The following is a 71257-nucleotide window of genomic DNA, read 5'->3' as shown; positions in this document are numbered from 1 at the left end:
TCTTCTAAATATGTTCTTTTTATTTTATGTTCCACAGAAGAAGAAAAATCATACAAATTTGGGGGGTAAATTTAGAGTAAATTCTGAAAGAATTTTAATTTTCACACATAAAAAAGCATGGACGTCAATCCATAAGAAAACAAGTATAGTATGCATCCTGTTTGACATTTTCTCTAATGCAATGATATTCAAGCATTTCAAGTGCATTCTCTCTTGTAACAATACCACAAGATAGAAAAAAATAGCGCTGGTTTCGATTGCGGTGCAACTGACAACTTCCTCTTTCATTGACTGCAGGGCGTCTAGGTGCATATCTGTACATTTCCTTTTCTGAACAGAGATGGTTTTACCAGGACCATGAACTGAGTCGAGAGCTACAGTGGTAAAAATATACTACAACTAGATAATGTATTTGAGATACAGCACATGGTCAAGCAAGAACTTTATGTTAGAGTTTATAGTAGGGCTGGGTTAAAAATTTCTCAATTTGGGTTAAAGATTTTTTTTAATCAATTTTCAAGAACTGACATCTTTTCTTAAATCCCAAGAATCAATCTTTCAGTCTGTGCTGTTTTCAGTTGATGTGTGAACTAGTGTAGCACCACCCACCCAATAAATCGCAATAAGCTTTGTGCTTTGTTACTTATGATATGAAACAAAGTCTCAGCCTTCTTCAATTTTATTATGAAATTCAAGCAATAAATACCATTTTGGCTCTCTTTTAAGTGTCGTGACAGATCGCTGTAGCGCCTCAGTTCAAGCGAAGCGGCAACTTTACTACTAGTTACAGCTCGAAAGAAACATGAATGAACATCAGAAGGTATGTTGAAAGATACAGTACAACTTACAGAAATCAGTATCATGTCTCATGCAATCGCTCAATCAGTGTTTAAACCGCGGAAAGACATTGTGAAAAAGCTTGTAAGCAGTTTCATGTAAACTCACATTTACCTCAGAAAAGCCATTCAGAAGTTAGTCAGCTAGAAAAATTATCTGTAGAAAGCAGCATTTTGATTGATTTATTCACTACATTGCATATTTATTGTATTTTTACTTATCCTGTTCTTTAAAATGTTATGTATTTTTGAATAAATCTGTCATGTATGACAGCCACCATTTAAATGTTTATTGTTTCATTTTCCTACTTAGTTTGTTTCATTTTCCTACTTAGTCCAGGAGTACGGTATCGGGAACAATCAATTCTTGAAATATTTGCAACTCAAATCAGCTGTTTTATCCAAAATCAACAATAGAACCATCAACCTTCACCTTCCTTCCGCATTAGCAGATTTAATTAATATATCCTCCCCGAAAAAATTACTGTCCAAAATATACAAAATTATAACCAATTCAAATAAAACCATAACTTTGCCAACAATCAAATGGGAAGAAGACCTTTCGATTGCTCCTGATACCGACTTCTGGACTCAAATTTGTAAAAAATATTTATTCCATGACTAAAAACGCCAACCTTCAGCTCATACAGTATAAGACTCTTCATAGAACACAGTACACTGGGGAAAGGCTGTCTAAAATGGGATTCACATCAGAAACTTGCTCGCACTGCTCACAAAATTGTCCGGATACATATATCCACGCCACATGGCACTGCCCACCCATTAAGCACTTTTGGAAAGACGTCACTGAATCCCTATCCCGCCTCCTGGGCTGCCGCATCCCATTATCCCCCTTATTCTGTCTACTGGGCGATCTATCAACTCTCAATCAGGAAATAACAAACAAAAGGATGCTCCTCGTAGCCTTAGCCATCGCCAAGAAAACTATCTTCTTGAACTGGAAATCCCGAAACACTATTCACATAACGCATTGGAAAAATTTGCTCAGACTACATCTCCCTAGAATATTTTTCACCTCATTACAACTGTATATCGGAACCACAACACTCCAGATCAGACCTCATTCAACTCTTACAAATCTGACACACTCATCCTAATTAATCATGTATTCACTTATTATTATACATATTTATACAAGGTTTTAGTAATATTATGAGTATTCTCATTATTATTATTGACAATATTGTTATTAATAATGTTATTAATATCATAGAAGCATAGAGCAGTAATAGGATGATGTTGATGGGATGATATTTTGCTTAGTATAAGGACGGTAACGGTTTAATGAATATCTTTAATAATTTAAATAATTTAATATATATATTTAAAATATATAAATACAACTAAATCAAATCTACACCCAACATATACCACACATGATTTTAATGCACCGAATGCTGATTTTAATGCACCACACCCTTCTTTTAATGCACCACCTCAGCTTAGGCATACATATATATATATACAAATAGTATATATTAAAAAAAAATATATATATATATATATATGTATGTGTATGTGTATGTATATATGTATATATATGTATATGTAGATATATAAATAAATAAACAGATATGCACACTGACACAGAAGCTAGGATAGGTGTGGTATGTGTTGGGTATGTGTCATTATTTCATTATTACATTATTATTATTATTATTACTATTGTTATTTTATTATCATTATTATTATTATTATTATTACTACTGTTATTACTACTTCAGTGGTGTATAAAGACCTTACATAATGAACCATTATGTTTTTATTACCTTAGAATGAGCCACTTCTATCTACATACACCGCGGGTCCCCTTACATTTTGTGTCGGCATGTTTCTGCAGTAGCCCTAAATGGACAAACTGCTCTACAGAGCGCATTTGCTTGACTGGCTACTCTCTGCTGTCTCAGACGACATCTTTGTCCTGTGTTGGCTACTGTAGCTTCTCTATATTGCAATTCGCAACCTCGCTAGATGCCGCTAAAATGTACACACTGCACCTTTAAAAAAACCAAATAGAAACATAATTAAGTCTTTAAAAATGTATTAATATAATGTTATTATAAAAAAAAAAAAACCTTCCTTGTGTACAATTTAAATGTAAGTGATGTACCAACTGGGATTCCCATAGTTTACAGCATTAGTTGAGAGATATTTTTTTCCTTGAGGAAAAATTAATTGATATCAAATCGAAATCGAATCACAAGCTTGTGAATCGAAATCGAATTGAATCCTGAAATTTGTGACAATGCCCAGCACTAGTTTATAGTTAATTAGGTGAATATCGCAAAATTTGTCCAGGTCATTTTTCAATGTAAAATCAAGTGAAAGAAAAAATATTTTGTCTAAATAAATTAATTTTATTAAGATTTTTTGCACTATGGCTTAGTTTTCATGACAAATAAGCTCTTTTTTTGTCAGACATACCCAGTTACCCTAAATAATTATGTAGTTACTCCCTACATAAAATGCTTATAGTTCCTGATATAAGAAATGAAGAAAACAATTAAAAACCATTTAGTACATTTTTAATGCAAAACCCTTTTATTAAAAAAAAATATATATTTACAAGGTAAAATTAACATAAAAATACACATTTTAAACATGTTAACACTGATATTTTTACAATCTTTATAAAAAAAGTGGAAAAACTAGCTATTTATCAACAAGCCTTCATAACTTAGTGATATATGTGAAATATCTAGTGAGAAACTTGGAAGTTTGTCCAAACAGTCTTGACAAATTACAAAGACACTGTGCGCTCTATTTCATTAGTGAAGGGAGGAAAAAGAAGCTGTTTTCTTCATCATAATATCCTTGTGTGAAGGCAGAGATTGCGGTTTTCTAAATGCCAGCTCTTCAGGTGCTCAGCGCACGTGGTGCGTCCTCTCTGATCACGTGTGTCCTGTCAGCTCACATCTCTGTCAGACAGATAAGATTGTGACAGCTTGGGTCAGGGGAGTGAGGTATCATGGATTTGCAGTCTGGGGAGTTATGATTCATGACTGTCACTCTACTGATAGCGGAGCATGCTGGGAGTGAGCGCTGTTAAACCACTGGCCTTTTGTTAGTAATTTGGCAATAGGCAGATTAACATTATCGCATTGATGGACATTTTACTTGTATTTGTCAAGAATGATGTTATAATAGATTGTAGGTCTATCACAGAGCACAATGTGACAAACAAGATAATGGGTGTTGGTGTGTAATGCCAATTGTTTTCTGTTACATTATCTACTAATAGGTAACATATCCAGTTATATGGCAGAGACATATGAAAGTAACTCTATAGTCCCCTTGGGCACTGAGGTTTGTTATCACACACTTGTGGTTGGCCAAACATTCTGTCAATAGAGAATGAATTTGCAGTAAAGGCAACGTTCACACCAAAAATGATAATTATATTAGCGTCCACACCAGCGCATGATAACATTCTGATTTATTCTAAGCGCACTACCACTTTAAATGCTCAAACGCTTTAAAATCTGGTGATTTCTGATTGGCTGTCATTGTTTTTATCATTCATTAGCTGGAAAAAACACTCTGAAAGTGATTCCAACGATATCATTTCTCTGTGCCGTTATGGTTATAGTTGTGATGTGGACTCTGCTATTCTTTTATAGTTCTAAAAATCATTCTAAATATATCTTTATCATTATCGTTATAGTTATCATTCTCAGTGTGAACAGGCCGCAAGTATGGAAGCTCGTTTCCGCCATGAAATAAAAAATAAAAAAGGTAATTGCGACTTTTTATCTTACAATTCTGACATTTTTTCTCAGAATTGCGAGATATGAACTCACAATTGCGTGTTATAATGTCCAATTGTGAGGGGGAAAAAATGACTTTTCTCAGAATTGCGAGTTTATATCTTACAAAAGTCAAAATTACAAGATAAAAACTCGCAATTGTAAGAAAAAAAAGTCAGAAGTGCGACTTTATATCTCGAAATGTAAGATGCAAACTCGCAATTGTGAGAAAAAAAGTAAGAATTACCCTATTTTACATTTTTACAAGCTTCCATATTTAAGGGTGTTTTGATCTAGATTAATAAAATTCTACGTTCTAATTAATTGTAATTCTGATTCTACAAATATCATGATGCCACACACCATGCTTTTCACTCTTGGAAAAAAAAAAGGTCCAGTGAGGTTCTATATAGATCCCTGGGGTTCTTGACTCAGTTTTAAAGAACCAAAAAAGTTCTATTTAAGGAGAAAAATTCTTAAACTTTAACTAGTAATTTTGATATTGGGTAACACTTTACAATAAGGTTTCTTGTATTAACATTAGTTAACTACTTTAGTTAACATGAAATAAGAATTAACAATACTTCTACAGTATTTATTAATTAACATTTACTAATAAATTATGAAAATCATGTTGTATTTGTTAACATTAGTTAATGCACTGAACTAACATGAACAATCAATGAACAGCTGGATTTTTATAAACTAACATTAATGTATTGCTCATTGGTAGTTCATGTTAGTTAACACATTAACTAATGTTAACAAATTAGACCTAGTTGTAAAGTGTTACCCGATTTGTTTCTAGTGATAAAGTGTGTTTACATATGTACTGGTCTCCTAAAATTAAAAATGAATTTAAACAAAATGAATTAATTACAACTAAATCCATGAAATTAACCAATAAAAGGTTCTATTATATGAAGTTCCTGACGGAACCATTTGAAGTTCTATATAGAACCTTTTCTTCTAAAGAGTAATAAAGTTGCATTTTCAATTTTAATATAACATCTGCCTTAAATGTAACCAAGCTGTTTTTATACCTGCAAGCTCTCTATCCAGGTTATCAATGAAGCTCTGTAGGTCGCTGGTGTCCCCGAGCCTTGCTGTAAAGAGCAGAGAGAGAGACAGAAGACGTGAGCACACTGGAATGCTACAGACTCCGTGGAAATGCAGCGAAGTGCACTGGCATTTCCTGTGGAACATTCCAGCCAGAAAGAAATGCGACCCTCTGAATTACGTAAAGCAAAACAATAGAGGGGGTAAAATTCCCTATGAATAAAAAAAATGCCACATTTTCAAATGGTTTTAAAAAGATTATAATAAACCAAGGGCATAGGTTTGAATTCAACATTGGTCGGCAGTTATATCACAAAAACTCTTATTTCAGTGTCATTGAATTTGGTGGATATTTCAGCGAAAAGTTTGCATTCAGTCTTACAGCAGAAAGTAAAAAAGGTGCGCCTGCATTTTAAACACTTGTATTCCTTGAATGAGTGGGGTTTCCTAACGTATTTACTATAGCTTCTCAGGTAATGTCAATGGTATGACCCATTTTAAGAGTGAAAAAAATTACAATCAGAGCTATAGAAATGTATCTTCATCTTATTTATGCTTACTTGTAAAAGAGATTGTTAATCTCAGTGAGACCTTGGGCAAAGTTAAAGTTAAATAAATGCCACAAGACACAATTGGACAACAGTGGTTATATATAAATATATATTAATTGTTTGATCAAAATTATTGCTCGATATATTGTTGTAAAGACATGTCCCCAGCATCCCTACTAAATTCTATTCCCTTGTAATAAAAATGATAAAATCCAACAAAATTATAATTACACTAGTAAAACGCATGCATATAGATCATCTTAAACTGACTGATTGTTTCTGGGGTTTTTTATGTCTGTCCTTGTTCACACTGGTTCACTATCTTATTATCATATTCAATTCCATCATGCATTCTGTAGCCAGATATGGAGCATCAAAGCAGTACAATCCGCAAACAAAGACCACAATAAGATGGGTAGAAACAGCACACAGGGGTTAGAGCAATGGGAGGAAAAGCAATCAAGGCTTGTTTAGTAAATGTGATGGCTATCTGCTGAGAGTCGTTATGTTACTTAATACCTTTTTGTGCTGTGGTCATGCTTGCAGTGTTGAGCTCCTCTTGACTGGCATTCAAACTGTTTACTAGCGAAGCCTCACTGCCTGAAAAGATACAAAAGGATTAATGTGTGCCTCATACATGTGAATGCAAGTAAACTACAGGGTGGTTGAGGTGCACAAGGGTATTGATATCACAAGAATAAAGCTTTCGTAAGATTAAAGGTTAACTAATACATTTATTCTTTTACATAATCTATTTAGGATTGTGAGGATCAAAACCAAGAGAGATAAGAATCACAAAGCGAAGCCCTAGAAGTGTCTGTGTGGGTCAGGTCAGGTTATAATGTCTTTGTCAGATGTGAGCTACAGTAAATCTAACAATAAAGACAATGTTTTTCAAAAGTTCACAAGTTTTCTTTTATGGTTAAAGCTAGTCTGTATTAATTATAATTAGCTATTAAAGCTATTGAAGTCTATGGTTTGTAGACTTTGGTAGAATGTGGGTGTGTGGGTGTTAAAGTAAAATTAAACATGGGTGTGTGCTTGATAAAAGCATTAAATACTATTATCCTTTGTACTAAAAAAGTTTCTTTAGATAAAACGTTTTTACTGCAAATCAAGTAACTGATGATAGAGAAATATGAAGAAACCATCTACTGTATTTTAAGTAGTACATGAAAAGACATCCATCTCTATATGTAAAGTATGTCTGTATGTGCATTCGAGTTTACCAGGTAGTGTACTTACAATAGTCTGAATCGTCTCCATCACTCAATCCCGTGTGTCTCTTCACATCTCTCAGCACATTTTCAGAGCTCAGCTCCTTCACAACATCATTAAACTCCTGCAGTAAGTCTCCCAGCTCCAAATCCAACTCTAATACAATTCACATTTTCTATTAGAATTGCAGAGCCAAATACTGAGAAATCATTTTACACTATTTATGACTGATGTCTACTTGACTGAATAATGTGGCATGTGAAATTTTATACAAGAAAAGCTTACCAGAAGTATTTGGTGTACACATCCTGTGGGTTTCTGTGAATAGTCCTGTGAACTGATTCTCAAATTAATGCTGTGGGTTCTCACATAAGTTTTTATATAGACTCCACCCAGCACATAATGCGTCGACCAATCAGAACACGGTTTTGTATCCGTGGACACGGTAAAGTTTGGTGTGGGTGAAATTTCCCCCGACGCCTACACATAACGTCACATGCGGAACGAGAGAAAGAATATTTCCGACCACTTCAGTCTACTCACAGTTTTAGAGCACAGTTATGGACCTTTAAGAATTTCCAAAATGTAATTCCTCTTTAGGTGCTAATTATTTGTCCTACTATAATTAACTAGGCGAATCTTTCTGTTATCTCTTTATGACAGTGGCTGTCAAGTTACCACAGTTGGCAACATTTTGGCGGAAACTGAGTTTACTGTGGTGTTTCTGTAAGGGCTGTTATCATTCTTATATTCATTGTAGCCTACTTTTTAATACTTTATGCATATCACTTTTTGTAGCTTTTCTTTTTTCAGTAGTTTTATCATACACCAACAAAATGACGCTGACATAATATATAATCTTAAACTATGTGGCTAGAATAGTTGAGTCATCAGATAAATGTGATATCACTGGTGCCCTCATGATGGCGGCACTGAGACATATGAGCCAAATGTCAACATAGCAGTAATACAAATATAACTGGCATTTTTGTTTTGAAATCCATAGTTTAATTTCATTTTGGTTCAGAAAAGCAAAACTGAATGTCAACAACTGAAAAGAAAAGCTATAACTACTATAATCTCTCTTGTTATAATTTAGAGTGTATATATTATTATAAAGCATTACAGAGTGCTTAGTGTTGAATGGGGGGTAAATGCTTAACTGCGACCCATCTATCATTAAAACGCATTCGCCCAGAAAAACATCCCGTCAGACCAGTATTTTCCCTTTCAGCCAATGGCTGAATAATCGCGTTAATCTCGAGCTGCTCACCTGTAGCACAGGTACGGTGATATTTCCGCCCCGACGCATTTCACGCGAGTTCTTCTCATGCTCACAGAGCTCAACATGTTCTTGAAGAATGGACAGCTCAACACCACCACATGATGAACTGGACTATACTACAGGTCAGTGTCATATACAGTACATTACTCGGTATTATTCTTATATTTTCAGAAAGAAAATTCTCCACGTGTTTTGGCGTTGAACGCCAAGCCTGTCAGGCTTTACACTATGGTAAAGTCCACAGTAGTCAGTTAGTCTGCATTCAGTGTGCAGTATATCAGGTGGGGATTAACCTGTTTTTTGTTTGTTTGTTTGTTTGTTTGTTTGTTTTAACTATTTCATATTTCATTTGGTAGTTTCAAATAGACAGACAATTAGACTACTGGATACAAAAAAATAAAAAATAAAAGAAATGTTTAAAGGTTCAAAGTCTAATAGCCTACTCAAAAATGTGTTGCTGGCACTTTCCAAAAAATTGGTGTGCCATTACTTTTAAAAAAAATAAAATAAATAAAAAAAAGGCATAAATCCCATGTTTGTTTGTTTTAAGAGAGCTATGTTAGATATTATGCATTTATTATATATCATGCAGTTTTCAAGCTTAACTATTCAACACTGTTAGTATTTATAATATTAAAAATGATCGTAAACATAATTAATTAATGGGAAAATAAATGCTTATCAAACATACATTTGCTGCTGAACCCGTTAAGCCCCTTCTAAGTTAAAATATGCCATCCTGCTATTTCTTTTATAATGTTTAACCTTGAATTTATTAATGTTTTACAGTGTTTATTTCTAGTTGGCCTATATATTAAATCATAAAATTTAGATGAACTATAAATACAAACAATATAGAAAGTGGTGACAAAAATGACAAAACTTATATAATTATATTAAATATGTTTTATTTAATTTGATTTCATATATTTAAATTGTGGAAGAAGATGGTCTTCTAAAATGTTCACTGGTGCATTGTTGGGGGGATGCATTCATTTTTAAGAATTCAAGACCTATTTTGTGGCCTGTTCATGGAAAGTATGCAGGCATTTGCAAGCTTAGTTCAGATTATATATTCTAAAGTTAAATCTCTGGCTGCTGGAACATGTAAGTCTACAATACAGCCTGTGCAAAAACGCATTCAACAGCAGAAAAAAAGACTGGCTTGGTGGTTAAGGATTACACACTTAACTCCAGAGTCAGAGTGGTTAAACTTTTATATGGAAAGAAGGGTGTTGCTTTCTTCCAAGTAGTAATCCCTTCTCTTGTTTTGTAGTGGGTGCTTCTCTTGGCATCTGCAGGGCAAATCCAAAGCCACGCACTTCATTTCACCATCCTGGAGGAGCAAGAAGCAGGCATTAAGATCGGAAGTCTAAGCAGGAACTACTCAGCTCCATACCAGCTCTTCGATGAATACATCAGAGTGGATGAAAGCACAGGGGATCTGTTCACTAAAAAGCGCATAGACAGAGAGACCTTGTGTCCATCACATCAGGAAAGAGACTGTACTTTTTCAAACACTGCAGTCGTGAGTCATTCTGAATTAGTGCTGATAACAATTGTTGTGGATGATATTAATGACAACGCTCCTATTTTTGAGAGGAATGAGATTCATATACGCATACCTGAAGATGCATCAAATGGGACAGGTTTTCCACTGGATGACCAAGCCCATGACATGGACTTTGCCAATAATGGCTTGATACATTACCATTTAGAAGGCTCCGATGGCTTTTTTGGCATCAGACGAGATGGGTATGAACTTGAGCTGGTGGTACAAAGGAAACTGGACCGGGAAACTCAGGAAAACCACTTCTTGGTTCTTGTAGCAGTGGATGGAGGTTCAGTGCCACTTAGCGCTACAGCTATTCTCAATGTAACTGTGACCGATGTTAATGACAATTGCCCAGAGTTTGACGCCGATAGCCCTATCACAGCCATTGTGCCAGGATTAGGAATCAAGGGCGCTGCGGTGGCACAGCTTAAAGCCACAGACAAAGACCTGGGCCAAAATGCCCAGATCACATTCTCCTTCAACCGTCAGATCTCAGACAGGGCCAAAACGCTCTTTCACATGGATGGACACACAGGCCTGATCAGCTTAGCTGTTGACGTGCAGGTTGACAGTCCTGAGGAGCACGTGTTGAAAGTTTTAGCGAATAGCCCACTTTGCCCCCCTGCTCAAACTCAGGTAACCATATACATTCAGCCGATGGCGAGTCCAGAGCCGACCATAAAGATCAGGTTTGTCGCAGAGAATAAAAACCAAGTGATCGTGTTACAAGAGAACGAGCCCCCCACTGTCTTGGCCCTCTTGGAGTTAGAAGACACCTCTAGTGATAAAGGTACTCTGTCCTTAGAAGCAGACAGCATGCCATTTTCTTTGAAACCGAAAGCAGGCAGCTACTTGCTTTTAACATCAAAACCTCTAGATTTTGAGATGTGCAGCGAGTATGATGTTACAGTTGTTATTTCTGATCCTCACGGCACACGCCTGCACGGAAGGAAAGTGATCAAAGTGGTGGTTGAAGATGTGAATGATAATGCCCCAAAGTTTGATCAAACACACTATGAAAAGGACATCAAGGAGAACAATATTCCTGGTGTGTTTCTGCTGAAAGTCCAGGCTACCGACGCAGACAGCCATCAGTTTGGCAAAGTAAGGTACAGGCTTACAAATGAGGGACCTTTCAGAATTCACGAAGAGACGGGCGTGATTTCGGTAGCAGAGCCGTTGGATAGAGAACAGCAGGACAGATACCAACTGACTGTTCTGGCCCGGGACGGCGGCGATCCTTCTCAGGAGGGCTCTGCTATTGTGTCCATAAACGTACTGGATCTGAATGACAATCCTCCAGCCTTTTCAACCCCACATTTCTATTTCTTTGTGTCTGAGAGCCTTCCACGACTTTCCCAAGTTGGGAAAGTCACAGTAAGCGATACTGATGAAGGGGACAATGGAAGAATAGTGGATGTGCGTATTTTAAATGAAAAGGTCCCTTTTGCCATAGACCTGGCGCAAGGATCGCTCCGCAGCACTGGTGAAGTCGATCGTGAGAAGCAGGACCGCTATGAGCTTCTGGTTGTAGCCACAGATGGCGGCAGACCGGCTCTTTCCACTACAGTGAAAATGACCGTTTTTGTTGAGGATGTCAACGATAATCAACCCAAGGTCCTTCTTCCTAGCAGCAACCTCTCCTGTCAGACCATATCTCCAGCCACCCGAGCAGGGAGCATGATAACAAAGATCTACGCCATTGATGAGGACTCAGGAATGAATTCGGACATCACTTACCAAATTGTTGCAAGTGAACCGGCTCTCCAAAGCCCCTTCCAGATTGATCAGCACTCAGGAAACATCACCCTGGTCCAGCATCTACGCAGCGAGGACTACGGCATGCACCACCTCTTCGTAGTCATTCGCGATGGAGGAAAGCCAGACCCGCTGCAGACCACCGTGTGGGTCAACCTGCTGGTCAACGAGACTCGGGAAAAATGTCACGTGAGCGCCGTGCCAGAATACCTGCCAGCGACACTGCCACCTCCGATGCCGCTCAAAGACTGCAGAGGCGAATCAAATGCCTGGCTTGTTTTTTTTCTCAGTGGCCTGGCCCTTATGCTCATATCAGGCTGTGTTCTTCTGGCAGTTGTAGTGATGTTTATGAAGCACAAACGCACAAAAAGGAAAGTGAAAAAAAAGAATGCATGGGAAACTGGAAATCTCTGTGAACTGAAGCCTTTAAACTGAAGCAAGGGCTATGCAGATATACCAGTTATGTATAAAAATATGACAAAAGTTTGGGGGAAAAAAACTATTGATAACCTGCAAATAGTATTCTTCGACTTTTGGTTAGTATTATACTTTCGGTTAGTATTATAATAGTAATATCATTGTAATACTAGAATAAATAAAACTAAATATATTAGTATGAGTTTGGCCTACTATGTCTGAGATACTTGCTTCCTTTTCCTAGGATGATGTGTTTTTACCTTGCAAATTTAAAATAAAAAACTTTTTAAAGCATAATAGATAAATATGAATGAATTGTTGCACTTAAGGACTGTGTTCTGTTCATTCTTTGTCAGCAATGGTGTGACATTGATTGAAGTGAAATTAAAATATTTACAGGTGCAGTCTTGCAGGAAGAAAAATGCACTTGTCTGGATTGTTCTCATGTTTCTCCTCTTAATGTCGGCAAGAGTTTATGAGAGGTTGTGTTGATGCCTGCAGCCTGCAATCAGCACCATCGTCTAGATCATGAAACAATATAACCGTTTTTATCTGGTATGCTGATTTAAACCATTGACTGCAAATTCTGGCATTCTGAAAAATGAAAATATTGGTTGACCCTGTTTATTTTCTTAACAGCAGCTCCTACTGTGCACAGTTCATCAGACCAGTTCATGTTCACCAAAAGCCAAATAACATTTTAGGCATTGTTTTAGTCATCACAGCTTTCTCAAATCTTGGCAGTATAGTTAATTAAATCCAGAATTCTGGTTGATGTTAATGAAATAAACACAGAAGGCTGAATAAATATACATTATAAAGAAGCATTACCATTGGGATACATTGAGATGTTCTTGAGAGTGAGCTTGACCTTCGTCCTTGATAACCTTCAGGCTTACACGTTATAAAACGGCCACTTTTCCAATCAATTCCTGATGGATAAAATCAAGTCCTTCCCCTTTTTTTGTGAATGTAATGTTTCACTCAGAAATATGTCACATTAAGGAAGCAAAATGGGGTTTGCGTTGATTGTCCAAATTCTTATTTCAAGAGGTTAAAGTAGATTCATCAAAATTCAAATAACCTCTAATGCCCTCTAATAATCTCTAATCTGTAGCAATGTTACAATCAACAAATGCTTTTTATGGTGACTAACAGTGCATGGAAAAGGTTATGATAATCTCAATATCATTCATCTCATACCCGCAGGTTTTCTAACCAACAGTCCCTTTCTCAGCCTATTCAGGAGGTACAGAGACTCAGTAAACATGCATGGAATGAGGAACCTGTAAATGATTCTATTTTGAATGCAGGTGATTTGGACACAAACATGGATGAAAGAAGTTGTCTTACAACCACCACAAGTGAAATCTTGAAAGAAAACTACAGAATACAACAGAAAACACTACAATACTGTGACAAAGAGACAGTTCCCAAGAAGTGTAGCAGACATGACACAGGGTTTTGTCAATGACACAAAACAAAAGACATGTTTGGGCAGGATGGATGAATGTAGGTGGAATGGGACAGCACTTCCCGAATAGCAAAGAAGATATGAGAACTTAATCTTGTAAAAAAAAAAAACTGTTGTGCCGTAACTTCCGCATACAGGTTAGAAAAATGCTTCACAGATTATTCTCAAATTACATCAATATCCGTTGCTGCTCCTCTTCCTTATATGCCTCAATCTGTTTTTCATCCTTTCACTTTTTATACCCACTGAAAGAAAAATAAAGTCAAAAAGCTGAATAGTGTGTTAAATACTTTTTACTGTTTGTACACATTTGATCTGCCCTCTGTAAGTATTAATAGTTCAAATGAGCCCACAAGACAACATTATATTTTCCAAAAGCATAAAGAGTTACACACCTGCAAACAATAAAAACAGAACCATCTCTCATTTAATGTTCTAAATCAATGAGTCAATAGAAAGATATGTTTCTGGGCTGGGACAGGTTGATTGGTATACCAGATCGTAATACCATAGTACTGAATGTTTACCATTTAGCTTATAATTTATATGGTATATTTCAGGTCTTTACCTCAACATATTTCAAAAACACGATGACATTGCCATAGTAGGCTACATGTTAAAAAAACAGCACCATGTTTAGTACTTATTAACTCACATTGACACAAGTTAATATGTTATGGCCTCAAAATGCTGTGATGTTCTGTTGTTGCCACAACAAAACTATGTGAACCGTGGAATGAACACTTTTCAATAACGCAAAAGAATGAATTTCACTAACATTGAACAATGTTTTATTTTTTTCACTAGCATAGTAACTAGAGTAGTAACTGATTACATGTATTCTGGATTACATTACATTTTAAAATACTCATAATCAGACTACAGTTACTTTTTATTGATTACATGATTACATGTAATTCTCAAAGTGGCAGTAAATTATTCATAATTCATTGATTCTCCCTACTACTTTTTATTTTCTACTTATACAGCTTATGTACATTCAGAAGTTCTTCCATGTTTGTGGAATAATTGCACACACAGACCAGCCTCGAGTCATGTGACAATCACTGAATACTGAGACACACACACCATCTGATCACTGCATTTACAGAAATCATTTCACTTTAAACAAGTGTTTTCTCAACACTGCATACCTAATCAACTCCTGAAAAACACAATTATTATTTGAATGATCACTCAGTGAGTCATTTAACCCTGTATTACTGTCTTTGGAATTTTTGCCCAATCTCGCCTGATACAATAGAGCTGCTCAACAGTCTGTGGTCGTTGTTCTCTGATTCTCCTTTTCATGAGGGGCCATACATTTTCAATAAGAGAAAGATCTGGACTGCAGGCAGGCGAGTCAAGCACATCATCCCTTCTATGGTGCGGAGTGTCTGAGAAACCACTCTGATGCAGCACGTGCAGAATGAGGCCTGGATGTCTTGCTTTCCCGGGAAAGACTTCATCTTGATGGCACTATATGTCTCTGTACATTCCCAATATATGCCTCCACGTCAATGGTACCTTCACATATGCAAGCCACCCATGCCATTTGCACTGATGCATCCCCATACCATGGTAGATGTTTGCTTTGGAACCTGTCACTGATGAAATTCTGGATGGTCCCTTCGTCTATATGGGACTGAGAACTTGATGTCCTTTTTCCCAGAAACAAGTTGAAACGTGGACTCATCTGACCACAGATAACATTTCCACTGTCTTTTAGACCATCAGAGATGAGCTCAGGCCCGGAGAACTCAGCGGCATTTCTGCATAGAAGTGATGTATACAGTGCACAGCATAAATGAGTACACCCCCTCTGAACAAATACAAAAGATGTATTTTCTTTATGATCACTAATACAATTCATGGAAAGATGGCAAAACTAAATTGTTATTAAACATATACATAGTAAAAACTGAGAAATATATGTCATTAATAGCCATAAAATAAGTAAATTAGCCAATTTTGTTTAAATTAAGGACTGCAGAAATGAGTACACCCTAGATTTAATTCAACAAATGTATAATATTCTAGTACTTAGTATGCCCTCCATAATTTTGAATATACTGCTCTGACCCTTCTTGGCATGGAGAGTACAAGTTCATGACAAATTGTCACATCTGTCCTGTTTAACTCCTAGGTGATGAACTCCTAGGAATGCCCAACAATGCAGGGCATGAGGAAAGGGTAACATCCTCTGTTTCAAGTTTGTGTATTAAATTACACAGTGGTGTGGGAATTCATGACAGCATTGATAAAGCACAACTCCCTCACACCTTCAGCACTCATACAACCCTATATAAGAGCTTTACTACCACTGAACTTTACTGTGGGAACCAAGCACTTCTCACTGTAATCCTCCTTTAGCAACACCATAACATTCTGGATGCTGTTAGATAGTAGATAGTTCCAGTGAGAACAACAACCATGCATGTCACTTCTGCAGGCTGCATCTAACTCTGTGAGATAAACAGTCACTCTTTTCATAGCTTTTGCTGGCTCTGAGACACTCGCTTGGTATTTCTCCTGCTCTTTGTCTAGCAAAAAAATCCCTCATCTAAATGAAAGCTGAAAATGAAGGCCTGATTATTTCAGGGGCCTTGTCACAAGTCCATTGTTTTTGAATTTCTGTGTTACTTTTGCTATATTTTCACACTTAAAACAATGATTTGGTAATCCTCTTATACCACTGTCCTCTTTTGTGCTAAGAAATAAGTCTCCTGACAGTTTTCTCCCAAGTTGTTCCATTGTTGTCAGCATTAAGTCTGAGAATGATTCAGTGGGCTATATAACACTTTTAATTGTCAAGAAATTACTTCTCTTTAAATGTTTTGGTTCAACATACTTACCTGTTGATCAAACATTGCCTTAAACTTTTTATTTAGTAACTTTTAGGAGGGTGTACTCATTTTTGCTACACAACATTTTATCACCTTGATAAGAAAATCTTATTTTCCTAAATAATTTTGACATGCTTCTTTAGTAATTGATTAAGCAGACTTGCTGGAACATTATATCTCTAAAGAACCCTAACATGTCTTCTAAGTAATTGAGTAATTGCTGACTTTCAGAAGTTTCAGAGGGGGTGTACTCATTTATGCTGTGCACTGTAGTTTCTCCTTGTGTAACAGAGATTCAAATTGCATTTCTTGATGCAGTGGCAGACTGTGTTAATGGTTTTCCAAAGTACTCCCGAGCCCATGTGGCTATATTTAACACAGCAGCATGATGGTTTCCTAATGCAGTGCCATCTGAGGGGTCGAAGGTCACGCACATTCAACAAAAGTTTCCAGCCTTGCCCTACACAGACTGAGATTTCTCTGGATTCCCTGAATCTTTTCACAATATTATGTATGGTGGTAAAAGACCTAAATACTTTGCTATCTTGCATTGAGAAATGTGATTTTTTTTTTTAATTATTTGACAAATCTCTCATGAAATTTGGCACAAAGTGGTGAGCCATGGCCTATCTTTGCTTGGCCATTCCTTTTATACCCAAACACGATACCCTCACCTATTACCAATTCACCTGCTTATTGTGGACTGTTTTAAAACCATTTAATTTGGATATTCTGTAATCTTTCCACTATTAAAAAAAATTATTATATTTACAAAATACAATTAATTTGGCCAGTGAAAACATTTAAAAAACTTTTTTTGTACTTTTGTCAGTTATATAAAGATTCAAGAGAATTAAAGGAACAATATGTATGATTTTTAGATTAAAATATCCAAAAATCACCAGAACATAGGGTGACCATATATCCTCTTTTTACCCCCGCCCCTTTAATTGTGCACTTTAACTTTAAAAGTTAAAGTGCCGTTTTTCGGTCGAATTGAGGTGCTCCCGGAACGCAATTTATACGCGGACACCACTGTTCCTGTTGACAGTCCTCATGCATTAAAATGTTGTCATATTTGCAATGCTTTGACCATTCTCTAGATTCCGCCTTCTCGCAAGCCGCGATTGGTCAATTATGTACAATGCCTGCACGCTATTGGTCAAATTACTTTTCAGTCATTACCTTCAGCAAGTATGAAAACAAAACCAAAACTGGGATGTTTAGGCAATTTAGAAATCCTGACCAGGACCGCTGCACTGTGTTTACTATGTGAATAGCATAGGAGACTGATACGGAAGAGAAGATTTTGCTGAATAAAGTCATTATTTTTGTTTGTTTTTTGCGCACAAAAAATATTCTTGTTGCTTCATAACATTAAGGTTGAAACCACTGTAGTCACATGGTCTATTTTAACGATATCTTTACTAGCTTTCTGGGCCTTGAAAGTGGTAATAACGTTGCAGTCTATTGGTGGCCAGATAGCATATGGATTTCATCAGAAACATCTTAATTTGTGTTCCGAAGATGAACGAAGGTCTTACAGGTTTGGAACGACATGAGGGTGAGTAATTAATGAAAGAATTTTCATTTTTTGGGTTAACTAACCCTTTAAGCCGTTTATGACCTTACTCCAATAAAGGGAAACTGTTAAACGCGTTTACATGACCACGTGCATTGTCGGTTTATTAAGCATAATCGTGCATGTAAATGCACTCAATGTGATAAACGAGTTAGGTCAAAAGTAATCAAAATGTAGTCAGATTATATTGCCTTAAATGTGCAATATAATGTATTACGTTACTAATTACACATTCTGTCGTGTAATTTGGAACCAGGCAGTAATCGACTACAATTTGTAAGTAATACCAGCACTGCTTCTAATCTAATAATGAAGGCGCTTTAAAGCACTTTCGCGTGTGAACATTAGAGGTCAGCAGTGAGTCGAATGTAGTCTGGATCCACACAGAAGATTTTAGCTCATTAGCACTACCTTTTTTCCACAGTTATAGGCTATAGTTTACACACAGTCTTATGTTGAACTAAAATGTAGGTAAATAAAAATTACAAACACATTAAACTTTTAGTACAATTAAAATTTAACACGCAGCAATTGATTTGGTCACAGAATGAGCTAAATTCTCATCTGTTTATAACTGAGCTAAAAGTGGCCTGTAATTCTTTATCAAACACTTTGCATCTTAAAGCTGCTGATACAATGCAAATCAGAGGCACTTGTTTTAAGGGAACATTTTGATATGTTTCTGCATCATGACCCTGTCAGTCTGCTCCTTGAACTCTCGAGCCAGTCCATTGAAAAGACACATTGTTTCTTAAGGTTGGTCTTTGAGTCTGTGTTCACTGTGTAGGAGACTGTGAGAGCAGTCTGTGGCATTATACTGAAGCTCAGCACCGCTGCCTACAGACATGGGTAAGTTCAGCATTTCTACTGTTTAAAAGGGACATTTCGAGCTATTTTGTATATGATTTGAAAAGTGCTATCTGTAGCTTGATAAACTAGTGCACAGAAAGCTGAACAATGCATGACAGTGATATATTTGCATATTCAATGGCTCCAAAAAGTACTACATATTTGAAGTGTTTGAATGTCACTGCAATAGATAGCTACTAATTTCCTGCTCTTAAAAGCTGCAGGTGCTTTTTTCAGAACTAAGTTTCTGTTCACTGTTTTAGCTCAGTGTCTTTTGATCAGCTTGTGTTTTGCTGAGTTTTAGTGGATGCGTGAAGTCAGTTCCTCACACAGGTGTAGATCATCACATTATCTATGAACATCATCCAACCACATAGTGTCACAATACTTTTTGAACAGTATATATGTCTTAAAATTTCAAAACTAATGTGAAATGTTTTGCTTGTGCTGTCTTTCTTGAAAATTAAATGGCACTTTATTTGATATTTGGTTATATTTACTAGTGCAGTTTTATTTTACTCTGAATAACTCTACTGGATGTCAGACTTAAAGTTTTTATTTATCATTTTGCCTGTTCTGTAATAATTCAAAAAATATAGTTTTTCATTAAGTTTAACCAACTTTACATACACTACTGTTCAAAATGTTTGGGGTCTCTAAGAAGAGATATTTTTGAGTCTCTTCTGCTCACCAAAGCTGCATTTATTTTATCAAATATAATAATGTTGTGAAATACTTTTAACTTTGTGATCATAGCTAAATTTTCAGCATCATTAGTCCAGTCTTCAGTGTCACATGATCTGTCAGAAATCATTTTAATATGCTGATTTGCTGCTTAAGAAACATTTCTGATTATCAATTTTGAAAACAGTTGTGCTGCTTCAGATTGCAATTACTTATGTCTCACTGCTTAAAGTTTTGTTATATGGTACTGCTGAGTCAGTGTTGCCAACTGCTTTCAATTGAAAGTAGCTAAATCTAATCACTAAATGTCACTAGATTACGTCGTAATGGCGATTTCACTGATTTATATAAATGTAAATATAAATCAGTGAGTGAGATAAGAATCTAGATAAGGTTTGTCCAAGAAGCTGCTAGATTTGTTGCTAGGCTTTTGATAAGGGATAAGGGAGTCGCTAAATCTAGTGACAAAATAGCTAAATTGGCAACACTGTGCTGAGTCACAACGTATTTAATTAAAAATGTTTTATTGCACACGATTATGAAATAATATTTCAAATAATGATGTAAACGAAACAACCAAAAATAAAATTATTCCTCTGTTTGTAAATAAAACAACGTTGACCCCAAGTGGGCTTTTAACCATCAGCATTCTGCCGATGCTTGCGTGCACTATCACCCCCAGCTCCATCCCAAATCTTCCCCCCTCTGTATTCAATCTGGTTCCTCCCTTTACTCATTTCAGTCAGTCTGTAGGGGGCTGAGGTGGCACCGGCTCTTTGTTTGCTTGTCATTGCTGGCCCTTGTGTGGCACCGAGACAAAGGCTATTGTCAGTGCAGCCACAAAAAGAGACACTCTGGCTCTTGGTCCTCCTTATTTTCTCACACTCCTCATGCCGTGGTACAGACCAGCTCCATCACCCACCCCCACACCAGCACATGATACGAATGGAAGAAGAATGCCCACTTAGACTTATCCGCACAGACTCACGCTCTTAGCTGCAGCTGCTGCTTTGTTGCGAAGGAACGTAGCAGATTTGGCACATGTGAATGGATTGTGAATAGACGTCTATGACAGTATGAGCTTGTTATTGTTTTGGATTTGAATGAGCACTGTTTGCAGTGTATGTTATTAGTGTATATTATTTACTACACCAAGGTTGAATTCTTAGGGTTTGTTCACATCACTTACTCTTAGCAATAGTATGGATGCTTCACTTAGCAGGCATTACTACTACTGACACAAACCTAACAACGCTGTGGAGTCTAATAGTCTATATTTTTTAGCACCAGCGCTCCAGAAATGTCTTTTAGGGTTACACTCTTGCTATATTCATTATAAGTTGTATTTGTATAGCGCTTTTAACAATACAGTTTTAAAGCAGCTTTATATAAATGCATGTTTCGCTGATGTCATTTGGCCCTAATGAATCTGACATAAATCAAGAAACTGCATCGGTGGTGAGGTGTTGGAGAAAAACCTTGAAAATAATCAGACTCGTATGATTTCCATCCTTCTCTAGCAACAAAATAATGTCATATAACAATAATATATTGCTCTAAGTTAGTAGAAGTCATGTGTTCAGTTAAACAGTTAAAATTATGCTATCTTTCAACGCATTATTGAAGCAGTAAAAACAGATTGTGATCGAATTGATTGCAGTATAATATAATGGCAGTCTTCTAAGTCCATCTATTGTTGGTGTCATCGGCAGTCATCACAAGTGAGGCTGGATCAAACCGGAGCTGGTGAAGTAACTCTGGCTGGGATGGACAAAAAAAGGATGGGATTTCGTCAGATTTGTCTTTAAAGGGTTAGTTCACCCAAAAATGAAAATTATGTCATTAATTACTCACCTTTGTTCATCTTTGGAACACAAATTAAGATATTTTTGATAAAATCCGATGGCTCAGTGAGGCTTGCATCACCAGCAATAGCACTCCCTTTTTCAGTGCCCATAAAGCTACTAAAAACACATTTAAAACAGTTCATGTGACTACACTGGTTCAACCTTAATATTATAAAGTGATGAGAATACTTTTTGTGCTCCAAAAATAACAAAATAGCGACTTTATTCCATAATATCTAGTGATGGGCTATTTCAAAACACTGCTTCATGAAGCTTCGAAGCTTTACGAATCTTTTGTTTCGAATCAGGTTCAGAGCGCCAAAATCCCATGATTTCAGTAAACAAGTGATTCGTTAAGCTTCGAAGCTTCATGAAGCAGTGTTTTGAAATCGCCCATCACTAGATATTGTTGAATAAAGTTGCTATTTTGTTATTTTTGGCGCACAAAAAGTATTCTCATTGCTTTATAATATTAAGGTTAAACCACTGTAGTCACATGAACTGTTTAAATATGTTTTTAGTTGCTTTATGGGCATTGAAAAAGGGAGTGTTATTGCTGGCGATGCAGGCCTCACTGAGCCATCGGATTTTATCAAAAATATCTTAATTTTTGTTCCGAAGATGAACGAAGGTCTTACCGGTGTGGAACGACATGAGGGTGAGTAATTAATGACATAATTTTCATTCATGGGTGAACTAACCCTTTAATACACTCTGTTAATTTGGATAATTTAGACATTTGTAGAAGAAATACATAATATATTAGCATAACAATGGAAACTAATCTTGTGTTTACTACTAATATTTCCAAGGGGGCACCTTGTATAAGGAAAACAGTAGAGGACCTAACACAGTTCCTTGCAGCACTCCATAATTTACTGGTGTTGTATTAGTCGGTTCCTCGTTTGAACAGATGAGGAGAATATGATGTGTGAAGGACTAAATGTCTGTAAACCATCTGAAAATGACATAAACTGACCCTTCATATGCCTTTGTTATTAATCTCAGGTTGTTATGAATGCTGTATGCGCTGTCTGGGAGGAGTGCCATACGTCTCTCTAGTGGCCACTCTACTGTGTTTCTCTGGCATTGCTCTGTTCTGTGGCTGTGGACATCAGGCCCTTACAGAGAGCGAAAGACTCATCGAGACTTACTTCACCCGTGACCATCAAGACTACATCACCCTAGCGTACCTGTGCGTGCCAGTAGTATAACAATGTGCAATTCAGTTTTACATCACTTTATTTGCTTTTAATCTAAAGTGTCAAAAGTGATTTTGTTCTAGAAGCAACAGCCCATGTTTTAATGTGCGGAACTATCAATCATTTTAACATCTTTTTATTGAGAACATGTCTTTTCTCTCTCTCTCCTGTAGTATTGAGTATTTTCAGTACATTATCTATGGCCTGGCCTCCTTCTTCTTCTTGTACTGTATAGTCCTGTTGGCTGAAGGCTTTTACACCACCAGTGCAGTTCGGCAGTCATTTGGAGAATTTCGTAGTACAGTTTGTGGTCGCTGTCTCAGTACAACGGTGAGTCATTAACAGTAGGTTTCAGTTTACGTTGGCTATTTTCCAAGATGTCGCACCCTTGTGTTGTTACAGAAACACATATGCTTTACTTTCTTCCTCTAAGCAAAATGAGAATTTCCACACAATGAACCTGTATAGCTCCCAGAGGCTGTATGATAGAGGCTATGGTACAGCTTTCATATCTCATTTACACTTCTGTATATCAAAATCGGTGCACAATTTTCAGTTTCATGTTGTCATTGATGTTAAACCTGGTGACATTTATCACTTGAATAAACATAAGTGCAAGTTTTTCAGTTTTGTCTGAACTATTGTTTTAAAATTAAATGCATCAAAACTGATATTTGTATGCATTCCTCCCACAGTTCATCGTGATCACATATGTCCTGGTTGTAATCTGGTTGCTGGTGTTCTCCCTCTCTGCGATTCCTGTCTATTTCTTCTACAACATGGCAAACACCTGTCACACTATCCACATCCTCTCTGAAACACCCTCCAGCATCAACCAGCTGTGTATTGATGCCAGACAGTATGGTAATGACCCCGCAATACATTCTTCTGTTCTTTTGTGCTTTAGCCAGTGAAGTCAAGTCAAGTCACCTTTATTTATATAGCGCTTTTTACAATGCAGATTGTTTCAAAACAGCTTTACAATGAAAGCAGGAACATAATATTGGCTGCACAGCAGCTCTAGAAGAAAATGGTGTCATTGTCCAGCTTGTAAGTTCAGTATTGATTAATTTCCATTGTAAAAATCATTAGTTATTAATTTAGGTCATTTATCTATACAGCAGCTCTGGAGAAAACAGTGATGTCATCATCCAGCTCAGTTCAGTTCGCATACAATGGCGTCAATGCGGGTAGATCAGTAATATTGTTGAATATTAAGTGTCCCCGACTAAGCAAGCCAGAGGCAACAGCAGCAAGGAACCCAAACTCCATCAGGTGACAAAATGGAGAAAAAACCTTGGGAGAAACCAGGCTCAGTCCGGGGGGCCAGTTCTCTTCCGGCCAACAATGAACAGTACATGATTTATGATTCAGGCAGCATTATAGGTCATAAGTCAGATTGGATTGGAACATTCAAAATATTTAATCCAGCTCCATCTGGCTGAAGATCGGATTCATCATGCCGGTATGGAGACGGGTTTGTTGAGGATCTGTGCCACTGGCTGTCGTGTCGATGAGGCCTTCACAGGGGAAGATCTAGTTGACACAATCTCTGCTGACACTTAAGGGATATATTGTGGTCATGTTTAGGCATAGGTCCTCCATCTGATCTGGATACATCTGACTACGGTAAACATCAGGATGAACAGAGAGACTAATATTAGCATAGATGCCATTCTTCTTATGATGTAGGTTCCGGCTGACCTAATTTATGACCTAACAATCATTTAACTGATTTGAAAACAGAAATTGATAATGTGTTTTGTATATGCCAGGTTAAAGAGATGCGTTTTTAGTCTAGATTTAAACTGAGAGTGTCTGCTTCCTGAACAATGCTAGGAAGAATGTTCCAAAGTTTAGGTGCTAAATAGGAAAAGGATCTACCGCCTGCAGTTGATTTTGATATTCTAGGTATTATCAACTGGTCAGAATTTTGAGATCGCAATAGACGTGAAGGACTATATTGCGTTAAGAGCTCACTCTTGTACTGGGGAGCTAAACCATTTAGTGCTTTGTAAGTAATTAGCAAGATTTTATTCATCTGTTTTTTATCTGTTTTTTTATTCATTGAACATGTTGAAAATGTTTACCCTTAAATGGGTTTGGGAGTTTTTATTAATTCAGGGAACAGACACAGTCTCTATGTGATGATATCTAGGTGAAAGAGTCTCTGTGTTGGGATACCATCTCTTTTCAACAGATCAGGTCTGCCCCAAAAACTTTTCCAATTGACTATGAACCCTATATTATTCTGCAGACACCACTTAGACAGCCAGCCATTGAGTGATGATAGTCTGCTAATTATCTCATCACTCCTGCGAACAGGGAGGGGGCAAGAGCAAATTACAGTGTCTGACATCATACTTCCGAGTTCACACACCTCTTTAATGTTAATTTTAGTGATCTCCGACTGGCGAAGTTGGACATCATTAGTGCTGATGTGAATAATAATCTTAAAGTATTTACAATTAGCATTAGCCTGCTCTTTTAAATTTGCTTTGATGTCAGACGCTCTTGTTCCCGGCAAACATGTGACTATGGTGGTTGGTGTGTCTATTTTCACATTCCATGCAATAGAATCGCCAATAACTAGGACACTTTTAACAGGATTCTCAGTGGGGGCATTACTGAGCAGTGAGAACCTGTTTGATGTCCCGCAACTCTGCCGTTTAGCAGTCACCCAATTGCCCTGTTGCATGGGCTCTACAGCTGGAACCGAACAAATGTACGGGGTTCACTAAGCTAGTCGCATCCAAAACAGTCTCTAAAGCCCTTGCATTCTTACTATCCTCGATTAAAGTTTGGATGCGTGTCTCTAATTCTGAAATCTTCTCCGTCAGCTTGTCTGTTTCCCTGCATTTATGACATGTAAAAACCCTCGTCGCTGACAAGTTAACAGGCTAGCGAAATGCTAATACGTTGTGCTAGCGATAGCGATTTAGATTAAAAACTAGCGATTTCAGATTAATGTGATAGGCAATATAAGAAAATATCAGATATATGGTGATGAGTAAGTTATATTTAGCAATATAAACAAGGAATGATAGTAAATAGAGATTCAAAATAAAGCTATAGGAAGCTACAGATGCAAATCACTCAGCAGTGAGGCAGACAGGAGCAATCAATCACGCAGCCTACGAGTCTATGGGTGCTTCTCAAATGTACGGCTGCATGTATTAACTGACTTTCTGTTAATGCAGTACAGTGAATGAGAATTGCATGAATCATCTGCGGTCTTCCTGTGGTTTAAATAATAGGCAGTTTATCATTATGTGGTTAATTTACAACAAAACAAAAGAAAAAGAAGAATGCCTTCATCTCTGAAACATTTTCTTTCTTACATTTGTTAATAAACTCTGGAAAGCTCAATGCCAACTTAATTTCCTCCGTTTTTCTGTAAATTAGAATGAGTGCAAAGAATTGTGGGCACAGATTGAAGGATACACTCACCTGTTTTCAAGATGTAAGGTGGAAAATATTTGTTACTACTTTTTTTTTTTTTTTTTTTTTTTTTTAAGTAGGCTACTCGATTGAAATTTTTTGGGTCACTAAATTTCTTGTAAAAAGTATAATAGTTCATAACCATAGGAAAACAAATACACAGAGAACTTGGCTTGTAAACTAGATTTTTTAAAGATTTGTCCATTATCATGGGCATTATTATTTTTCATTGAAATGCGCTTTGTTCGAAATTGAGTGTCTGCATTCATTTCTGGCCTTAGAATCAATGTTAAACTCTGTTCTGTTAATGTGGTGTTATTTATACTGACACAGATCTCAATAAAACATCATTGTGCCTTGATCTTTTTCATGGCGTTACACAGTGTTTTTTGTCTCTGCCTCTCTAAGGTTTACTTCCATGGAACGCAGTGCCAGGAAAGGCTTGTGGGATGACCCTGTCTAATGTGTGCAAGACAAGAGAGGTAAGACATGGCCCCCGGCAGTGTGCGATTCAATATCTTCTTTTAATTCATCAGAAAACCATCCTCAAAGCCTTGTCAAATCCAAAGCTAAGATCAAACATTCAGGCTACGCAGTGAGTGTTCATTATGTCATGTTTCTGACTTGTTTTTCAGTTTTTCTTGACCTATGATCTCTACATTGCTGCCTTCGCTGGAGCGGGGATGACAGTCTTGGCTCTGGTGAGTGTGCAGAACAGAACACAATTACAGTGTGTTTTCATGACGCCATACATGTAGGTGTCAAGGAATTCTGTTCCTGCATTTATTAAAGGGCTGGCTGTAATTTATTGTTCTCTGTTGTCGTTAGAAATGACTTGGATGATTGTGAGAACTCTGTTTTTAGGCTTATTTTGCGTTTGGAGGGAGTTTTCAGCACTGTGGAAATGTCATGACCACACATGTGACTTTCTGAGGTGTCTGACATTTGAGCTTTCTTAAAGAGTACAAAGTGATTTTTATTAAATTAAGCTAAATTTCTCAGAACTCCCACAACCTATGGCAACCCATATCAACTCTCTAGCAACAGCTCAAATGACCCTAGCAACACATTTGCAGTGGCAAAAAACAATGCAGTGGCAAAGCAGCGCTCTGTGGTCTACCAAAAAAAAACTTGTGATCACATGCAAACAAAGTGATAAAAACCACTCACAACCACATAGCGACATCATAGTAACTCCACAACAACGTGGTAAAAACCATATATATATATATATATATATATATATATATATATATACACAGATTCCTCATTAGCGGCTGTTTCTATGGGCTGTTATATGTTAGCCGTCCACCATATTGGAATGGTCATATTGCGTCTATGAACACTCAAGGGCAAGTTGACTGTGACTGCAGCCGTAGTTAGACATTTGTATGCATATCTATATCAATAGACTTCAGCAGATGATTTTCATAGGATTTTGTTCATCAATAAAGGATTAGTTCACTTCAGAATTAAAATTTCCTGATAATTTACTCACCCCCATGTCATCCAAGATGTTAAGAAATTAAGGTTTTTGAGGGAAACATTCCAGGATTTTTCTCCATATAGTGGACTTCAGTGGGGTACAACGGGTTGAAGGTCCAAATTGCAGTTTAAATGCAGCTTCAAAGGGCTCTACACGATCCCAGCTGAAGAATAAGGGTCTTATCTAGCGAAATAATCGGTCATTTTCAAAAAATAAATAAATAAATAAAAATTATATACTTTTTACCACAAATGCTCATCTTGCACTGCTCTGCGATGCATTACGTAATCACGTTGGAAAGTTCATGTGTGACGTAGGCGGAAGTACCGTGGTAGGGCGAAAACCTCCATCTCATTTTCTCCCCCAACTTCAAAATCGTTCGACATCGTTGTTTTACCTTTATTTGTAAAGGCCGTTTGACTTAGTCTTTGACGTTCTCTTTGTAGACACTGGATCGGTACACGTCACACGTGACCTTTCCAACGTGATTACGTAATGCGTGGCACATCACAGAGCTAGTGCAAGATGAGCATTTGTGGTCAAAAAGTATATACATTTTTTTTTTTTTTTTAGAAAATGGCTGATTGTTTTGCTAGACAAGACCCTTATTCCTCGGCTGGGATCGTGTAGAACCCTTTGAAACTGCAATTTGGACCTTCAACATGTTGGTAGCCACTGAAGGCCACTATATCGGGAAAAATCCTGGAATGTTTTCCTCAAAAACCTTAATATCTTTTTGACTGAAGAAAGAAAGACATCTTGGATGACATGGGGGAGAGTAAATTATCAGGAAATTTTAATTCTTAAGTGAACTAATCCTTTTACACAACAAGATGAAGGCGTTAGCTAATACAACATTAAAAAGTTTGTTTTTATTCAAATGAAAGTCACAAAATGCAAAACAATGCAGGTGCATTTTGAAACATTTTGAAATGTTTTAACTAATCTAGGGCTGTGACTTAACAATTATTTTGGTAATCGAGTAATTATCGATTGTTTTTACGATTAATCTGATACTTTTTTGTGGTAATAAAAATAGAATAAATAATAGCCTTTAAAATGACTAAAAATATATATATACATATAACAAAAAATACATATAACAATGAGGCAATAATGATCGGTTCAAATAAAGTATCAAAATTAAGTATATTAGCAACCTCTTAATGTGGTTAAAAGAAACACTCTGAACACCAGTAAAAGCATAGCTACGCCTTGGCAGCCACCTATTACTCCCTGTAGCATTGTGGGTTGGGTTTTGCGCATGCAAACACCATAGTTTTCTGATTTGTCTCTTGTCACTGGGTCATATTCATATTTATTATCTTATGTTTCTGTCTTTCTCTCTTCAGCTCACATATACTGTGTCCACCACCTATAACTTTGCAGTTCTACGGTATCTGGGGAGGAAAGGCATCAGTCCACGGTGTTAACATCTCTTCTGTCCTGGTGTCCACAGTGTCCTTCTACCCTCAATAACAGCACCATATTGGAGCACTTTAGAGTTTCTCATCTCTTGCTTTTCCACAACACGATTTCCTGACTGTCTTTTAAATTCTTGGATGTAAAGGTTTACATTCTGGAATCTTTTCTCCAAACTATCTTTCATCTAATTTTTCCACCTATACCCCTCTTGTCCACCAGGGGAAGTATTCTGCCTTCAAGTCCTCTGGGATATTATAACTGTGCTAATGTAACAAAACGGACAGTATTAGGTGTGCAAAGGATCTATGTATTTTTTCTGTGTATTTTATCACTCTTGTGCCTCCAGAATAATGGCAGTTGTGGTTTGGTCACAGTTGCCTCATAAACCGGCTAAACAAGTAGTGTTTTCAAGCCAACTTTACCAATATTCTTCTTCAGCAGTACACAACTAAACTGTACAGTCAACATTCACAGTGAGAACCTAATTACACGCTACTGCGCTTATCTTGATCATCAGGGTTGCCAAGTCTGTGGTTTTCCTGTGGAATTGGGCTATATTTAAACTGTTGCCACAGGTTTATTTGATTGAAATGCCTGTATTGAGATATTGTACATTCTACCAATGATAAAACTGATAGATGATGAGTTTTGTGAGCAAGGGCACTAGTGAGAAGCCTTTGAGCTCCTGTGAGCTCATTTATAAAAACAGACTGTGTTTATGATTACTACTAGCCTAAGCCTGTATAGTGATTTTAAAGTTGAAATTGTGTATATAATGCATAACACTGACTGTAAAATGTGTATTTTAGGTATGGGGTGGCATATTTTGAGTTTTGATTATTTGGCAGTGGGTAATCGGGCTAGTTTTGTTACACAGACCTGGCAACCCTGACGATCAAGCCAACATGGCTCGAAGGCAGCTATAAGTATTTGATTCCATTTTTACCCTTTTTATTATTTTGTTGTTGTTTTTGTTTTTAAGATTTGATACTATAGACCAAAGATATATATATACATAGATGCCTCATATACATAAGCCATCCGCCATATTGGAACGGTCAAAGTCGGTCCGTGAACATTTGAGAGCAAGCTGAATGACTTTCGTAAACTAACACAATACAACAAGATGAAGGTGTCAGCTAACACGACATTAAAAAAGTAAAAGTAAAAAAATTAAAAAGTACCTTAGTAAAAACCTGTAATATTGAGTTAATAGATATAAAAACACAAACCAACACATTCTCAATTCTCAAATGTTATCCTATTTCACAACCAGAAGCTGTTGTGGCATCAATCTTACTGTGAGTGACAACACGCTGACCGTTCCAAGATGGTGGGAGTGCTGATGTGTCTGGAGCGGTGGCATCTACGTATAGATATCTATGCCATAGACCTTATGCGCCAGAGAAAGTAGCACGCAGCCATCTTTACAATATTGTGTTCAAACTTCTGTTTTTGCGGTAGCTCTGTATATTTCTTTGACATTACTGTCGAAGAGTAATTAGCTGGTGAAATGGTTAGTTATCACGAGCATTGTTATCACGCAGCGCTGAAAAGGGGCGGGGCTAAATAAGGTCTCTACTAGCAGGATAGTTTGTTTCTTTTTTTAAATATTTGTTTACAGTTAGTATATGAGTCCATTTGAGACTGTCTGTGGGTCTATCCATAATTTAAGTTACTTAATTGGACAAAATCTATACTTGTTTTAGAAAATTAAAACTAAATGGTTACACTTTATTTCGAGGTTTCAGTGTTACAGTGTAATTATACATTTAAGTACTGAGTATTACTATTAATCAACTACATGTACTTACAATATTGTAGGATCAGGGTTAGTTGTGTGCAATTATGCATAATTTACTGTTATCACTATTGTGAGTACATGTAACAAGGACACTGTAAAATAAAGTGTTACCAACAAAACCATTGGGTAGAAATAACATAAGATTTTGAGATGCTCAAAAAAACCTCTCATGGTTGTGATGGCTGGTTTCCATGGTGGCCATCCCTCACATCTGGTTGCCATGGAGAGAGAGACAGCAATGTGTGCAGTTTTCTTGTGACCCCAGCACTTTTTTTCTCACAGCCTCTTGAAAGGACTGAGAAAAGCCTAAACAATGGTCCAGCCCCTCTTTGTTGGAGGAAAGCCCCAGCACAAACCCATGCTAGGGGTCAGTTTACGCGTCAGAAGATATCGCCTACTGACAAAGAGACTTCTGGGACTTTTCAGCTGCTTGAATAAAAGCCTTTCTGTGACCGGTGTATGATGGGGCTAATAATGTTTGTGCAGGTATTTTGCTGCACAGGGTGTCGTTGCTAATAGTGTTTCATGGCTGGGATATTTCACTCAAAATTGAGAGCAATAGGAAGCAAAAATGTAGAAAACAAAAATGAAAAAAGCAGCCTTTTCAGCTGTAGCTTAATTTTGTTCCTTTTCTGTAGATACTTTTTTTTTTCATAACAAAAGTTAACCAATTTAGGGTTTGATTTGGTCCTGAACATTTTTTTTTTTTTTTATAATGAAAGTCTTTGATCCTGACACGTTGGCTGCTTGATCGCCCCCTAGTGTTTGGTAAAAGCAAGATTTTAGAGTAGATGTAAAGCAGTAGTTCACCTAAATAGTTCACAAATAAGTGACTCATCCTTATGTCGTTTCAAACCCGTATCACCTCACAAAAAAAAAAACAGTGTTTTAGGCAGAATGTAAGTATGTACAACTTGTGCACTATATTCCAAGTCTTCTGAAGTCACATGACTGTAAAATAAAGTGTTACCAACAAAACCATTGGGTAAAAATAACATAAGATTTTGAGATCCTCAAAAAAACCTCTCGTGGTTGTACAACTTGTGCATTATATTCCAAGTCTTTTGAAGTCACATGACTGAAAAAAAAAAAATAGCTTTCTTATTGCCCTTGAAAAACATGCCCTTCAACATGGCTTTTAAATCTCATTTGTGCTTCACTTGACATTTGGCATCATTGATGACAAACCTGACAAGACCATAGAAGACTTTTGAAGAAATTTGGTGCACAAATTATATGGACTACTTTAATGATGATTTTCTTCTTTCGCTGTATGAAAAAGAGCAGCGTGAACATTCTTTGAAATGTCTCCTTTTGTGTTCCACAGAAAAAAAAATAGTCATCACTTTTTTTATATATATATATATATATATATATATAGAGAGAGAGAGAGAGATTTTTTCCTTTATATAAGGATTGTTTCAAAGCAGCTTTGCATTAATAAACATGAAAATAACAGTGTTAATGTTGCAAAATGTATCAATTAAGAAACAAATTAAATTTCAGCAGTTAAGCAGCTCTGCAAAAGACAAAAGTGTTATTATTCAGCTAAAGTCAGTTCAAATTTTGTTCTTATCCGATAGTATCAGTGCAGTCAAATCAATAATATTACTGAATGAATTAATTGTCTTTTAAAGCCCACCTGGGGCGAGCCGAAGGGGACAGTGGCAGGGAACGCAAAACAAATATAAAGTCATGCAGGTTTGGAACAACACTGTGACTGCGACAAATATCTGAACTGTCATTGTGAACTATTTTGTTATGTAACTCTAATTATAAGGAGATTATTGTAGTTATTGTATAACGCTTCCTTTTGCAAAATTTTTAATCAGTGATTTTTGCATATTTGTTTATGATTAGCACTAACAGTATTTCTTAGATTTTTGTGTACAGACTCAATGCTTTGTTCAGCTCAGGTTTCTTATTTTAACCTGCTGTTGGCTGCACAGTTTGTTGATACTGTAAAAACTGATGGCTGGGAGGTTTAGCACGAAATAAAGGTCAATGTCTTTCACCAGTGGTTCAGTTGTATTTTAATGCGTGTTTTGTTATTCATAGATTCACTGTCCACTGCACCTAGCAGCATGGCAGCTTGTTTTAAAAGAGCGTCATCGCAGAGAAAAGGAAGAGAGGAAGCTGTATGCGCTCTTCGGCCGGGTGTTAAATGAGCACAGAGGAAGTCTGTGTTCCCCATATGCGCTTCACACAGCTGATGTGTGACTAGAGATGAGCAGGCTTTCTGCTGTATTATTCCTGCGGATACTGAAAACATATTAATTTGATGTTATAAACCAAACACTATATTTGAGTTACAAAGATTGTTACCTGCAGGAAAGAGCATTTTGTTTAACATGTTTAAAACTACGACAGTATATGAGTTAAAGCAAATTTAATAATAAACCACACATTATATGATTGCTGTTGCAGTTTGTTTATTCGTCGCATTGGATTCTTGCAAACTAAAGCAGTCTTGACCTCCTTATTGCATTGGAGATGATGTGAAACAGCAGGGTAGACATTTGTGACCCAGCCATTTTTAGGGATTATAACAATCCCTGCTTTCGAAACACACATTTAGTCCATTTAAAGACGCCTGTTTGCATGTCAGTAAATAACAGTATTGACTGAACACTGGGGTACCAACCTTATACAAATCAATCGGTAAAAAGTGACAGTCAGTACATTCATTGCAGTAATGCCCTTAATTCACCACACTTCATCCCCCACAATTCACTGTGGTTGTGACTAGTGACAATGACAGATGAACAGAAAAATACAGTATTATTAATGCAACACAATACTCCTGTGAACTGTAACATGATAAATACTGTGGCAGGAACGCTACATCACCGGCTCAAGCGGAAACAGCAGGGGTGAATCTCACAAAAAACATCCAGCATAAATTTCACTACCAAATGAAAAGAAAAAAATGTATATAAGTATGCATGTATGTTAAGGGTGTAACAATATTTAAACCGAACCAAAAAAACGTGATAAACCCGGCACATTGTTGAGGTTGACTTCACTTTACCTTATGTCACAAAACTCATTTTTCTTCCTTGACATGACTAAATAGTAATTAGGGGTGTAACGGTACACATATTTGTCCCGTGAACTTTCGGTACATGTCTGATGTACAGAGTTGTAGCCTAACCACCAACTCTGCATTTTGTTACTTTCAATATCAAACAAAGTGTCCTCTTTCAAATTCTGTCCATTTTATCACAAAATTCAAACTAAAAATGCAGTTTTGACGCTCTTTAATGTGGCGTGACAGATCACTGTATAGGCACCTCAGTTCAAGCAGCAGCGCAGAGCGCGAGTGAACATGATCATTTCTTCCTCTTTAATACTCGTTACAGAATAAACATGAATCAGCATCTGAAGGTATGTTGAAAGATACAGTACAACTTAAACGTATCTCGTGTAATCGCTCAGTGTTTCAACGGCGGAATCAATAAAATAGCGTGTAAACAATGTCACATAGCATTACATTTACCTCAGGCAAGTCATTCATTGCCCACAGCTTGTTAGTTCACTAGGGAAGTGAACTCTTTCGCTAAATATTTGCACTATATTAGGCTCTGTTGTTAACCTTTAATATTATAGTAATGTGCAAGTAAGAAAGACACAATTTTATGTTTAGTTTTCTCCCCCCTGCTGTACCGAACACGTACCAAACCGTGACTTAAAAACCAAGGTATGTACAGAACCTTCAGTTGTGTACCGTTATACCCATATATGTAACGTGTGTGTGTGTGTGTGTGTGTGTTATATATAAATACATGCACACACACACATACATATATACATATCTTTTGCTGATTGTATAAAAATTTTTATACATACATTGTCTAGATTTTCATTACTGCACAAGAGGTAAAGCAAATGAGAATTTTGAGGGGGAAATGTGCTTAATTGTCATAAAATCAGTATTCATAATAGTCTTTTAAATAGGCTTCATCTACTTTACACAAACTATCATTTCTTTCTTTTGCTCTTGGGGTGAAAAATGACCTGCACATTTCTTTGTGAGATTCACCTGCTTATTGCAATGCTTTAGTTTACTTATCAAGTTGACATTTTGACAGACTAATCAAGACTTTTGTAACACTGAAACACTGACAACATGTCCAAACAGTTGCACTTCTGCATTCAGTGATTAAAAGCATGGAGAAACTTTCCATCATGTAATAGAGGTCTGATTACGACGTAACATTTCTTCACTGTAAACCCAGACGTTTGGTACCTTGATTTGCTGGAAAACTATCCAATATTAGGAATAATTATGTTCCTGCATGTTCAGCAGTTTGTGTACAAGAAACACAGTGTTGTATCTATTTCCATTTCACAGTGTACCAAAAAACATAGAAACCATACATGTATGCAGCAGATGTGTGAGCACGTCCGTCAACAAAAACAAAGAAACAACAAACAATTTCTTGTGTTTTACATGTATAACAAATGTATGAGAGCAGGCAAGCAAAGGTCTGTAAACTGAAAAAAGGCTACATGTTAATGCAAGTGATAGAAACATATGAGAACATCAGCAGCCAAATCCACAGATTTGGGTCTCTCTAGTTATAATGAGAGTTGTAGCAGTATAGGTGTAGAAAACATTCATATTGGGGGAAAAGCACTAGGCAAATAAGTCAATATTATAAAAGATAGAAGTGAAATAAGTACCTATAAATGCACTAAATCAAGGGTCATTCACAAGAGCCCTCTGAGAAGGGTCAAAGGTCAGTGCAAGATACTGGGTACCATGTGCTTTGGTTTCATATCAACACTGAACTGAAACTGAGGAAACAATGGATGTGAATTAATTAATCAGCTATACGCCTCTTCAAGTTTGCTATATAAGCTCCAACATCAAATGTAGACAGGTGTCTAAGCCAGTGTTTCTCAAACCTTTCCAGGGGACCCCCCACCACTGCACATTTTGTATGTCTCCCTCATTTAACACACCTGATTCAACTCATCAGCTCATTAGTAGAGACTTGAATTGGGCGTGTCCGATGAGGAAGACATGCAAAATGTGCAATGGTGAGGGGTCCCCAGGACAGGTTTGAGAATCACTGGTCTAAGCGACATTCCTGAGAGTCATTCAGTGAGACAGATGTGCTGCTAAACCCCAAAGTATACTTCATTTTTTACACGTACGCTTAAGAATACAGTCGAAAGCGCAGCCTTTCAAAGTACACTTCATTTGATAGTGTGTGTAAATGCAGGCGGTCACCACATGCGCTCTACAAAGTTTCATCTTTGTCCAGTGTCTGCACTATTTTTCTTCAGAAGTTATAACTGATAAAAATGTCTTTGTATTGTTAAGTTGCGGCTAGCTCTTAATCCCCTCACACAATTGCTTGTCAGTGTGGGTGTCTGTTGTTGTAGTCTCTGGTATTTTGTTGTTGTTCCGTCTCTTTAGTTTGGTTTTCTACTGTGAAACAACAGCCTGGGCCAGTGTTGCCACCTTGTGGAACAACCGATTAGTGCAAATCGGGCAGCGTGTGTACGCGAAATTTGCGCCACGTGCACTGTATGCGAACCCTCATGTATGCGTAAAAAATGAAGTATACTTTGGGCTTTACCCTCTAACACACACACTCCTCGTGAAAGAGACTTTCTCTCTACAGCACAGCCTCCAAGATTCAACATGCAATTAGACATATGTAAAATTGCTCATATACACAACACGAGCTGACAACAAACAAAATCATTAAAAAAAACCAAGATAATTAATAATGCAACACAAATTCTCTGTACCTTACAATACAAATAAAAGAATAATTTAGATAAAAAGAAAACAATTATTTTAATCTTTTGATATTAGAAGAAATTCCCTTTCTGTCTAAAAAATAATGCTGTGCTGATGCATCTCAGACAATTTGTTAGCAATATGCTAATCTGAGGCTATGTGTTTTACCACCTGTACCATAAAAGGGTGAATCTAATGAAGAAATGGTCATATTTCATCCCAAAATCAACTTTGCATGAAGAACACTAAGGTTTCTTACTATAATTGCTTCATCTTGTCTGGACACTTATTTTTAAAGGGTTAGTTCACCCAAAAATGAAATTTCTGTCATTTAAGTACCCACCCTAATGTCGTCCCAAACCCATAAGACCTTCATTCATCTTTGGAACACAAATTAAGATATTTTTGATGAAATCCGAGGGTTTCTGAACCACACAACGGTAGTAAAGACATAGTTAAAATAGCTGCCTATGTGTGGTTCAGAAACCTGAGGATTTCTTCAAAAATATCTTAATTTGTCTTCGGACGTCTTCGGGACAACATGAGGGTGAGTGCTTAATGACAGAAATTTCATTTTTGGGTGAACTAACCCTTAAATAATTACTGAAACCAGCATAAATCGAAGCCAATACAACAAACGCTACAATGATTATTTACAGTTTGATAATTTACAGTTTATATAAATCTTGTTTGTTGGTTTTTTTTAAATGTTTTAATGTTTTTTTCTTTTGAATTTGTGGTGAAATATGATCCAAACCTATTCTCGTCAGACTTCACCCAAAAAATAACTTATGAGCAAAATAAATTAAAAATGCATTATTTCTTTCGATACCACATAATGCCCTTTCTCTCAAGCAATTTTATATCACTGACAGCAGTGGTCAGCAATGTGCCACTCTCTGGGGTTATGTATTTAAAAATATCAGACAAAACGAGTACCACAACATAGTAAGATGGTCCATTTAAAACGGCAGAATGTTGAAGAGCGGCTAGATCTACGGTCCAGGACATGAAGCTATCATAAAACACTTAAAAAAGCACCACGTCACAAGCCGACAAGCCTTCGACTAGGAAATCCTCATGGAATATGTTATTTGTGCCAGAATGTGTAGAGATTAATGTGTATAAAATACCTTTAATATTACGTAACTCTGTTAGACGTGTAGCTCATGAGACACGTCTGGTGCCTGTACCTACACAGAGAGCTCTCAGGCATATCAGCAGAAGAGTGTAAGTCCACACAGCTATGAAGCCACAAGGCCAAGAGCGATTCGGAGGCACCTCAACAGCAGGACGAGCGAGCCACTTTACGGTTTCCATGAAGATCAATGGAGCTGCTCAGCAGGGCGTGGTCAATGGGGTCCTCGCTGGCTAGAACTGCCCGAACGGCAGCCTCGAAAGCAGCCCCCACGTTCATGTCATCCTTGGCACTGGTCTCGAAGTACGGACAGCAGCCGTTTTCCTCACACCAAGCCCTGGCCTCATCCTCCCCGACCTCACGCTCTTCCTTGTCCACCTTATTTCCCAGGACCACGAAAGGGAAACGCTCCGGGTCTCGTACGTCTGAGTAATACATGAACTCCTTCTTCCAGCAGCCCAGGTTCTGGAAGCTCTGCAGGTCGTCCACGGCAAACGTGAGCAGGCAGCAGTCGGCGCCACGGTAGAAGGGCGTGCGCAGGCTCTTGAAGCGCTCCTGGCCTGCCGTGTCCCAGATCTGCAGGGTGACCAGCCGGCCGTCGATCTCGAGGTCGCGGTTGAGGAACTCCACGCCGATGGTATGGAAAGACTGCGAGTCGAAGCGGTCGGTCACGTAGCGGTTCATGAGGGAGCTTTTGCCTACGCCGCCATCCCCCAGGAGAATGACCTTCAGCAAGAGGCTCTTCCCACTCATAACGGCCCCCGGTACCATACGCGTTCAGTGCAGCCTGACAAACACACGCAGATACAATCATACAAACTACATGAAGGACAAATACAAACACAACAACACAACATTAGCCCCTTTTACAAATTAATCCCGGTAAATCACCATAAAATAACCAGATTGACTGTTCTATTACACAAATGTGCTGTTCACAAGCAATGGCGGTTCTGTCTTTTTACCAGTTCCATAAGATTAAAATACCAGTACGCTGAGCCGTTTTCTTCATCCGCCTGGATAAATGGACAATCGCTTTAGGTTCACCATCTGTCCAATTTGATTTTTTTTTTTTTTTTTTTTACTTCTGATTGACAGGTGTAAGGGATGATCACACAGAACATGGTTTTACTCTTAAAAACATAGTTGCTATATAGAAGAAGACAGGCGCTGCATCCGAAATTGAATACTTACTTACTATATAGTATGCGAAAAACAGTATGGCAAAAAAGGTTAGTATGTCTAAATTAGAGTTGCAAAGGGGCGGAAAGTTTCCGGTAAATTTCCGGAAACTTTCCACGGGAACTTAAACTTTATGGGAATTTATGAGAATTTATAGGAATTAATTGGAAATTTTGGGAAATTTATATAAATTTATAATATTTATATAAAATGTATCAAATAAAAACAAATATAAACATTTTGTTTGGTCATAACATGAAATAAGTTATTTATTTTTCACATTCAATTAATTCTAATTTAGTAAATATGTAAAATAAGTATTTTTATTGCAGCAATTGTTATGTGTTATTTATTTCAGTGTCACATGATCCTTCAGAAATCATTCTAATATGCTGATTTGATACTCAGTTATTATCATTGTTGGAAACAGTTGTGCTGCTGAATATTTTTTTGGTACCTGTAATACTTTTTTCAGGATTCATTGATGAATAAAAAGTTAAAAAGAACAGAATTTATTCAAAATAGAAATCTTTTCTAACAATATCACTTTAATATCACTTTTTATCAATTTCACACATCCTTGCTGAATAAAAGTATTCATTTCTTTCAAAAAAAGAAAGATAAGAAATTACTGACCCCCAAATTTTGAATGGTAATGTATATTGTTAGAAAAGATTTGTATTTTAAATAAATGCTGTTCTTTAAATTTTTATTCATCAAAGAATCCTGAAAAAATTATCACAGGTTATAAAATATAAAGCAGCACAACTGTTATTGAGCACAACATTGATAACTGAGTATCAAATTAGCATGTTAGAATGATTTCTGAAGGGTCATGTGACACTGAAGACTGGAGAAATGATGCTGAAAATTCAGCTTTGCATCACAGAAATAAATTATATTTTTATGTATATCAAAATAGAAATGGACACTTTACTATCCCATGAGGCCACAAGAGAGGATTTGTAAATGGCAGTGAAGCGATGCAACTGACGCTGTTAGGTCACATGACAGTAACAACATGGCAGATGTAGTACATCCGAATTTAATTCATACAACCCCTATTCATACTATATAGAACTGACTTTTTTAACAGTCGCCAAGTAAATTCAAATTTAAATGTAGTACTTGCTCAAACTGTACTAGGGCTGGAATGACGTGTCGACGTAATCGATTATGTAAATTAGCCGATTTGCATGGAACGCGTCAATTCGTCGATAAGTAAGCACCGCCGTTTCATCGCCCGTCAGGCTGTCACTTTAAACCAAGCGTGCCACAGGAGTCTCACAGAGTCTGAAAATTGAAGTTAAACCGTGTCAATCGCCCCCAGGTGGCTGGATGCAGTATAGGTCATAAACCCCACCCTCTCCATGTAATGTAATGGGACGTAAGACAAACTAAACAGTCAAATTACACGTCAATTTTTTTTTTTTTTTTTTTTTCCAAAAATGGTTTCTGTCATTTTATGCAGTTTTTAATCACGCTGATGTTAGTTTAAATGTTTGTTCTTTAAATAAGTTTGTTTTTAGTTTGTTATTTGATGCTATAAAAACTCAAGGTCGTGATTGACAGCTGTGATTGGCAGCTTCTCTAAGCGAAGTAGTCACTGAAGCACCAACAGACTTTTTTCTGGGTCTTCGGGAGGAGATTGCAGCTTTAACTTTAAAATCTACATTTTCAGAACTGTTTATTTCACACCAACATCGAGTTGTTCTGCAGTATTAACTGATTCTGCAGGAGTGTGGGCGGGACCTTGATATTGCGGCTCCACTTCGCGCTTAATACTTCGCAGACTCGGGCTTCAAGTTTACTATGCGAGTCTCGTTATCATTATAGTTGTGGTGTGGACTCTGCTTTTCTTTTCAATTTAGAGTGATTTTTAGAACTATATCGTTATAGTCCTTAGTGAACAGGACTTTACTATAAACAGCTCTGACAGAGCTTTATGATTGGCCAAAAGAAAATTTCTTGCGTCAGCGCATTCTGATTTCATACAAATTCATAGTGGAAATTCTGTTCTTTTTGTTCACACACAGCATCATGCCGGTAATTTACTGCTAATGTTACAACTTCTCAGTGCCATAACTAATTTACCTAAAGGTCCTAAACTGTCATATACCGGTAATTTTAAAAGACTGTGTGAAAGGGGCTTGTTATGACTTTCCAGGTCAAATAAACAGACATTCATTTGACAGCAGATGAACTCTGAACGATCTAAACCTCTCAAAACAGTGTAGAGCAGATAATGGTTGGTGTGGGTCAGATGCTCCATCAACTGACCCTGAGACTTTGGCCAGGACAACACCTTCTCTAAGAGCACACGGATTGGTTAAGCACAGGATTGTGACTTTTTCTCTTTAATTTCACCTTGTAAGGACATTATTCTTTTATAGCTTGTTCAAGGATGAATTAGGGCAATGTGTGACAAATAAGATCTACTGCTCCATCACAAGCAAGAATATTCTAGCTGGGTTACCATGTGATTACAACATCAAAAATATATCCCTGATTACCCTAAAGGCCAATTCACACTGCACCGACCAACTCGGACAGTCACCAGATTATAGCATGTCATTTCTCAGCCATTCCACAACCCGACAAGCGTTGACTGAACATTGTTGAAAACAAGAGCTGACCAACACCAATAGACGCCGACAGGGGAAACTGATCCGACAAACCCAACAAAGTCTCTGTTGATCGGCATATGTCTGTGCAGTAGGCCTTCTAGGTGCAAAATTGTTATCTAGCACAACCCTTACAAAAATGGATCACCATAGTTATCTAGCAACTACTAATATTGTCATTACTCTAAAATGATAAATGAATCATGGATCTCCTTTAAACCGGGTCTCCTTTAAACTAAGACTGTCATTTTTATATTTTGTGATGATAGTTGTGGCTAATACCAAATGTTTTACTGTAGTATTTTAGGCGGGAACTATGGTTGCTTTGGTGAATTTTTGTAAAAGAAAGCATACAGACTAAGGCTGTATCCAAAATCGCATAGATCTCTACTATATAGTAGGCAAAAACAGTATGTGACAAAATTAAGTATGTCTGAATTCACAGTACTCATAAAAGAGTAGGCAAAATGTACCTGGATGACCTACTACTTCCGGTGAGATACTGAAGTGTCATACGATGGACACTTTACTATCCTATGAGGCCACGGGAGAGGATTTGTGAATGGCAGTGAAGCGACGTAACTGACACTGGTAGGTCACATGATAATGGCAATATGGCGAATGTAGAATCCAGATTATTGCTGCATCCCAATTCAGAGGCTGGATCTTTCGAAAGGCACTTTCGAAGGCCGATTGCTTCACCGTGGCGCAACATAGGCTATCCCAATTCGAAGGCTCTTTCAAATGTGGCCTCCAAATGCGTCCTGTGTTTCCCGTGAAATGAAGGATACAAAAGTTGGATCCTTCGCCGGCCTTGCCTAGCCCAGAATTCATTGCACGCCATTTTTTTTTTGAGAAATTGCTGAATTACACTTTTAAACGTGGGTTTCAATTTACTCAAACATCTCATGACACAAATGTAAAAATAAAAAAAACTTTAAAGCAGTTCAAATATTGACTTGTATCTTACTAAGATAGGGTTATATATAGTTTATCCACTTTATTATGTGAACCCTTTTTTGTTTTCAGACAGGTTAATATAACTTTCAAAAAAGTCTACTACAAACATTATGTCACTCATCAACGGCAGCTGTCACAGTAGCTAGGCAACAAGAACAGCCCTCCATAGGCTAGACCGTCGGCCTTCGAAGGCGTGGGCTTTGAAGTCCGGGTCCTTCGAAGCATGCAACCTTTGAATTGGGACACAGCTACTATTCATACTACACACATTCATACTATATACAACGTATAATTTAGCGGTTGCGAAGAATACTTATTCAAAATAAGTACCTAACGTTAGTCAAGAGTATGCGATTTCGGACGCAGCCTAATTCTCACAGCCAGCAATTATCACACAAAAATGACAGTTTTATAAGTCCAAAACTTGCCTGATAACATACTACACAATACAGGTGGCGGCATACAATGCGTTATTTAATCATTTCAGTGAAAGTGTTTACTATTTAAAGACATCATGAGCAGGAAACAGATGATCGCTCCCTGCGCATGCGCACACGTGCATGACAGCTGTGTTTTTAGCATACGAGTGCTCAAGCTAAGGTTTATTTTTTCTTACTCTTGTCTATTAGTCAAACCCAGCTCGCATTATGACTAATAAACACAACTTTTTTTATGTTCGCTTTTAGTGTCATTAAGCATTCACATATTCTCATTCCCGTTAGCTCTATCTAGCTCCATGACTAGCACAGTTTTAGATGCTTATTTAAATGAACTGCAGCACTGTTACGCATAGGTGAACTTACATACAGGAGAAATAAGACGCTGTGAAAAATAATCACTCTGATTTTAAAAGACTTCAATCATGTAAAAATACTCTCTGAATTACCTCATATTGTACCGTGAGCAGTGCTGCTGGCTGCTGAGATTTCACGCGCTGCGTGAGTGAGTGTGTGTGTGTGTGTGTGAGAGAGAGAGAGAGAGTGAGAGTCGGTTTGTGATAGTGACTAAGTGCTCAGCAAATTTTAGAAACTGTGGTCAGATATTAATAAATATGTAATTCCTAAAATCCTGTAATTCAAAAAGGTTTTTCGTCATTATGTTGTTTCTGTAAAGATTAGTCAGAAACAATCTTACATTTATTTTTCCAGTTGCACTAATACAATTTTATTTTGGTCCCAATTCATTATTTATTTCTGATGTGTTGTACAAGTTTGTTACAATAACTGATACAATGGTCTTGTTTATAGAACGTGATACATGGTTTCTTGGAGATGAACAATATAATTTTTTATTGTTTGGTAAATATCATATACACAAAGCAAAATTCATGTCAGCTGTACCAAAGCTAGACTGTTTCCACTCACACTTTATTCTCAATAAAGAAACAACAGTAACGTAAGTCATCACTGCTGTTGAAAAAGATAATCGAAGTATTAGATATATGGCCGATTTTGGTATAAGATGAAAAAGATTAGATTTTTTTTTTTTTTTTTTTTTTTTTGATGGCTCTGTAATTCCTCTCCTGTAAATTTAATTAAAAAGCGTGTTCAGCCAATTAATTTTAATGTATATATTTTTTTAATGTTGTTTGATTGCACAAGTTGAATTAATATGAGATTATATTACATACAAATACATAGTTTTATGCATAATAACTGCAGTTCTTCTGTTTCTAATTCTCATCCAGAACTCTAGGTGACAGTAATGCTCAGCTTTTCCCACTGTCATTCCTCAAAGCAGGAAGAACATTCATGCCACAACAGCATCCTGTGTCCATCCTGTGCTTAAGGAGGAAAAACAGTGGGAATGCAACAGCACAACATGCATCTGTCCTGAACTAAAGTAAGAAAGCACGAGGTTAGATCATGTTGTATGGAAAACGAGCGTCTTTGTGAGAAATGTGTTTGTAGATTTTTTTTGGCTGTGCTTGTAACCTAGAAAGCATTTTTGGAAATAATAGTTGCATATGATGCCCAAAATTATTTTTATGTAGGCTGCTTACTGAATTTTGATACTATGATACTCAAAAATGATGACTAAATTAGGCACCTTAGTAGGTTTTGAGAGCACAATGGCCAAAATGCTGTAGACAGCTGACTGTTTTGAAATAGAGCCTTTTCTGTTTTCACTTTGTTTATTACTGCACATGTAACGTTAACTAAATGTTCTAATCTAATTAGTTAACGGGGCTCAACGCTAAGGATTTTTTACTCACCCGTTTGGGTCAGTGATTCATATTTTTACTTGCCCTAAACAATTTTTCAATGGCCCTGCTACAGAAAAATAAATAAGGTAAATAAAAAAAATTGTTTTCGTTGTTTTTGACACATGTAATCTTGTATTCTAATAAATAATGTTGTTACAACAGACACCAAAATATTAGATACCAGTAAAATTTAACAATTCTTGATTCCAATTTCTATACAACAGCAACAACTACTAGGCTAACTATCAAGTTCAAATAAACAAATTACAAGCAATAGGACAGAACAAAGATGCAAATGAAATAAACAGTGATAAATAAACAAGTTCTTCAGGTAGCTCTAACAGTATTATTCAAGTAAGAAATACTACAGAAATGTATGGAGCCCTGCACATTGACACGAATTAAAGGGATAGTTCACCCTAAAATAAAAATTAAGTCATAATTTAATCACCCTGGTGTTGTTCTATTGCTGTATGCCCTTCTTTCTTTTTTGGACCTAAAGGAGAATTTTTTTTTCCTCACAACTTCCTCACAATTTTCATTAAATAATACATTAAATTTCGGTTTGTTTTTCACCAAACCCTATCGTAAACCCACAGAACACTTGGAATATACAACACGTCGCATGGGATCATTCTGTGATAATTTTGTGTCTTTTTTTTTTATCTTGATGCTGGTCGCTATTCACTGCCATTATATGGAGGAGCACAAGTGGGACATTTTTAAAAATTCTCCTTTTGTTGTCCATAAAAGAAAGAAGGGCATACGGCATTAGAACAACAAGAGGATGAGTAAATGATTGCTAATTTTCATTTTAGGGTGAACTATCCCTTTAACAATTTGTTCTCTTGTTTTAGTAAATCATGGCCACGATTTACTAATTCCTTCACACGATTTAGTAAAACGAGGGAATGAATCATTATGTTGTGCACACAATTTTTGTAAAATCAGGGAATTAATTAGTAAATCGTGGTGACATAGTTGCAATTCATGGGAATTAATTGGTAATTCATGGCCACGGTATACATATTTTTTCCCTGCATGTCATGTGCAGGTGCTCCGTAAATATGGAATAAGTAATCCAATGTAAGATAACACTGCATAGTCTTCACTGTCTGAATTAAATATAAATTAATCCTCATTAAAGTCACCATGAAATCAGAATTAACATTTCTTTCTTTTTTTATGGAATATTACATCTTTTTTTTTTTTTTTTTAATTCAACATTTCTCCTATGATGACGTGTTTACTGGCGCGAGGGCGGAGCAACCTGTCACTCACATGATCTACCAATAGCAAACCACAACCATCCAATCAATTCCCCACAGACAAAATCAAGCTCCGCCCTAATTTTTTTTTTCTTGTTCCAGAAGCTGTTTCACTCTGATATATGTCTCAATAGGAAAGAAAAGATTATTACAACTTTCGTTTCATGCTGACACAGTCCAATGTAAATGCTTGAATTTACTTCAACTACATTGCAACAGTTTAAGGGTGAGAGAAAGCTTCAATCCAGTGTCCTTTTTTTTTTCTCAGGTAGACTATGGCGCTCTGCCTGTGGTTTATTTTGGTGCTCCCGCTGTGCTGCTGGGGACAGGGGCCAGTGGACACAGGGGACGGTGGTGTTTTCCAGCCCCAGAGTGCCCTCACTGACATGGAGTTTGCCACTGTGAGCACCTACCGCGGCCCCGGAAACACTGACCCTCGGCCCAATAAAGACCTTCCCATCCTTCTGTGGTGGAGCTCCAATCTCTTCCCACACTTCCCAGGAGATACAGAGCGTGTGGACTGTGCCCGCTCGTCCTGCCTAGTCACAAGCAACCGTAAAGTTCAACTGTATCGTCGCACGGCATCCATTATTTTCTACGGCACAGACTTCCGTGCCTATGAGGCTCCACTGCCTCGTATGCCCCATCAAACCTGGGCACTTTTCCACGAAGAGTCTCCGATGAATAACTACCTTCTGTCTCACAGTGTTGGGATCAGGCTGTTTAACTACACAGCCACCTTCAGGAGGGAGTCAGACTATCCCTTAACGCTGCAGTGGTTGCCCTCGCTGGATTATCTTCTGACACCGACGGCAGTCCCTTTGCAGGAGAAGAACCGCTGGCGACGGGCCGGTCTGGCCCCTGTGCTCTACATGCAGTCCCACTGTGATGTGCCTTCAGACCGGGACCGATATGTTCAAGAGCTGATGAAGTATATAGAGGTAAATACAAATTCAAAACATCAGTTTTTATTTTTCATACATTAGAAAAAAAAAATTTAAATGGGCAAGTACCTTAGCGACCACTTAAAACAGCTTAGTGACACACTAGCAGCCGCCCAGAACCCCATCAATTATCAGCGCATTAAAGGGGACCTATGCAAAATTTACTTTTACATTGTTTTTGAACATGAGCCTTTCAGGAATGTACTCCAATGTGACGTCACATTGGAACAGGCCCCGCCCGAGCTTAGCTCCTCTCCTGAGTGAGCTGTACACAGTCCGCCATGTTTATCTCCTTGCCAGAGTATTTAACAGCAGCATTCAAGTATTAATAATAATAAAATTTATTTTATAAAGAGCCTTTAAAAGCAGCTTCTCAAAGCGCTGTACACAAAATGAGCAATTCATAGCTCAAGTAATAAAAGATAACATCAACAAACATTTGCTAGTTTAAAAAAAATGCCTTAATTTAAGCTTTAAAAATGTCATAGGTCTGAGCTTCCCTAAGTTCAAGAGCAGTGTTGGGCAGTAACTAGTTAGTAGTAACTAGTTAAAGTAATAATATTACTTTTTGCAGTAACTAGTAGTGAAATCGCATACTCTCGAGTTGAATAAGTAGGCCTAATTACTTCATGACGGCTAAAAAGTGCATGTTGTCATTATCGTGTGTCATTATCAGTGTCAGTTGTGTCGCTTCACTGCCATTCACAAATCCTCTCCCGTGGCCTCATGGGATAGTAAAGTGTCCATTGTATGCACACTCACCGGAATCTCACCGGAAGAAATAGGTCATCCTATGGACTTTTTGCCTAATCTCTTATGAATACTATGAATTCGGACATACTGCTTTTGTCATACTGTTGTTCACCTATAGTAGAGAAGTATGTGATTTCGGATACAACCTTACATTGTAAAATTGTGCGGCGCTGTAGAGCTGTGGAGGACTCAGGCACTCTCTGCCCCACATAGTATCATAATACATGCCTGCTGAAGCCATACGCTAAAAGAGAATATATCCTGCTCACAAATACAACTTTTTTTTTTTTTCTTTTTTTTTTTTTGAAAGTTTGTTGCAGAATGCTGAACACATTTACAATTTATTATTGATTCAGTTTATATAGAGGTTTATGTTTTGGGTGAATACTTTTGTGGAGCACTGCCTCACCTACCCTTACAGACAAGCCACAGCTGTTCTGGTCCTCTATTATGATTGGCTGAGCCACATTTGAAGCCGTTGTGAAATACTCTATACAGTACACACACCTGTGACCTCATTACATAGTATTATTGTTACTGTCCCGTTGTCCCGTCTTTTTGTTACTTGGCAGTTACTACATTTTTGTTGCTGTGTTTATTTTATGAAACCTTGCCAGCTATATTAGTAACCATTTAATGAAATCAATAAGCCTAGCAGTATTGCCAAGTCTGCGGTTTTCCCACGAAATTGGGCTTATTTAACAGTGCTGCTGTGGGTTGTTTTTCCTGTCCGATTGGGCTAGTTTTGGGCTAGTTTTGAGTAGCACCCTGCTGAAAAATCCAGCTAGTCTCCCAGCCTGGGTTAGCTGGTCAAGCTGGTCTCCCAGCCTGGGTTAGCTGGTGTTCAGCTGGTTTAAGCTGGTATCCCAGCCTCTCAGTCTCCTGGCTAACCAAAATGCCTCTAAAACCAGCTATGACCAGGCTGGGAGACTTTTCAGCAGGGCAGTTGGGCGGGTTTTGTTGTGAACCTGCAGCCCTGAAGTCTAGTGAAGAAGTGGTTTAGAATAGCTATGCGTCATGCCTAACAACGCCCCTGTTCTATAATCACTGTAAACCACTGCGTCACAGGGCTTATTTCTTTACTGTATTGTTCATAACTTCTGGAAAGAAATTAAGACTTCACAAGAATGAAACTTTCTATTGTGCATGTGTTGAGCGCCTTTGTTAGCGCACACTATCAAATGAATCATACTTTGAAAGGCTGTGTCTTTGGCTTTAAAACTCATAACTTGTGTCATCTCCTTAGATTGACTCGTATGGGAAGTGCCTTAACAACAGACCCCTGCCTGAACATCTGGAGGACACCAGCACAGCCACTGGTGAGGACAGGCGCTTCATGAACTTCGTCGGTCGTTATAAGTTCCACCTGGCCCTGGAGAACGGCCTGTGCCCGGACTACATGACTGAGAAGCTGTGGCGGCCCATGCACCAGGGTTGTGTGCCCATTTACAGGGGCTCGTCATCAGTGGCCGACTGGCTGCCAAACAATCATTCCGCTATCCTCGTTGACGATTTTCCCTCTCCACGAGAGCTGGCAGAGTTCATAAAGGCTCTGGATCAAGATGACGCGGAGTACTCACGTTATCTGGAGTACAAAACGCCCAGTCGGATCACTAACCTGCGTCTGCTGGAGGGGCTTGAGAACAGAGAGTGGGGAGTCAATGACATGAGTAAACCAAACTACTTGAACGGGTTTGAGTGCTTTGTGTGCGACCGAGAGAACGAGCGTCTGGCAGCAGTGAAAGCGCACAGGAAGAACCCAAAACTAAACCTGCCTCCGCAACCAAAGATGGCCAACAGTTCACACATGGGCTGCCCACTGCCCAGTCCTGGATACGGGCCTGTGGAAAGCATTGACCCAAATGACAGGTAAACACAGCTTTCATTCATCACCATTTGATAAATCTGTGCATTTCACTCAAAGGGTGTGTTCACACTTGGCAGGTTTGGTTCTATTAAAATGAACTCTGGTGCAGTTATGTTAGTGTGGTTCATTTGAATTCAATTCAAATCACATTTATTTGTATAGCGTTTTTCACAATACATATCGTTTCATAGCAGAAAAATGCTTTTTCTGTAAACAACTTTTTCTAATATTTTAGACATAAATGGAAGATTTGAAATGAGTCTGTAATTTGGATCTAGCTGTGGTTTCTTAATGAGAGGCTTAATAACTGCCAGCTTGAACGTTTTTGGAACATGACCTTGAGATAGAGATGAGTATTGAGAAGAGGCTCTTCTGCTCCAGGTAACAACTCTTTCAATAAATCAGTGGAAATGGGATCTAATAAACATGTTGTTGGTTTAGATGCAATGATAAGTTTATTCAGCTCTTCTTTCTTGTCCTATAATTGTAAAGCACTGCAGTTGTTCTTTAGGGGCGATATTAGAGGCTGAATCATAAAATGCTGTCAAGGGTTGTACATTTACACTTGAATAAGTGTGAACGCTGCCATCAAAACCCTGGTGCAGTTCAACTGAAATATGACTGAAATACACGGACCAGACACATCTAAATGAACCAAAAACAGGACGTGATGTCACATAGTGCAACCCTAAAAAGGACAGAATGCTCAAGCATACCTGGTTCTTGTCATAGGCGCTATGTTGTCTATTACAATTTGGTACAGGTGTCAGAAACATGTCTCCTTGCAGCAGATCTTTGTGTTTAACGGAGGAATTCCTGCCTGTTTTGACTCCTTTACACATTTTATAAGCTTTTCACGAGTTCTCCGCCGGTAAAAATACCATAATATGAACACGCATACAGTGAGCGGCATTGTTTTGGATGTTTGGTAAGTTCAGTCAAAAAATATACATCATAAAAGCCTTTTTTTTTTTTTTTTTTTTGTATCTTTAGGTTCTGTTAAAAATGACAGTAAATGCTAAGAAAACCATAACTAAATGTGTTATTTATTTTTTTGGTCCGGACCAAAAGAACTAAGAGAACTGAAGTGTGAACACCCCCTAAAAAAAAAAAAAAATCACATTCCAAGTTAAATGTTCATTCGCAGTTTAGTAAAACTGTCATGTGTTTGTTCTCAGCTGGCTCCAGATGTGGCCGCAGGACTACTGGCAGAGTCTGGATCAGGCAGAGGGTTTGGAGTCGCTCATCAGACACAACGTGTCAGAGCCGTCGTTACTGTGGCAGCATATACAGAGCATCGCTGTGAGGAGAGCCAGAGGCCAATGAGAGGAGCTCAGGACTCACCATCCACCTGAGGTGACATCTCAGATCAAAACTTCCTCCGACAGCTCAAGACTCCAAATATTTTTGGCAACAATTGTATTTTGGCAATCCACCTACGGCGGATGAGCCGTTCTTGAAGTTTGTGCACACAGGAATCATTTGTATTATTTCTAACTAAATGGAAACAATCACAATCTCATTACATGTTGATATTTCCCTTCAATATTATGTATTATGAATATGCATTCATAGTGAATGTTCTTCATCTATATGTTACTCTGAGGGCTTCAGCTGATGTTGAGCATCTCATAATCACTCAGGCTTGCTTGCAGCTTGTCACAGATCTCATGGAAGTATATCATTGCAGATGAACATTTATTTGCATGATTGTTTTTAAGCGAATCTCACAAAACAGGTCAGGTTGTACAATATAGCATTTTTTCACATTACCGTATTGGAAATTTGGGGTGGATTGGGGGGAGGCTTTTTATTGTCAGAAGTCCTAAATAGGGTTATTTTCTAGAAGCAAAATATAACTTTTCATTTTAGGATGATATATGACCTGCACTTGTTCTTGAATGATTCAAGAGATTCTCCTACACGAGTTGAATAGAAGAATCTCATGAATTATTCAAAAACAAGTGCAGGTCATATATCAGCCAAAAATTAAAAGAAAAGCTAAGGCTAAGACCTGTTGTTTATATTGTGTTTGCGTACCTCAGTGTTTTTTATGCAATATTTATATATATTTATATTTTCTATTGCACAGTCTTGTAACAAATCAATAAAAGGAGAATACAACTTTATTCATGAATGTTGCTTTACAGTAATTGTGAATAGAGATGCAGGCTACATATTCATAACAGTTACTGAAACGGTAATATTTCTTTAAATTGGTTTCTGATTAAATACACATACATTCTTGTTGTCTTGATGACTAAACATTTAAAGGAACAGAATAAAAAAAAATAAATCCTGTAACAAGCGTTCCTACTATTCTAGCACTAGAAAACCTTTTAATAAACATTCAGAAGGTATTCTACAGTGTTATAGAATATGCTTACATCTTTTGTATCAGTAATGAATAGGAACTTGTTTTGCATCAGAAAAAATTGTTACGAGTATTTCAGGCGGCGTAAGCAGATCTTCTTATAGCACATTGGAATAGCAGCTCTCACAGTGGACTGTCCCACGGTGGAGAAACATGTTGTAGAGCAAATCTCCCATTGGTTTACTGCAAATACCACACTAAGGTGGGGGGAAAAGAAATTCAATATACATTTTCATTACACCATGTTGTCATATATCATTAAGTACAGTAGAGTAGTGTATCCCAAACAAGCTAAAATGCATCCAGCATATTGTAACATACAAATTAGAGAGGTGTCTGGGAAAAAAGAGTCCTTTGTGTAAACGGATATTGTTGCGTACCTTAAAGCAGTGTGGGTGACAGTATATGTTTAGGTGCTCAATGGTGATTTTGGCATCATTTCCCACCATTTCTCCACAGAAAGTACAGGGAGTAACATCTCTTCTAAAGACAAAATGAGGTCATTAGTTAGGGCTCATATGACTAAATAACAACTAAACAACTTCCTGTTTATTCCCTCCACACTGCTTGTGCAGTAAGTGATACTAGGGCTGAGTTCTCAAATGTAATCAATTCTTAAATCCCAAGAATCGATCTTTCAGTCTGTGCTGTTTTCAGTTGATAAATGAACAAAACTTTGTAGTGTCTCCCATCCAATAAATCGCTTTATTTTTTATATGAAAAATTCTGTAATTTTTTATGTCAAACAATATTGTTTTGGCACTCTTTTAGCGTGGTTTGGCGGATCGCTGTAGTGTCTGTTCAACCAAAGCGGCAGCACGAAGCACACATGAGCTGATCATTTCTTCCTCTTTACTACTAGTTACAGCATGAAATAAACACGACTGAACATTAGAAGGTATGTTGAAAGATACAGTATGAGTACAACTCAGCTTCCAAGTCTCATGTAATCGCTCAATCAGTGTTTCAACTGCGGAAAGCTAAACAATGTCACTTAATGTTACATTTACCTCAGAAAAGCCATTTAATGTCCATAAACTCAATGGTTAACAAGAAAAATAACTCTAGAGAGCAGCATTTTGATAGATATATGCACTACATTGCATATTCGTTCTATTTTTACTTAACCTGTTCTTCAATATTCAATGTATGTTTGACTAAATATGTAATGTTTTATGACAGCCAACATTTAAATGTTTATATTTCAGAAAATAAGTAGAAACATAATTATTTTGTTAAATTGTTATCATTATAAAAACTTTCTTGTTGCTTGTTTCCTAAATGTGTAATTTAAAGGATTAGTCCACTTTCAAATTAAAATTCCCTGATAATTTACTCACCCCATGTCATCCAAGATGTTCATGTCTTTCTTTCTTCAGTCGAAAAAAAAATTAAGGTTTTTGATGAAAACATTCCAGGATTATTCTCCTTATAGTGGACTTCAATGGTCTCCAAACGGTTGAAGGTCAAAATTGCAGTTTCAGTGCAGCTTCAAATAGATCTACGCGAACCCAGATGAGGAATAAGGGTCTTATCTAGCGAAACGATCGGACATTTTCTAAAAAAAATTTAAAATTATATACATTTTATAATAAATATAAAATACGTTTTATAAATTATATAAAATTATAACCATAAACTCTCATCTTGAACTAGCTCTCTTCTTCTTCTTCTCTATTAGAATTCCGTCAGAGTAGATGCTGCTAAGTGTATTACTGCCCTCCACAGGTCAAAGTTTGAACTAATTGTTATATACTTGCACAAGCATATTGTATATGAGAATTTAGTTCAAACTTTGACCTGTAGAGGGCAGTAATACACTTAGCAGTGTTTACACTGCCGGAATTCTAATAGAGAAGAAGAAGACAGCTAGACGAGCGTTTATGGTTAAAACGTATGTAATTTAAAAAACATTTTTAGAAAATGACCAATTGTTTCACTAGATAAGACCCTTATTCATCATCTGGGATCGCGTAGAGCTCTTTGAAGCTGCACTGAAACTGTAATTTTGACCTTCAACCGTTTGGAGTCTATTGAAGTCCACTATAAGGAGAAAAATCCTGGAATGTTTTCACCAAAAACCTTAATTTCTTTTCGACTGAAGAAAGAAAGACAGACATCTTGGATGATATGGGGGTGAGTAAATTATCAGGAAATTTTAATTTGAAAGTGAACTAATCCTTTAAGTGCCTATACAAATCAATTAACCTTTAATATTATAGTAATGTACCAATTTGGGTTCCCTGTATAGTTTACAGCATTAGTTTTTTTTTTTTTTGTTTGTTGTTGTTTTTTTGAGAATATTTGCCATGTACTGTACCTGATATATACCCCAATCAAAATTGAATCAAATTGAATCGAAATCGAGTCTAAACGCAAGATTGTGAAGTGAAATTTACCCAGCCCTAAGTGATATACAGTCAGTATAATGCAATTGCCACAAAAGGCATGAATGTGCATGTGTGTACATTCATAAGTACAGAATAAATCCGACATTTTTAGGTGTCCCTGGGGCTCATTTATAAAATGTTGTGTAGAAACCATCCTACATTTGATCTTGCGTTCATTTCTCAAATGTGTGTACATGTGATTCAGAGAACAAATGTACACACACACAAGAAAAAGTGCGTACGCCAGAAGTGAATTGAAATTTATAAATCGCAAATAATCATGAAATTGCGTGCAGCTAAATGGTTGCAGATCTCCGCCTTGAGCACTGGTCAGCGTTCAAATGCTTTACTTGAGAACAGCAAGTGGCAAGAATTGCTTAGATTTCCAAATACCTGCAGTACTCCGACTCTCTGCCACAAGGAAATATGCGTACATCTGCTCAGACCCTGACGTGCTGCTAAGCCCTTTTCCTCGTCAAAGATTGGCGTGGATTTTAGCGTGTGTACTCGCGATTTTTAAAAATGAAGCCCCCTGTTTCTGCTGTACATGTGGCATACTGTATGTTCTGTGATATATAAACATTTTACCTGGGGTAGTAGCTGGGGCTGCTGTAGTTGTAGCTGGAGGTTGTTGAAGACACATAGTCAGTGGTACTATATGAGGGATAGTCAGAGCTGCTATATGAGGGAAGACAAAACAGTAGTAGACAACATTGTTTTGATTCACAGATTACTATTCTATGATCTACTGCATAAGCAGCTCTGCACTGTTATTTTATGGCATGATGTAACAGTTATAATAAAAACAGGTCTGTACTCAGGGTCCTGATCACCCTGTCAAGATTTATTTTGTGCATCAGTATACAGAAGCCCATTGAGGGCGATGCAATGCAGTTCATGGTCATTTTAGGAATATTTCTGTTGCTTTTGTGTCGTATGCAAGCAATTTTGGTACTGTGTTGAGTCTTAAATCTAGGTCCTGAAGCAAACCAATTGAGAACCGCTGAGCAAAATCTGGCAAAATCACTACGATGGTGAAGAATTATTGTAAGAAAATAATGCTTCCAGCTTACCTGCCATCAAGAGGGGAATTGTTCAAATATTCCTTAACAAAGACAAACCCCCTAGAAAACAGAACAATGGAGATCAGGCATTCAGCAGGATGTCACTTTTAGGTTATAATAATCAAGTTAAACAAAAGTTCATTGGAATAACATACTTCTTGGATTCAGATTCTGGTAACTTCTCCGGGATAGAACTCTCCACTGTTTTGGTGCTGGTTTTGTTACTACAAGACAAAATAGTCAGTATGTGAATAATTTCATCTCAGACAGCATGACACATGTGCACTGTCACACGACGGGCAGTAGAAGCTTCTTCTGTTGTTGTTTTTTTTTTTTTTTTTTATGTTAATCATATGTAATTATGCATAATTGTTTAGTTTGACTGCAAACGTGATCTACAGAAGCATAAGTAAATGGTGAAAACAGGAGTGAAAGGCAGAATTTTTAAAGTATCCGTCTCTGTGTCAAGGCACCATTTCAGTAAGATCTTTGAAGAAACAATGAGTAACCCAAGACGTAAAGCAGGGCTATACTTATTTAGCTGTTGTCCTAGTAAACTTGTCCTATATTTTTTGCTCCAGTGCTTTGTTTCTTAATGCTAAACAGGAAAAGCTAGTTTAGCCCTTGTGACCAATATATGAGTATTACATGATAGTTTGACCAGATCAAATGGGTAATGCTTGTTAATTTTAAAAATGTCTGACATTATAATTCCTCTTTTATTTATTTTTCATTATTTTTTTGGAAATAATGTCCTCTGTAAGGTAGATCAAGACTTCAAAGAGCCCCAAAAAGTATGGTAATACAAAAATGAGACATTATATATGAGGTTGGAAACAAATTGTGTAATAAATTAATAATAATAATATTCAAGTAAATAATTGTGTAATATTTGTAAAAACATATGCTCTTATGTGTGCATAAAAATATATAAACTTCTTTTTAAATATCTTTTTGTCAGGGGAAAACTTCCAAGAATGTCAGAATTATTTAAAAAAAAAAAAAAAATTTTGTTAAAACTTTCCCCCTCAATAACCTTTTTTATTTTTATTGAAAAACATAATCAGAATCTTGAATCAGAAAAAAAAAAACATGTTTAAATAATTTGTTAATAAATAGTGTTGATATAATTATGGCAGTAATCTCATCAAAGAATGATGTGACAACATTTTTAGTTTTTAAAATGTATGTTTCCTTTAATTACCCATATAAATAGTGGGATTTGCTTGCATTATTGTTTTGGGCACTTAAATAGTAAGTAAAAAAAAAGTAATAAAACTATGTTTTTTGAGTTATGAAAGACTTCACTCAAAGAACAGCAGCACTTACCCGTCCATGTTTGTGCTCCACTCACTCCTGTGAAGAAAGCAGATGTTGCTTTTAAAAGTGATCCAGTGATATGAAGCCTAGTTTTATTTCCAGAGAGTGTGAGCACATGTGTGAAATGGCGTTTGATACTGTGTGTGTGAGAGTTTATCTGCAGCTCAGGTGGAGTTTTAGGGTTGGGTTTGACTCAAACTACCTTGCTACTTCCACCTCCGGGACTTTAACCCATTGTGTTATTGACTTTTCATAGTGAAGATCTCCATGTAAACAATATGAATCAACACAGACAGGTCCAAGTGTTCTCAAGAAATTAGTTGTGCTAACAGAGATGTGCTTTAGTAACAAACAGATCTTTTCTAAATGAATTACCTATTAGTGTCAAATGGAATGACATCTTCAGCCAAGGAAGCCAAAACATCTGGTGGCATACTATCAATAAAATACAAAATATCCTGATTAATATTACTGTTTAATTGTGTAAAATGACATTCTGAACATTTTGCAAACAATTTTCATATTATAAATTAAATTAAATTAAAACCAGTACATGTGAATTGATTTATATACTCACTCAGCAACCAAGTCTATAGGATTCTGAAAACTATTGATTGTATCTGTGGAACTGAACATCAAAATATACACTATTATAACAAACCGTAGCATGGTAAACATTATCATCATAAAGTTAGCTAACAGAGCCTGATTAACTGATCTGCGGAATCACCTTGAGTCCAGTACAGGAGGACGGTACCATTGAGGACTATGAAAGAGACAAGCAGGCAGAGAAAGAGGCATTAGCTGCCATGTGTACATAGATGACTGTTAAACACTGAGAATGTTTAGAATCATTACCTCTTTGTGGGCTCACCCTCTGCCCGTATTGGATCAAGTATATCAGCTGAGCTGAAAAATAAACAATTTCACACAAATTTCACACTAAGCTCAGAAACATGCGCTGTCACATGCAAAGTGAATGTGTGATGTGTTAAAAAGGCTGTATTTTCCTGCAGGCTGTAATGTGTATGATCAACACAATGCTTTACACATTTTCCGTCTCTTAGCAAATAGATTATGAGAATTCATGTATATTTGGGTGGCTTTCATGACATCTCAAACTTTTCCTTCTGCTTATATGGTGTCAAGTGCAGTCACTACACTGTTCTTATGTAAATAACACATTACCGTGTATTACTAAAGCACCACATTTTGTACATTATTTTTTACATCATTAATTACTCACCATCATGTCGTTTCAAACCCGCAAGACCTTCGTTCATCTTCAGAACACAAATTAAGATATTTTTGATGAAATCCGAGAGGGTTTTTTTTAGCTCCCATTGAAAGCAACGAAATTACCACATTCAAGGGCCAGAAAAGTAGTAAAGACATTGTTAAAATAGTCAACAAGACTAAACTAGTTCAACCTTAATGTTATGAAGCGATGAGAATACTTTTTGTGCCCAAAAACAAAACAAAAATAATGACTTATTCAACAATGTCCTCTCTACCCTTTCATTCTCCTACGCAGTTTACTTTGAAGACACATTGCAGAGCTTCTGTGTTCTACGTCAGAACGCTGGCTCAGTATTGTCCGGCTCCTGTGTCAGCATCGCACACATGCATCGTGGTGCTCACATGAACAGCGTCAGCCAATACGGAGCCGGCGTTCGGACATAAACACGGAAGCACTGCACAGCGTCAACTGCATAGGAGACTGACAGGGTACAGAAGAAATTGTTGAAAAAATTCACAAAAAGTATTCTCGTCGCTTCAAAACATTAAAGGAACACTCCACTTTTTTTGAAAATAGGCTCATTTTCCAACTCCCCTAGAGTTAAACAGTTGAGTTTTACCGTTTTCGAATCCATTCAGCCGATCTCCGGGTCTGGCGGTACCACTTTTAGCATAGCTTAGCATAGTTCATTGAATCGGATTAGACCGTTAGCATCTCGCTCAAAAATGACCAAAGAGTTTCGATATTTTTCTAGAAAATCGCAACTTTTCATTTTCCGTCGGTCTTAGTACACAATGTAACTACAGAAGAGTCAAGTTTTAAATAGGAAAAATATCGAAACTCTTTGGTCATTTTTGAGCGAGATGCTAATGGTCTAATCAGATTCAATGAACTATGCTAAGCTATGCTAAAAGTGGTACCGCCAGACCCGGAAAACGGTAAAACTCAACTGTTTAACTCTAGGGGAGTTGGAAAATGAGGAAAGTGGAGTGTTCCTTTAAGGTTGAACCACTGTAGTCACATTGACTATTTTAACGATGTCTTTACTACTTCTCTGAACCTTGAACGTGGTAATTTCATTGCTTTCTATGGGAGATAAAAAACCTCTTGAATTTCATCAAAAATATCTTAATTTGTGTTACGAAGATGAACGAAGGTCTTGCGGGTTTGGAACGACATGAGGGTGAGTAATTAATGACAGAAATTTCATTTTTGGGTGATCTAACCCTTTAAATGTTGGACGGTGTCACAAATCTGTGCCTTAAGGTATATCATAGTTTGGTTTTTATAGTTTTTAATTATTCAACAGAGGTGGCCTAACAAAAAGCAATTAACCTAAGAACCACTGCCTACTTATTATACATGCAGTTCTTATGCCCTTTTTATTTTAAAGGTACATTATGTAACTTCTTTTTTGTTGTTCAAATTAACTAAATTTAAGTCAATTCATAATAATTTTTTCTTCCAAAACGTGTTTTTGTCATACCCTGATTCACTATGGTAAGCCTATTACAAGTGTTTATACTTTTTAATCTACATATCACTCGTGTCTCATCATAAATTATAAACCTCGTCAGAATCAACATTGGCTTGGCTTTATGGAGATGGTGAGAACTGAGGGATTTGAAATGTTGTAAAAGCGACGCAGAGAGGACTTTATTACTCAACAGGTGAGTAAGATATTTTAATGAACAGATAAATTGTCATATTTAGCTCTCTAACAGAGTTGACTGTAAAACATTATCTATTGTAAAGGCTCATTCCATAATGTTTGTTGTAGCGCTGTGCTGGAATTTCAAGGAAGTACCGTGTCTATGAATGGGTAAAGCTACAGTAACATCTTCAGCATTTATATCTCTTGTTATATCTCTTAAGCCTATAGTAGTGAATGTTTTATGAGCAGTAGGATAATCACTCTCTTTGTTTAGTTATAAGCAAGAACCATATTCATCTACACAGTCACGCAGAGCCGAAGCACAACCAAAACAATTTTCGTCTGCATAATGTATGCAGTTTTGTTTTTTTAACCGTTAAATGGCCAAAAGTTACATAGTGTACTTTTTAGAGATTACATGGAATATTTGTACTTGAAAAAATATTACTTAAAGGGATAGAGCACATCAAATATTGTAAACAGAAGCTCAAAACATGCTTGCTTGACACACTAGAACCAATAATAAGTGAAAAAAGCTAGAAGTAGATTCAGATTTTACAGCACATAAAGGATATACTTGTGAATATATGTTAAAATTTCTTAATATAAGAAAATAAGATCTTAATAATTTTAAAATTGTCAAAAAGAAAGAATTTTCTTCTATATTGTTTGTTTTATATTGTTTTTGCACAGCACTATTAATTATTTTTGGTTACACTTTATTTTAAAGGTGTCTGTGTTACAGTGCAATTACACATTTAAGTACTGTGTAATAATAGGGTGAGGATGAGGGTTTGGTTTAGGGTTAATATCTAATTATGCATAATTTATAGTAATTACTACAGTAACTACATGTAACGTGTAACAATGACACTAAAATAAAGTGTTACCTTGTTTATATCTGCACATACATTCTTCAAAATTAATGAAAAAATAAGATAAGAATGCAGATAATAATCACCTGGTGGTACTAGTGTTGAAGGGAATAAGATCATCTGCAAGCAGGTCCAGACTTTTTTGTGTTTGCTTTGTCTGAGGCAGAGGACTAGAGGAGAAACATCCAGATCATTCAACAACTCATTCTATAAAACTAGTTCCTTTTCTAGTTTGAAAGATTTTATCCATAATGTGTTTGTGTTGATAAACTGCATTATGCCATCTCAAGCAAAATGAATATATTTTAATACACTGTATGTTTGCGTATAATAATGCATTTAGTAAGAGAACAGGATTGTTTTACAGTTTAATTTGACATTACAAATCTTATGCTCTAAGTTGTGAACTGAAGTGTGTTTATTAAAAAAAAAAAAAAAAAAAAAAAAAAGAAGAAGCTGGTATTAACAAATATTTATCAAATTATCATTATTTTTACTAAATTAGGACTGACATTTAGCCTCCTACTAAAAATCACTACAGAAAGTGATAAAAAGTGCCACTTCATTTTTGTTTTTAATTTTATTTATGGTATAGTTAAAAGAAAAAATTATAGTTGACTTGGGGAAAACAACAAAAGTCCATTTATAATAAGTTTTCATTTAAAATGTAAAAATATATAGAGAGATAATAAATACAAAATGTTATGTTATTTCCATCAAAATGTCCATGCTTGTTACTGTATTTTTTGTTGATGTGTTTAGATTAGCATATTAGACAAAGTCTATAGTAAAATTTAGCATCAGCATTTATGGTTCAAGTCATTTTGTACACATACTGTATGTATATGAGGCATCCATTTTGCAAAATGACCATAACCTCCGTTTTGCATATTACACTCTTCGGGGGATCTAAAGTATAATGTAAATAATCATCATAAATGCACAAATGCCACTCTCACCTGTCTATGAGCAGATCCTGACTGAGAAGATCTATTCCTGGATTCACCTGGCCAGAACTGCAGGAACAAGAAATACAGTAATGATCTAGTAATTAGAGTCAGAATGTTAATTTAGAAATTTCTTTTGGGCAGTAAAGTCTCTGATAGAGCTCTTGTGTCCTCTTGTGGTCTATTACAGAACAGCACATGTCAGTCAGCAGACTTATTGCTACATAATTATTATATGTCTGATAAATATTTATAGTAGTGAATTACGAGTTCAACTTTGTTACAGTAAATTCGCTGTTCTGTTTAAAACAAAACAAAATATTAACCCATGACATTTCTCATCTGTGATTTGTCTTAAACGGAGCCGAAATATTGATCTTGTCAATGCAATTATAAAAAAATCTTAAAGAGAAATTTTAAACCAATGCGGTTTTCCCAGGGAATTGTGCTACACTTTACACTGTAACTGTAACACTTTACAGTATGGTTCATTTTGTTAACATTAGTTCATGTATTGACTAACATGAATTAACCATGAGCACATTCGTTGAACATTTGAGAGCATTTGTTACTGAATTTGTTAATCTTTGTTAACGTTAGTTAATAAAAATAGAGCTGTTCATAGTTTGTTCATGTTTGTTCACAGTGCATTAACTAATGTTAACAAATACAACTCTTGATTTTAATAATGTATCAGTAAATGTTGAAATTAACATTATTTATTTATTTATTTACGCCATGTCAGCAACATGGCTATTTTCATGGTGAAAACAGATTCATACAATTAACAAAAACACTATATAAGATATTTCAGGTTAACACAAGATAGAAATTCTAAAATACATTCAGGCGATACTTTTTTAAATACATCAGTTAAACACATCTCTGAAGAAAACTAACATTAAAAATTAGCATTAACAAAGATTGGAAAGTGTTACCGGTTTGACATATCGCATATATTATATTTGACTGAAATGCTTGTATTGAAATATTTTATTTTCTACTAATGATAAAACGGTGCTAGATGTTAAGTTTTGTGAAGTATACTGGTAGAGAGCCTTTGAGCTGTGTTTATTATCACTACAATATAGTGGTTTTCAATTTGCATAACAATGACTGTAAAATATGTATTTCTAGAATGGGAGTGGCATATTTTGATATTTGGGATATGGTCATTGGGCTACTTTTGGGCTATTTTTGATTGGAAATGGGGATAGTTTTGTTATGCAGACCTGGCAACCCTGGCCATGACAGAGTTTGCCACACAATTCTCCATTTTTCTCCAATTCTGCATCTACTACTAAAAAAATGCTTCAAATGAAGCGACGTGAACTTCACTGCACTCTCATGAACACGCAGTCGCAAACAGGAGAGCAACAGCCAAGTTCAGGATTGATACATTTTGCCAAATAATAAATTATACTGTATTTTTGGATATAAGTGTTTCGCCAAACACTTGGAATAGTAAGCACGAGTGGCATGGAATTGTTTTATGATACCCTTTACACCCTTTATTAAAGGGTTAGTTCACCCAAAAATGAAAATTCTGTCATTTATTACTCACCCTCATTCCGTTCCACACTCGTGAGACCTTCGTTAATCTTCGGAACGCAAATTAAGATATTTTTGTTGAAATCCGATGGCTCAGTGAGGCCTGCATAGCCAGCAATGACATTTCCTCTCTCAAGATCCATAAATGTACTAAAAACATATTTAAATCAGTTCATGTGAGTACAGTGGTTCAATATTAATATTATAAAGTGACGAGAATATTTTTGGTGCGCCAAAAAAAACAATGCTCCGTATCATGATTCGATAAGCAGTGTTTTGAAATCGGCCATCACTATATAAGTCGTTATTTTGGGTTTTTTGGCGCACCAACAATACGCTTTATAATATTAATATTGAACCACTGTGCTCACATGAACTGATTTAAATATGTTTTTAGTACCTTTATGGATCTTGAGAGAGGAAATGTCATTGCTCCCTATGCAGGCCTCACTGAGCCTTTGGATTTCAACAAAAATATCTTAATTTGCGTTCCGAAGATTAACGGGTGTGGAACGGCATGAGGGTGAGTAATAAATGACAGAATTTTCATTTTTGGGTGAACTAACCCTTTAAAGCTTGAAAAGAGGGTCACCATTTATGAACACGCACAAGCAGGGCATTTAACAAATAAATAAACTCTCCTTTTGTGTTTCGGAAAAGAAAGAAGGCCATACGGCTTTAAAACAACACCAGGGTGAGTAAATAATGACTGAACATTCATTTTTGATTGAGTAAACTTTTCCTTAAACAAAAGAAACGGAAAACCATATAAAGTATAACAACAAACTGATTGTTCGTAGTATAGCTGTACAAACTAAAGCACTAGCCTATTTTCATTGAATATGTTCATTCATTTGTGTGCATGAATGGTACTTGACTAAATAAATATATCTACAATTACTTTATAACTGATGTTGCTTATGGACAGTGTATCCATATTCATATCCCAAAGAGTGAGTTTAGTTCATGCCTATGGCTGTGTGAATCTGACTGCATTGTACCATCACATCGCAATAACTGCAATAAATTAACGTGACACCGAGGTCAGATAAACAGCAACAACATCAGCGTACTCACTGCTCTGAACTCATTAATACTGTATGGTGTATGAAACCCCTTTACACATGAATGGCACTGAGATTAATGAACATAATCTGTATATGACGGGCTATTATGTATTAATCAGATCATCTTGTACCTGGCAGGCTCTGTGTTGAAGGATATCAGGGTGTCAGACAGGCCAATCAGGCTTTTAGCACTGCAAAGGGATTAAAAAAAACAATGAAGATTTTTTTATCTATAGACACAGTGTACATAGGCTAAATATTTAACATTAGATAAACAGTTAAATATATTTATAGAGCAAACCTTTTTTCTGGAACCGGCTCAGGCTTGGATACAGATGCTGGTTTAGTTTCCGTCACTGGTTTAGGTTCTGTGGGTTTAGGATCAGTTGCTGTTTTAGTTTGTGTCGTAGGTTTAGTTTCAGCTGCTGGTTTTGGTTCAGGTCCTGTTTTAGTTTCAGTTGGAGGTTTAGTTTCAACTGGTTTAGGTTCTGATTTGGGTTTAGGATCAGTTGCTGTTGTAGTTTGTGTTGTAGGTTTCGTATCAGCCACTAGTTTAGGTTCAGATGTAGGTTTAGGTTCAGTTACTGTCTTAGTTTGTGCTGTAGGTTTAGTTTCAGCCACTGGTTTAGGTTCAGAGGTGGGTTTAGGTTCAGTTACTGTTGTAGTTTGAGTTGTAGGTTTAGTTTCAGCCACTAGTTTAGGTTCAGGTGTGGGTTTAGGTTCAATTACTGTTGTAGTTTGTGTTGTAGGTTTAGTTTCAGCTGCTGGTTTAGTTGCAGATGCTGTTGTAAGTTGTGTGGTAGGTTTAGTTTCAGTGACTGATTTTGGCTCTGATGTGGGTTTAGATTCAGTTACTGTCTTAGTTTGTGCTGTAGGTTTAGTTTCAGCCACTAGTTTAGGTTCAGGTGTGGGTTTAGGTTCAATTACTGTTGTAGTTTGTGCTGTAGGTTTAGTTTCAGCCACTAGTTTAGGTTCAGGTGTGGGTTTAGGTTCAATTACTGTTGTAGTTTGTGTTGTAGGTTTAGTTTCAGCTGCTGGTTTGGTTGCAGATGCTGTTGTAAGTTGTGTGGTAGGTTTAGTTTCAGCGACTGATTTTGGTTCTGATGTGGGTTTAGGTTCAGTTACTGTTGTAGTTTGAGTTGTAGGTTTAGTTTCAGCCACTGGTTTAGGTTCAGGTGTGGGTTTAGATTCAGTTACTGTCTTAGTTTGTGCTGTAGGTTTAGTTTCAGCCACTGGTTTAGGTTCAGTTACTGTCTTAGTTTGTGCTGTAGGTTTAGTTTCAGCCACTGGTTTAGGTTCAGTTACTGTTGTAGTTTGTGTTGTAGGTTTAGTTTCAGCTGCTGGTTTAGTTGCAGATGCTGTTGTAAGTTGTATGGTAGGTTTAGTTTCAGCTGCTGGTTTAGGTTCTAATGTGGGTTTAGGTTCAGTGACGGCTTTATTTTGTGTCGTAGGTTCAGATGCTGTTTTAGGCTGTGTTTTGTTTTCCAGCGCTGGTTTAGCTTCAGTTGTTATTTTAGTTTGTGTTGTAGGTTTAGTTTCAATCACTGGCTTAGGTTCAGATACTGTTTTTGTTTCAAGTACTGGTTTAGGAGCAGGTGTAGTTTTAGGTTCTGTACTAAGTGTAGGCTTAGGTTCAGATTTAGTTTCAGGTGCTGCTGGCTTGACCTCCTTCACCACTGGTGCAGGGAGTTCTTCAAAGCTTGATTTAACACTGTAAATACAGTAAAATTGCAATTGAGACAGTGTAAACAATAAATAAGAGTTGAAGTTGTATAACTGACAGATGTTGTGTAGTTTACCTTTGCTGAGGCACAGACTGAACAGATGCTGTAATGGCATCATCATCACCGATAACTACCCTACAAACCACATAGATATGCACAAGGAATGAGGATGGGGGCAATAGTGATATATTGGGCATTATAGGGGTTATAAAGTGTGACACTTGAACTTATCGCTGATTTTTACTAACGGAAACATAATGATACATGATTACGCTTAACTTCTGCCATATCATCAGCTGTGCCACTTCACCTCTTACAACCCTATTTAATTTTGTCCTGTTTAACCCAGAAATTTCCCAGGTACCTTTTGGCCACAAAGGATGTGCTCGTCTCATCAGATTTGTCTGGTTTCTCTGAAGATCTGGAAATATTAGATTTGAACATTGTGCAGTGAGGGATGGGATATGCATTCATCCTAACATTTTCACCAGACAAAAAAAAAAAGTGGTGATACACTCTCACATTATAACAGCTGTTACTGGAAAGATACACTTAATTTATTTAGCCCTAAAGGGTGCATATTAGTACCTTACAGGTACATAAAGTGCATGGCACTACCATGTTACATGTCCAAAAATCATGGTATTACCATGGTACATTTCCAAAACACAGTTGTATTTCAGAGATTTCAAAATGTATATTTTTAACAAGGCTTACTCATATTTCTTTGCAGCAGACATTACGTATGAACGGCGATTTGCTGCCGAACTTTTCAGCACACTGCTGGCGGCCTCTTTCCTACACACATACACATACAAAGGAAAGATTATTTTATGAAGAGGAACAAGAAGTCACCTTGGATTATTCAGTCTGTTGTGTGTGGTCTCTCACCTCTTTTCCATTTCCTCTGAACTCAGAGTTGGTTCAGAGAGCACTGTCTTTTCATTGCTCGGCCGAATTGTGTGCGGGGCTCTGGGAAAAAAATATTTATGGAAATAAATTTAATTAAGATGTTCTAAAATGAGCTCAAATGCTTTATGTGCGTGACCCACATGCTTGAGTGTTTTTGGCTCACTTACATTTTCTTGTAACTATCAGAAGGCTTTTTGGTGAAGCTATTTATTCCGCTAAGGGAGGAGAAACAAATAGCATACTATTACAATTTATTTACTAGACACAATTTTACATTAGTAATGCAATTTATTTACAAATAAAATACATCTATATTCATTTAATGCAACATATTTTATGATGTGCTAAAATCAATAGAACTAGTAGGGTTACTGACACTGAATAAAAACTGAATGTTTTTTTGCTTACGCATATCCATTGGTGGATGGAGTGGATGGAGTGGATGTTGGCTTGGAATCGGTTTTTCTGAATACCCCTCTGCAAAAGTAAATTATCACACATGAGGGAAAGCGATACACAGGCAGTATTAACCAAAATCACTTGATTGACTGAATATTCTCATTACCTTATTATGTATCCAGATGCAGAAGTTTTTGATCTGTGAAATTGAAATTGAAATACTGACATTTTTAACATGTAAACAGACAAACTTTAGGGTTTACAGAACATCTATATATTACAGATTTATTGACCCTACCCTAGCATTTTCTACAAGCCATATCTCCTAGTATCAGGCACATAAAAGCACATAACCTTACACTAATAGGACATTTTAGATCCATTGCAAAAACACTTTTTCAATTTCCGTCTTCTTTCTGCTCATAGAACAACCAGCAAGACAATTATCAGCCAGGCTTCAAAAGCAGACATTCAATAGAAACCTTACTATCAGTCAACAAAGGCCTGCGGCTGGCAAGAATGTCCTCTCAATTATTTACCCTCATTCTGCTGTGGCATTCTATAGCCTTCGACACAGTAATTCACCAGATCCTCCTGTCCACCTTATTGTTTGGAGAACTGCACTCTTCTGGTTTGAGTATAGATAGATTCTTCATGGTATCTTGGTGTCAACTAACTGCTGGTGTACCTCAGGGTTCGGTTATTGGCTCCTTCCACTTCTTGAAATACACAACATCGATGTGACCTATCATTCTAAACACATCAATTTTCGTACTCATAAACACCATCTAGGTCTGCCAGGAAGTCGGTAGTAGTGTTTGACCACCAGCTAAACTTTACAGACCACATCGCCAAAGACATGTTTATTAAGCACAACTCTTGTTGTCTCTACACTGAACTACTGCAATGTCCTTCTTGCAAAATCCTCTGAAAATGATTCTACTGTACAAAATACATTTTCCACATTTGTAGGTCACTTTGGCCTGCTGACTGAATACATGAGTAAATGAAGACCCTAATAGAAAGTAACAATGCATACTGCTCTGTGTCGGATTTGGGCTGGGGCACATTGACCGTGGGTGAAGAATCAGTACTTATTCCTTCATCTACACCATTTGAGCGGTTTGCTCGCACCTCAGCGATCCTACAAGGGAGAACGTGTTAGAAACATTGTACTTTTAACTTCAAGCTTTGTTATTGTAACTTCAAGCTTTTTCACCATGGTTTCTCCTCCTCTCCCTCAGGATTTTCTTGCTGTCGTCTCTGTATCCAGCTGCCATCTCCTTTCAAAGCGGTGCGGACCTTTGTGGTCCGTAAAACTGACTGTCTGTCCCCCTCTGCAATTAAGACAGTCCAGAGCTTATCATACAGAAACATATGAATATCTTTCGAGATCACAACACTATAACGAGTCAAAAGTTGATTGCTTCAGTGGTAATACACACACAATTGTTTGAGCAATTTAAAAAAGAAGTATGGCTGAAAGTTAAGTTTAAGCAATGTGTGACATGTGGCATGACAGGATTTGATGCTGTGACGCAGAGCATCATTGTTTTCGTTGTAAGAGTGGAATGCCATAAATTAATAGCTGTAGCTTATGAACTGACACTTTGACTCGTGTGAGATTCAATAAGACAAGACAATGAATCGAAACACTGATCACTGAAACCTACCTTTGGACATTGTTAGTGGTAATTTAGTGAAAAAACTTCCTCAAAAGACACCTGGACATTAGAAAGACAGAAAAAATGTTATTATCATTTATTGTCTTTCATTTTTAATTTCCATGTTGTAATTTTCTTTGTCAAAAAAGAATGCATTGACAATGCAACAAAGGCGCACTGATTATATATATATATATATATATATATATATATAAAATAAAGAAAATGTTCATGTGACACTGAAGACTGGAGTAATGATGCTGAAAATTCAGCTTTGACATCATAGGAATAAAGTACATTTTAAACGATCTTAAATGGTCATAACTGACCCCAGAGTTTTGAATGGTAGTGTATATATTAATAAATATATTAATATTTATTATTATTATTGAACTGTTCTTATTGCTGGAATTATTACTGCATATTTTGTAAATAATGATCATCAAGTATTCAGTGAATTACACTTCTCAGGTTATGAATTGCAGGCACACTATTTATTAAATAAAAGATGAATTGTTGGCAAGTTAAACAACCACCAAAACAAAAAGAAATTATCATTATGGGAGTGTCAAACAAAAAAAAATGTTACACAACCATTCTTTATGAAATTCCCACAACCTGAATAATCTGACAGATTCATTCAATTCAACACAGAAAATGGGGAAGTTGAGGAGCCGTTTGATGGCATTCTCAAACAGTTTCAGTTACACAAGTCAGATTACTTAAATGATTCATTCCTTACTACATAGTCCGCAAATCATAAATATCTCTGTTTATTGAGTCATTTTGAACCCAGGATATACATCTGTAGGGATCAGTAACACTAAACCATTATGCTAAATTCCTGAGTTTCTAAACCACGTAGAAGAGCCTGTCCATCTAGACAAAACACACAAACTCTCTCTCTCATTCACTCTCTCTTTCTCTGACAACCACAGCCTCTAAACACCTGATCATATTTACATAACATTTCTTTATATCCCTTATGTTATATCCTTTACATTAACTAGTTTGATGACACCAGGGATATTATTACTATGCATGATTATTATTTACATTATTATTAACAGAAATTTCTGTAAAACTGTATTCAAAATCAACCACCCTTAGTGTCCATAAATGTTTGGTTGGCTTCCAAATGAACATCCCAGTGTGTCCATAAAGCAAAAGACTCTCAAACAATCCTCACTGCACCATAGTGACACAGAATGCCCTTCATGAGTCAACACAGCTTGTGCAAGAGGAAACATGTTTGAATATTGGTTGTGACAGTGACAGCGTGAGAGCCAAATCAACGATATGAAAGCAAAAACACTTTCACTGTGCCACACATGACAGTACAGATGAAACCAGCCCAGAAGATATACAAAGAATGAAAAAAATAAATGTAAAAAATAATAATAAAAACATCATCTCAAGCTTGCGATACTTCAGAGCAGTCAATAAAGATTTGCCAACCCTAAATAGTCCCAGAATACATTAGAAACAAATAGTTTGTGAAGCTTTATGAAAAGGAACAGATGACCTACCTGATTAATGAGTTTATCTGCAGTGTTGTGGCAGATGCACTGAGCAGTGCTGGTGATTTCAGCTGACTGACTGTGAGCTCAGTCAATACACACACATTGTGGGGAGGTGTTCACCGACAGCTCGCAGGTACGGGCGTGGGCACAGACCTGCCCAGCCAGTCAGGTAGGCCTGGCCAACCAAACCTATAGGTGTGTACCTGCATGTGTGTGTTGTGTGTCTATGTACTTCATGTTTTGTCTGCAATGGAAGGTGTGATACTCTCGCACCTTTATTTGTTAAATTCTGTTTTATTGCCATTTCATTACAGACCAAACTGAGACAGATCTGCATTAATTACTGGAAGTGATGTCACATCAAGACACTGGTGTCCAGAGGGATGGTGCGAGACCATAATGAGTTCCTTTGGGACCTTTATAGAAAAGCTCACAAAAATAACTGCTTGTGCCACCTACTAAAAACAGGTTTGAGGTCTATGATGAATCAGGATTTATCCAGGACTCATTCAAATAAAGAATGGGGGGGGGGGGGAACTAGTTCACTAGTTCACCCAAAAATGAAAATTCTGTCATTAATCACTCACCCTCATGTCGTTCCACACCTGTAAGACCTTCGTTCATCTTCAGAACACAAATGAAGATATTTTTGATAAAATCTAATGGCTCAGTGAGGCCTGTATTGCCAGCAAGATAATTAACACTTTCAATGCCCAGAAAGCTACTAAAGACATATTTAAAACAGTTCATGTGACTACTGTGAATGT

The 71257-nt window shown here is 36.9% G+C and overlaps 6 protein-coding genes across 12 annotated transcripts; 3 read left to right on the top strand and 3 right to left on the bottom strand.

Annotated features, from left to right (window-relative positions):
- Nucleotides 1–3365: 3365 nt before the first annotated feature.
- Nucleotides 3366–7930, bottom strand: si:dkey-27i16.2 (regulator of cell cycle RGCC-like). The gene is made up of 5 exons (XM_051860583.1): nt 7717–7930; nt 7459–7587; nt 6733–6813; nt 5647–5709; nt 3366–3775 (listed from the first exon to the last, which is right to left on the bottom strand). The coding sequence occupies exons 1-5, from the start codon at nt 7736–7738 to the stop codon at nt 3768–3770; spliced, it is 303 nt and encodes a 100-aa protein (XP_051716543.1). The 5' UTR covers nt 7739–7930; the 3' UTR covers nt 3366–3767.
- Nucleotides 7931–8674: 744 nt separating this feature from the next.
- pcdh20 (protocadherin 20) lies at nt 8675–14197 on the top strand. The gene is made up of 2 exons (XM_051860568.1): nt 8675–8838; nt 9993–14197. Exons 1-2 carry the CDS (start codon nt 8815–8817, stop codon nt 12462–12464), a joined length of 2496 nt encoding a protein of 831 aa, XP_051716528.1. The 5' UTR covers nt 8675–8814; the 3' UTR covers nt 12465–14197.
- A 4484-nt stretch (nt 14198–18681) lies between these two features.
- plp1a (proteolipid protein 1a) lies at nt 18682–33501 on the top strand. Of its 4 annotated transcripts, XM_051860577.1 has the most exons (8): nt 18693–18815; nt 19136–19197; nt 22737–22923; nt 23104–23260; nt 23626–23794; nt 26780–26853; nt 27007–27072; nt 33145–33501. In XM_051860577.1, the coding sequence occupies exons 2-8, from the start codon at nt 19194–19196 to the stop codon at nt 33304–33306; spliced, it is 819 nt and encodes a 272-aa protein (XP_051716537.1). In that variant the 5' UTR covers nt 18693–18815; nt 19136–19193; the 3' UTR covers nt 33307–33501. The 4 variants fall into 4 exon arrangements, with proteins under 4 accessions (XP_051716536.1, XP_051716538.1, XP_051716539.1 ...); XM_051860576.1 differs by having other exon boundaries at nt 18682–19197; XM_051860578.1 differs by lacking the exon at nt 33145–33501 and adding an exon at nt 31369–33100 and having other exon boundaries at nt 18687–19197.
- rab9b (RAB9B, member RAS oncogene family) lies at nt 33502–43755 on the bottom strand. Of its 2 annotated transcripts, none has more exons than XM_051860580.1 (2): nt 43635–43755; nt 33502–38769 (listed from the first exon to the last, which is right to left on the bottom strand). In XM_051860580.1, the coding sequence occupies exon 2, from the start codon at nt 38751–38753 to the stop codon at nt 38127–38129; it is 627 nt and encodes a 208-aa protein (XP_051716540.1). In that variant the 5' UTR covers nt 38754–38769; nt 43635–43755; the 3' UTR covers nt 33502–38126. The 2 variants fall into 2 exon arrangements, with proteins under 2 accessions (XP_051716540.1, XP_051716541.1); XM_051860581.1 differs by having other exon boundaries at nt 33502–38801; nt 43635–43753.
- Nucleotides 43756–44438: 683 nt separating this feature from the next.
- Nucleotides 44439–51915, top strand: fut11 (fucosyltransferase 11 (alpha (1,3) fucosyltransferase)). 3 transcript variants are annotated; one of them, XM_051860572.1, is made up of 5 exons: nt 44513–44590; nt 46325–46404; nt 46491–47163; nt 49166–49788; nt 50965–51915. In XM_051860572.1, exons 3-5 carry the CDS (start codon nt 46498–46500, stop codon nt 51110–51112), a joined length of 1437 nt encoding a protein of 478 aa, XP_051716532.1. In that variant the 5' UTR covers nt 44513–44590; nt 46325–46404; nt 46491–46497; the 3' UTR covers nt 51113–51915. The 3 variants fall into 3 exon arrangements, with proteins under 3 accessions (XP_051716530.1, XP_051716531.1, XP_051716532.1); XM_051860570.1 differs by lacking the exon at nt 46325–46404 and having other exon boundaries at nt 44439–44590; XM_051860571.1 differs by lacking the exon at nt 46325–46404 and having other exon boundaries at nt 44489–44605.
- znf185 (zinc finger protein 185 with LIM domain) lies at nt 51895–71005 on the bottom strand. The gene is made up of 25 exons (XM_051860565.1): nt 70497–71005; nt 68977–69027; nt 68523–68640; nt 68343–68447; nt 67470–67502; nt 67313–67381; nt 67072–67119; nt 66884–66964; nt 66710–66790; nt 66357–66413; nt 66068–66127; nt 64570–65979; nt 64400–64459; nt 61663–61719; nt 60790–60873; nt 57793–57843; nt 57665–57700; nt 57512–57562; nt 57310–57369; nt 56944–56970; nt 55770–55838; nt 55624–55674; nt 55139–55228; nt 52541–52643; nt 51895–52357 (listed from the first exon to the last, which is right to left on the bottom strand). The coding sequence occupies exons 2-25, from the start codon at nt 68984–68986 to the stop codon at nt 52259–52261; spliced, it is 2910 nt and encodes a 969-aa protein (XP_051716525.1). The 5' UTR covers nt 68987–69027; nt 70497–71005; the 3' UTR covers nt 51895–52258.
- Nucleotides 71006–71257: the final 252 nt, after the last annotated feature.

The sequence above is a fragment of the Ctenopharyngodon idella genome, chromosome 14, assembly GCF_019924925.1.
Source record: "Ctenopharyngodon idella isolate HZGC_01 chromosome 14, HZGC01, whole genome shotgun sequence".
NCBI classification, from domain to species: Eukaryota; Metazoa; Chordata; class Actinopteri; order Cypriniformes; family Xenocyprididae; genus Ctenopharyngodon; species Ctenopharyngodon idella.
The sequence above is the reverse complement of the archived record's forward strand: the minus strand, read 5'-3'. Positions and strand labels throughout refer to the sequence as shown.

Bases quoted from the DNA above. Each gene is read 5' to 3' on its own strand.
- si:dkey-27i16.2 (XM_051860583.1), bottom strand. From the start codon at position 7,738: ATGTGTACACCAAATACTTCTG. The intron at 7,588-7,716 runs GTAAGCTTTTCT...GAATTGTATTAG, and splicing joins GTGTACACCAAATACTTCTG to AGTTGGATTTGGAGCTGGGA. The intron at 5,710-6,732 runs GTATTAAGTAAC...TGCTCTTTACAG, and splicing joins CATGACCACAGCACAAAAAG to CAAGGCTCGGGGACACCAGC.
- pcdh20 (XM_051860568.1), top strand. From the start codon at position 8,815: ATGATGAACTGGACTATACTACAG. The intron at 8,839-9,992 runs GTCAGTGTCATA...CTTGTTTTGTAG, and splicing joins TGAACTGGACTATACTACAG to TGGGTGCTTCTCTTGGCATC.
- plp1a (XM_051860576.1), top strand. The intron at 22,924-23,103 runs GTGCGTGCCAGT...TCTCTCCTGTAG, and splicing joins TACATCACCCTAGCGTACCT to TATTGAGTATTTTCAGTACA. The intron at 23,261-23,625 runs GTGAGTCATTAA...TTCCTCCCACAG, and splicing joins GTCGCTGTCTCAGTACAACG to TTCATCGTGATCACATATGT.
- rab9b (XM_051860580.1), bottom strand. From the start codon at position 38,753: ATGGTACCGGGGGCCGTTATGAGTGGGAAGAGCCTCTTGCTGAAGGTC.
- fut11 (XM_051860570.1), top strand. From the start codon at position 46,498: ATGGCGCTCTGCCTGTGGTTTATTTTGGTGCTCCCGCTGTGCTGCTGG. The intron at 47,164-49,165 runs GTAAATACAAAT...TCATCTCCTTAG, and splicing joins AGCTGATGAAGTATATAGAG to ATTGACTCGTATGGGAAGTG. The intron at 49,789-50,964 runs GTAAACACAGCT...GTTTGTTCTCAG, and splicing joins AGCATTGACCCAAATGACAG to CTGGCTCCAGATGTGGCCGC.
- znf185 (XM_051860565.1), bottom strand. The intron at 57,844-60,789 runs GTGATTATTATC...TTTATTTTTCAG, and splicing joins TTCAACACTAGTACCACCAG to CTCAGCTGATATACTTGATC. The intron at 52,358-52,540 runs GTACGCAACAAT...CCCCCACCTTAG, and splicing joins GTCACCCACACTGCTTTAAG to TGTGGTATTTGCAGTAAACC.